Source organism: Pyrus communis, chromosome 2 (assembly GCF_041283825.1).
Source record: "Pyrus communis isolate YQ-2024b chromosome 2, ASM4128382v1, whole genome shotgun sequence".
NCBI lineage: Eukaryota > Viridiplantae > Streptophyta > Magnoliopsida > Rosales > Rosaceae > Pyrus > Pyrus communis.
In genome coordinates, this window is record NC_142566.1 from 18,248,441 (window position 1) to 18,315,320 (window position 66,880).

General features: G+C 37.4%; 5 protein-coding genes, 1 long non-coding RNA gene and 1 pseudogene across 6 annotated transcripts; 3 read left to right on the forward strand and 4 right to left on the reverse strand.

Annotated features, from left to right (window-relative positions):
* Window positions 1–1,829: 1,829 nt before the first annotated feature.
* LOC148698678 (uncharacterized) lies at window positions 1,830–3,500 on the forward strand (annotated as a pseudogene).
* Window positions 3,501–11,070: 7,570 nt separating this feature from the next.
* Window positions 11,071–14,203, reverse strand: LOC137748441 (2-oxoglutarate (2OG) and Fe(II)-dependent oxygenase superfamily protein). Its single transcript, XM_068488591.2, has 12 exons — window positions 13,902–14,203; window positions 13,693–13,808; window positions 13,464–13,582; window positions 13,273–13,336; window positions 13,039–13,106; window positions 12,424–12,482; window positions 12,160–12,325; window positions 12,010–12,029; window positions 11,885–11,931; window positions 11,716–11,796; window positions 11,536–11,625; window positions 11,071–11,390 (listed from the first exon to the last, which is right to left on the reverse strand). The coding sequence occupies exons 1-12, from the start codon at window positions 13,933–13,935 to the stop codon at window positions 11,265–11,267; spliced, it is 990 nt and encodes a 329-aa protein (XP_068344692.2). The 5' UTR covers window positions 13,936–14,203; the 3' UTR covers window positions 11,071–11,264.
* Window positions 14,204–22,010: 7,807 nt separating this feature from the next.
* On the reverse strand, window positions 22,011–23,755 carry LOC148698679 (uncharacterized). Its single transcript, XR_015952133.1, has 2 exons — window positions 23,343–23,755; window positions 22,011–22,379 (listed from the first exon to the last, which is right to left on the reverse strand). It is a non-coding gene; the product is annotated as an uncharacterized LOC148698679 (long non-coding RNA).
* A 2,898-nt stretch (window positions 23,756–26,653) lies between these two features.
* Window positions 26,654–28,310, reverse strand: LOC137748998 (protein IRX15-LIKE-like). The gene has a single exon (XM_068489179.2). It carries the CDS (start codon window positions 27,917–27,919, stop codon window positions 26,939–26,941), a length of 981 nt encoding a protein of 326 aa, XP_068345280.2. The 5' UTR covers window positions 27,920–28,310; the 3' UTR covers window positions 26,654–26,938.
* A 9,161-nt stretch (window positions 28,311–37,471) lies between these two features.
* LOC137747189 (putative inactive receptor kinase At5g67200) lies at window positions 37,472–40,819 on the forward strand. Its single transcript, XM_068487239.2, has 2 exons — window positions 37,472–39,027; window positions 39,917–40,819. Exons 1-2 carry the CDS (start codon window positions 37,599–37,601, stop codon window positions 40,477–40,479), a joined length of 1,992 nt encoding a protein of 663 aa, XP_068343340.2. The 5' UTR covers window positions 37,472–37,598; the 3' UTR covers window positions 40,480–40,819.
* Window positions 40,820–41,875: 1,056 nt separating this feature from the next.
* On the reverse strand, window positions 41,876–51,553 carry LOC137747531 (kinesin-like protein KIN-4A). Its single transcript, XM_068487662.2, has 26 exons — window positions 50,974–51,553; window positions 49,800–49,946; window positions 49,553–49,702; window positions 49,086–49,321; window positions 48,335–48,522; window positions 48,125–48,249; window positions 47,851–47,887; window positions 47,460–47,551; window positions 47,214–47,321; window positions 47,015–47,128; window positions 46,845–46,935; window positions 46,519–46,631; window positions 45,804–45,902; window positions 45,615–45,728; window positions 45,416–45,532; window positions 45,228–45,308; window positions 44,778–44,849; window positions 44,586–44,679; window positions 44,458–44,489; window positions 44,200–44,297; window positions 44,012–44,098; window positions 43,694–43,915; window positions 43,184–43,346; window positions 42,822–42,977; window positions 42,441–42,740; window positions 41,876–42,328 (listed from the first exon to the last, which is right to left on the reverse strand). Exons 1-25 carry the CDS (start codon window positions 51,088–51,090, stop codon window positions 42,528–42,530), a joined length of 3,066 nt encoding a protein of 1,021 aa, XP_068343763.2. The 5' UTR covers window positions 51,091–51,553; the 3' UTR covers window positions 41,876–42,328; window positions 42,441–42,527.
* An 8,022-nt stretch (window positions 51,554–59,575) lies between these two features.
* On the forward strand, window positions 59,576–62,457 carry LOC137747571 (SUMO-conjugating enzyme SCE1). The gene is made up of 5 exons (XM_068487701.2): window positions 59,576–59,799; window positions 59,893–59,976; window positions 61,294–61,446; window positions 61,559–61,672; window positions 62,103–62,457. The coding sequence occupies exons 1-5, from the start codon at window positions 59,731–59,733 to the stop codon at window positions 62,163–62,165; spliced, it is 483 nt and encodes a 160-aa protein (XP_068343802.2). The 5' UTR covers window positions 59,576–59,730; the 3' UTR covers window positions 62,166–62,457.
* The last annotated feature ends 4,423 nt before the right edge of the window (window positions 62,458–66,880 follow it).

A 66,880-nucleotide genomic window follows, 5' to 3' on the forward strand; every position in this document is an offset into this window, starting at 1 on the left:
TTCACTCAGCACGCCAATGGTCGTTCGTTTTTTGCACACTAAGAAAGATCCATTCAGTCCAAAAGAAGATGATGACATAGTCTTTGGTCCAGAAGTACCATATTTGAGTGTAATAGGTGTTTATTGTATTTAGCACAAAGTACTAGACCAAATATAGCTTTTTCAGTCAACTTGTTAGCAAGATATAGCTCTGCTCCAACAATTCGTCAGTGGAAATGATTCAAAGATGTATTGCGATACCTTCGTGGGACAACAGACATAGGCCTCTTCTACTCCGAGAAATCCACAAATGACTAGATTCTTGTTGGATATGCAGATGCTGGTTTTCTTTCTGATCCGCATAAAGCCAACTCACAAATTGGATATGTATTCATTAATGGAGATACAACAATTTCATGGTGCTTAACAAAGCAAACACTAGTTGCGACATCTTCCAATCACTCGGAAATACTTGATTTACATGAAGCAAGTCGTGAATGTTCTTAGTTAAGATCAATGATCCATCATATTAGGAATTCATGTGGTTTACCTTTAAAGAAAGACATTCCAATTGCCAATCATGAAGATAATGTAGCCTGTGTTGTCTATATGAAAGAATGATTCATCAAGGAAAACAAGACTAAACATATATCTCCAATGTTTTTCAGTGCACATGATCTTTAGAAAGCTAAAGTTATTAAAGTCAGACAAATCCGTTCCAATGAAAATTTGGCAGACCTACTCACTAAGTCTGTACCAAAGTGGACGTTTCAAAAGCTAATGCAAGGAATTGGATTACGTCGACTTACCAATCAGCTAAATTTGAAGAATGCGGAATCAAATGGAGATACAATTTAGGGGGAGCATCCATGATACATGCATGTTGTACTTTTTTTCCTTCGATTAGGATTTTTCCCACTGGGTTTTTCCTATCAAGGTTCTAACGAGGCAACATAAAACATGCTTAACACTATATCAACAATCCGGGTAAAGTTGTACTATTTTTCCTCGCTATAGTTTTTTTCCCACTGGGTTTTTCAAAGCAAGGTTTTAACAAGGCAACTAATGTTGATATGTGGGCATCCAAGGGAGAATGTTGTAATAATTGTAAGAATGATTGAATGCCCACGTGAGAATGGTAGTGAATAGTAGGGAGTTTGTTGTGTGGTACTTTTTCAAAAGAGAAAAATCACGGATGTTGTTGGATTTGTCACGAGTGTGACTTTCCCTTCACTGTAAACCTATGGATGTGACTTTATAAATAGATCACTTCGTGGGTGATCAACAGACAACAACTGAAAGAGAAAATTACTGAAAGAAATAATATCAGTATCCCTTCCCTCCTCTTTTATCTGCAATCCTTTTGTGTTAGAGTTACGAAACAAAATAGTGTGATATTTCGCACTCGCTTCGTTCATGTCCTTAGCAAAGCTTATCTCTCTAACTTTTGCCTATTTATAATATCTAAAAATAATTTTATTTCGACACTGTAACAAACGTTATGTTATTTTTGTTTATTTAGTCCATGCTAAGTTAATTCAGTTTAATCCCACCACTAAATACTACGGTCAAGTGGTATTCTGCTTCTTTTGTATGTGAGAGGTTTTAAGTTTTGATTCTTGCCAAAGGTGAATTTGAACCACATTATTGCTAGCCTATATGATGCTAAGTCCGTTGTCTCCTTAATGTATATAATATCATTTGTTAAAAAAAAAAAAAAATCAGCTTAATCCTGAAGCTAAGTAGTTCGTGCAATAATATGCAATTGTATATGCAAAAACCGTCCCACAACCTCCAATCCAAAAGGTGGCGATGGGTTACTACTCATTTTCCATTCCCATTGTCTGCCCATGAGATTTAAAATCCCCAATTTACACCTCCTCCCTCCCAAAACCCTAAAACCCCTTATCCCTACGTCTCATATAGCCTCTCATCTCACCGCCGTAGAACCCTAAATCCGAACCCGACCTCTCCCTTTGGACCCGCTGCAAGACCTCGACGACGCCTTCTGCTCCGACCACCACCAACAACAAGAAGAGCAATAGACTTTCTCCTATACGCCGTCGTTGCGCTGCTTGACTGGAGAGTCGAGCATCGAGCGAGCATGGGCTCAGTGGTTGAAACTGGGGCGGCCTAAACTGATTGTTGCCCCAATGGTGGACAACTCGGAGCTCCCGTTTCGGATGCTCTGCCGCAAGTACGAGGCCGCCGCCGCTTACACGCCGATGCTCCACTCTCGCATTTTCACAGAGAGTGAGAAGTACCGGGAGCAAGAATTTACCGCTTGTAAGGTAAAATTAATTGAATTTGGCGATTAATGTAGTAATTTTTTTGTTAGTTGGTGGATTAAATTTTGAGAGTATTGCAGGAGGACCGTCCATTATTTGTTCAATTTTGCACTAATGATCCTGAAGTTCTGTTGGAGGCTGCAAAGAGAGTGGAGACTCATTGTGATTATGTCGACATTAATTTGGGGTAATTGCTCATCCAATCTCAGATAATCATTGTTACGTAATTTATGAATGAAATTATGATTAGGGGTGTTGTGTTTTTAATTTAGTGTTAGACTGTTAGTGGGTGAATAATAATGGAGAAATGTTCAAGTGTTGGAGTGAGTTCTTGTGTACTTGTTGGCAAAGTATTAAACAAAAAATGTTAAACTAGCATTAGAAACTTACCGCACAAGAAACTAATTCGAATTCTCGAATATCCTTCTGAGTTAATGTGGAATTTAGGGATTAAAAGCCTCAAGTTGTTTGAGTTAGGGTGAATTTTCATGAAGGTGTCCTCAGCGTATTGCGAGGCGGGGGAATTACGGAGCTTTTCTAATGGATAACCTTCCTCTTATAAAATCTCTAGTAGAGAACTTGGTTTAAAACCTGAATGTTCCTGTGTCATGCAAAGTCCGCATCTTTCCAAATTTGGAGGATACGATCAAGTACGCTAGGATGCTAGAGGATGCCGGTTGCTCACTTTAAGCTGTCCATGGTCGGACTAGAGATAAGAAAGACCAGAAGAAAGTTTGGGCCAACTGGGACGCCATCAGGGTCGTCAAGAATGCTCTCATAATCCATGTCCTTGCTAATGGTAACATCAAGCACATGGATGATGTTCGTGATTGTTTGGAGGTGACTGGTGCTGATGAGGTGCTTTCTGCAGAGTTTCTTCTTGAGAATCCGGCTCTCTTTGCTGGGTTTCAAATTGTTGAATGGGCAGCTGAGAACGAAGAAAGCAGGAAAGATGGGAAGTTGGACTAGGCAGATCTTCTGGTGGAGTATTTGAAGCTCTGTGAACAATACCCTGTGCCTTGGCGGTTGATTCGTGCTCACGTGCACAAGATGTTGGGAGAATGGTTCATAATTCATCCACACATTAGAGAAGATCTCAATGCACAAAATATACTCACTTTTGGATTTCTTTACGATATAGTAGACCGACTGAGAGAGCTAGGCACAGACGTTCCACTTCATCTGTAATATATTAATGCTGAAACTGTTTCTGCAAATTGGTTGTCTGTATGAATTTTAGGATACTAGCTGAACGAGGTGTTGTTCCCGATATAGGAAAATCTGGGCCAAGACAGAATCAGGAATTGAACTTTCCGTTTTGTTTTCGCCATCATTTTGTTTGAGATTATTAGGTTAGAATGTTGTAACGTTGGATCATAAGATGAACTCCATATTATACTGTATTCTTTTGTGATGCCGATTAGAGCATCTCAGTCTACGTCCACTAAAAAAAGGAGAAAACATCAATTGTATTAAAATCCCGTTCTGTGACTAATATTTTCAGATTGGCCTATTTGATTGAACGATCTAGGGTTTAGAGAGAGAGAGGGCCGACCACAATAAGAGAGAAATGAGAGTGATTTAATTGTGAGATGTGTTTGATTCACCCTATTGTGCCTTTATTTATAGTAGTAGAATAGGTAAAAACCTTTCCCTTTACGATTACAACATTTAATAGGTAATCAATTCCTAATAAGAATATAAGATACATTCCCATATCTACTAGGATTTACACAATCACATTCCTATTCTAAATATGACTGCAACATTTCCCCTTGAGTGTGTAAATACTCAACAAACCATCGCATCAGATCTTCAATAGATAAGGTAGAATAATTGATGAAGTTATCGGCACAACGGGTGATCGCGAGTCTCAAATTTAAGTGAAGTATGCATTTGTAGTAAAACTCATAAAATCTCGCTATGGTAGAACCCAAGGCATGAGGAAAATCCATAGATTAAGGATAAAAGTTAATATCCAAAACGAACGTCAAACAGGACGAAAGTAGTGAACTCAACGGAGTATGATCATCCCAAGACGGGTTCCTCGTTAAAACCTCGTTAGGTAGCAAAAACTCAATGGGAAAAATGTTCCTAATAGTATGGAAAAGAGTACATTAAAATCATGTGAATATGCTTCTAGATACTCCCCCTAAGTTAGACATAACTTCTAAATAAGAGAACTACAAGCGATTCAACTTAGGCAATTCACGCATACCGATTCCTTGGACGAGCTTCTTAAAAGTAGACTTAGGCAATGACTTGGTGAAGAGATCGGCCAGGTTGTCCTAGGAACGGATTTGCTTGACTTCAATGTTCGATGTTGCTGTTGCTGGTGTGAGTAAAAGAACTTCAACGCTATGTGCATGCTGTTGTTTCCCTTGATGTATCCTTTCTTTAATTGCTCGATACATGCTGCATTGTTTTCAAAGATCGTCGTAGGAAGGTCAACGACTGATGTAAGACCATTAGTGCTTCGTATATGTCCCATAATTTCTCTCAGCCAAAAGCACGCACGCGATGCTTCATGCAAGGTGAGAATCTCAGCATGGTTTGACGAAGTCGCAACTAATGTTTGCTTGGTAGACCTCCAAGATATAGTGGTGTCTTTAAAGGTAAAGACATAACCCGTTTGAGAATGTGTCCTATGAGGGTCAGACAATTATCCAGCATCTGCGTAACCAATAAGGCGAGAATCAATCCAATGACCATAGAGGGTGGCAACACTCAGAGATTCGCGAGTATAGAACAAGCCAAAATCCGTTGTACCCTTGAGGTAGCGGAAAATGTCTTTAACACCTTCAAGTGTCTGTGTACGGGCGCATTGCTGTATCTTGCCAAAAGATTAATAGCGAAGGAGATGTCGGGCCTAGTGCACTGAGTCAAGTACAATAAAGCCCTAATTGCATTTAGGTAAGGAACTTCGGGTTCCAAAATCTCTTCCTCATCCTTATTTGGATGGAAGGGATCCCGTTTAGCATCTAGAGTCCGAACGACCATGGGTATACTCGAATGTTTCACTTTATCCTCATTAAAACGACTCAACACCTTTTGGGTGTAGTTTGATTAATGAACTAAAATTCCATCCGAACAATGTTCGATCTCCAGGCCGAGACAATATCAAGTTTTCCTAAGATCCTTCATCTTAAATTCTGATTTCAGGTGTGCATCAATTTCCTCAAACTCTGCAGAAGCCCAATGAGGTTCATGTCATTGACAGAAACTGCAACGATTGCAAATCCGGAATGTGACTTCTTTATGAACACGCCTTGACATAATTCGTTGTTCACATAACCCTAACTTGTCAAATATTCATTCAGATGGTTATACCACATTGACCCGAATTATTTCAATCCATAGAGTCACATTCTCAACCTAATTGAGAGAATGTTCCATGGTCTAGAACTATTTAAACCAGTCAATGGATGTCTTTCTGGAACTTTCATGTATATTTCTGTATCTAGATCCCCATAGAGATATGCGATTACCATGTCCATAAGCTGCATATTCAATTTTTTGGAAACTATCAAACTGATTAAGTAGCGGAACGTTATAAAGTCCATTACGGGAGAATACGTCTTCTCATAGTCAATCTCAGGGCGTTGAGAGAAGCCTTGTGCTATGAGGCGTGCTTTGTATCGCACTATTTCATTCTTCTCATTACGCTTCCTTATGAAAACCCACTTGTAACCAACGGGCTTCACACGTGGTGGTGTAGGAATGATAGGTCCAAACACTTTATGTTTCACGAGCGAATCAAGTTCAACCTAGATTGCTTGTTTCAAGTTTGACCAAGCGGTTCTACGTCGGCATTCATAAACATCGCTAAGTATGATGTCAGTAGCTACTGAGTACGCAAATGCATCGTCGATGATCATCTCATTCCTATTCCAAACCTCATCCAATACTGTGTAGTGGACCGAAATCTCACGATTCTCTAGAGGCCGACATGTTTCGTCTGAAGCATCACAGTAATCTAGAATAACCTCATGTGTTGGAACATATGAGTGAGCGATGGTTGGATTCAAAACTAGGGTCACTAGTTGGTACCATTTTCCTCTTCCGGGGTTATGAATCCTTTGAACCAAAGGGTCTGCCACGCTTCAAGGTCGGAGCAGCTGATTGGTTAGCAGTCAATGTACCTTGCCGCGTGGAGGGTGCGGCCTCCTTACCTTCAAGGATGGTCCGGCTTTCCTAGGAGGTTGTTAACGTACGCGGGGTACATCTATCCTTACAGGTGCGTTTGCAGCGGGTATATGTGATCTTGTCACCTTTGCTAGATCATTAAAAGCATTTGGCATGCTTTGAGCAATGCTCTAAAGATCTATAATTTTTCGCACCTCAGTTTTAGATTGGGCAGTGTGTGGATCTAAATGAGACATAGTGAGAGCATACCACGAAAATTTGCGACGTTCTGCAGGAACGTTATCATACTTTTCTCCCCTAATGATAGGAAAATTGTTTCATCAAAGTGAAAATTCACAAAACGTGCGGTAAAGAGATATCCTGTCATGGGTTCTAAGTAGCGAACAATTGATGGCGAATCATAACCGACATAGATTCCTGTTTTTCTCTGAGGACCCATTTTGGTATGTAGCGGCGGTGCTATTAGCACATAAATGGCGCACCCAAACACCCGTAAATGCAAGACGTCAGACTCGTATCCAGTAACCAACTGTAACGGTGAATGTGGTTAAGTAGCGGTGGGCTTCAGGCAGACTAACATAGTTGTGTACAATATTGCATAGCCCCAGGCAGATACCGGCAGTTTGGTTCTCATAACCAAAGTTCGAGCTATCAATTGAAGACGCTTTATGAAAGCTTCTGCCAAGCCGTTTTGGGTGTGAAGATGGGGTACAAGATGTTCCACATTAATCTCTACTAACATGCAATAATCTTCAAAAGTCTGTGACGTAAACTCTCCAGCGTTATCCAGTCGAATCGACTTAATCGGATAATCAGGGTGGTGAGCCCTTAGCTTAATGATTTGAGCTAGGAGTTTAGTAAACGCGGCATTACGTGTAGACAACAGGTAAACATGTGACCATCTTGTCGATGCGTCAATCAACACTATAAAGTATCTACATGGTTTGCATGTTGGTTAGATAGGTCCACAAATGTCCCTTTGAATCATCTGAAGAAATTTAGGGGGGTCGTGAATGATCTTTGTATATGAGGGTTGAGTATTCAACTTCCTTAAAGGACACGTTTTGCATGGCGGGAGTCCAACATAGGGATGTAACTTATGACCGTGTGATGATTTGAGGATACGACGCATCATGTCATGTCCGGGATGTCCCAAACGGTTATGCAAAAGCAACAAAGTGTCCTGGAACTCAAGCATAGGGCCAATCACACTGTGGGCTTATATGCTGTGAATGGTTGTGATGTACAACCCATTCAGCAGACGTTCCAACTTCTTGTGAATACGTTTCTGGCCATATTCATATGAAGTGATACAAAGAAATTTAGAACCATGATCTTCAGTGGTTTCAAGATGATATTTATTATCTCGAATATCTCTAAAACTCAGCAACGTTCTTTTGGAACGTGGAGAATATAGTGCCTCCTTAATGGTTAAGATAGTACCATTAGACAACATGGTATGTACCTTTCCATATCCTTCAATCAAGTTGGATAGGCCTGAGAGAGTTGTCAAATGAGCTTTCTTGGGTATTAAGTTAGTAAAATAGTGTCGTTCATGCAGTATGGTGTTCGTGGTTGCACTATCTATCAAACAACTAACTTCCCCACTAAACATACCTAGAAATAAATTGATTGAAATGGTCACATGCATAAATATAAGTCCATTCATTCAATTAAGCAATTCGAGAAAATAATATCCATTCAAATAACAATCCATAATTCAAAACAAACCAAAACCAAAACTAAACAAATTATTCCAAATACATAGAAAAATTGTTCAAAATTAAACCATAAACCTAGAAAATAGGGGGGGTAGGGACCAACCACTCCTAGTGGGTTTGGCCACTAGGGGTAAATACCTTAAAAACATGTCTGATTTATTCATCCATAGGCGTTGACGCCTCCTGAAAATTCGATATCTCCAGTAATGTAGTTGCATCTTCTGGATGATCCACGTGTGCAAAGTTAGACTCACGACAGGAATGATACTTGGCAATAGCCTCAAGGGAAGCTCGGTATACGCGTGACCAATGATCCCTTGATCCACAGTGATAACACATGTCCAGTTCAGTAGAAGCAGGCTGAACAGGAGCTTTGCCCTTATTCTTGAAGTTTAGGGCCTTAGGGGCGAGTGGTAGACGTTGCTGGGTCACATTTCTTCCCATAGGTGCGGAACTCTGTTGGTATTGGGCATGTGGTGGGGCTTGTCACCCATTGCCATGGCCACGATGATTCTTTCATTGTTTATAGCTGCTAGAATGTGTTGCATGCGCTTCAGGCTCGGCGTTCAAGCCAGTGGGTCGAGATTGATGATTCCTCATCAAAAGCTGGTTATGTTTTTCAACGAGAAGTAAAACAGAGATCAAATCTAAAAACTTGGTCAATTTACGTGCCTTATATTGTTGCTGCAGAATAATATTGGTGGTATGGAAGGTCGAATAGGTCTTCTCCAAGAGATCTGATTCGATTAGTTCCACTTTGCAGAATTTCAACAGTGAACAGATTCTACAAACTTCAGAGTTGTATTCATTCACGGACTTAAAGTCCTAGAAGCAAAGATGCTGCCAATCATGTCTTGCTTCAGGCAAGTAGATGTCTTTCTGGTGATTGAAACGGTCGGCCAGAGCAAGCCAGAGGGTGCGTGGGTCCTGCTCAACGAGGTACGCGGTGTGCAGTGCATCATGGATGTGTCTTCAAATGAAGATCATTGCATTAGCCTTCTGAGCTTTGTCAACAAGTTTGTCGGTGATAGGTGCCTCGATGGTGGCTCTGATGCCCTTTGCAATCAGATGGAGCTTCACGTCTTGAACCCACTTCAGATAGTTTCTTCCAGAGGCTTCTAAAGTGGAGAAATTGAGCTTGTTCAAGTTCGACATGTCCCTAAAACGGAGGGAAAAAAACATGATTAGTCATATGGAAACCATAGACATGTATCGTAGAACATACAGGTTCTATAGACATGTATTGGTTTAATTTATACATAAAAACTATAGGTTTCATGTAGTATGTTTTGAATGAAAACTTCAAGTTTCAAAGGCCCAAAATTTGAAACTGCATGTTCAATTTAGTCTTATGAACAATTAGTTCATAATGAAAGGTTCCTGCAAGAAACACATAATGCAATATACTAATTTAAATATGGTGGATTTGAGGTTCTTTAGGAACTCAAGTGTGAGAGCTTCATTACTATGAAAATATGTTACAGTTCAAAGTATAAAAATAAATTATTGAATCGTTAATGTCCAAAAGTGATCTTCATGTCAATAAATTTGGATTCATTATCATATTAATGGATTGTAGGTCACTTTTAATTAATTCAATAAATTGGGCCATACAAGGTCAATTGTAGAAGCTAAAATAATACTAACATACAGGTTAAAATTATTTAGAATGCTAAAATAATAGCATTTGGGTCGAAAAATATTGCCCCAAAAATAATTGGGCTCGGGTTGGGTGCCTTCAATAAAAGGCATGACCCTAAAGGGCCTCAGGAGTGAGCTGCAGGCCACGAGGGTGTGGGAGAAACCTCAGCCACAACTGGGTTTCAATTTTGGGTCGAAGGGGCACGAGTTTGGGCTTAGCATGTTTGCTAGCTTATGGGTTCGCATGGGAAGCCAAGTCATAATGGGCTGGCTGTATGTGAGTGGGTCGGGGTTGCTGCAAAGCCCAGCAAGCATAACAGCTTGCTGGCGTAGACCTAGAACCAGGGCTACAGGTTCGTGGCTAAGGCACAAGCCCATCAACCATAAAAGGTTGCGGTGTGTAGGTCAATCGTGCAGGCGAGCTCAGGGCTTCAGGCCCATCAAAAGTTGCCCCAGGCCGAGGCCTGGTTATGATGTGCATAATGGTGGTGCAGTGGTTGTGCTGCACCATGTCCAGTTTCCCTTTTTTTATTTTTTTCGAAATCCCTTAGGGTTTAGGAAACCCTAAACATGCTTCTAATTTAATATTATACTTTGACTCACATATTCCGCATAACAAATTAATTGTGTGATGCATGAAACAAATACATATATTGACAAATATATTAACATATACAATATATATATATATATATATATATATATCGTAAGGAAAATATAAACATAAAAGGGTTCATGCATCATGGACGTTTCAAATATCTTCTTTTATTTTAAGCGTACCTGATTAGCAGAAAACAAAAATAAGGCTTTGAATTTGGTGGATGATAGCCTCCTCCTACAATGCGTCAATTCCTCAGCTTTTGGTAAAAGCGTACTCATAACGTATTGTAGGCCTATTTGATTGAACGATCTAGGGATTAGAGAGAGAGAGAGAGAGAGAGAGAAGGCTAGCCACATTTAGAGAGAAGAGAGGGTGATTTAATTGTGAGGTGTGTTTGATTCACCCCATTGTGCCTTTATTTATAGTAGTAGGATAGGTAAAAACCTTTCCTTTTAGGATTACAACATTTAATAGGTAATCAACTCCTAATAGGAATATAAGATACATTCTCATATCTACTAGGATTTACACAATCACATTCCTATTCTAAATATGATTGCAACAACGTTTAGTGTTTTTAAAGAATAGACTTTTTTTTTTATCAGTCTTAAGTTCAGTTTTTTTAAATAATCCTACCAAACAAATTTTTAAAGCTTAAAACTTAAAAAGTGTTTGTAAATTTAAAAAAGTCTAATTCAAGTAGAGTATCCAACATGCCTTAATTTTTTGTTGGAATTCAATCACTTTCCAATTACAAACCCCCAATCTTGGGGGTTGGTCATTGCCATGCGATGTGAGCCAATTCAAAAAGTAGTTTCACCAAATTAACAGGATTCGTTCACTCAATACAATAGATGCTTAGAGCTTCATACACTAATATTTCGACTATTAACCGAAGTTTGTTTGGACCTTGTTAACCAAATGTTCTCCATAAAGAGCTCTTTCGAATTTCTTAGCTCCACCTGTCTTCTCTACACAAAAATCCAAAGGCTCGACTGCTGTATCAAAATTTGTCTGTTAACACACGAAGAAGCATGTACAGTGGAGGTTAGCACCAAAATATGAACAATAACAAAGAGAACAGAAACGGAAATAAGGTGTGGAGAACGCAACACAAGAAGAAAGAACGAGCGAATAAATGAACCAGCTAATCTCATACCTCATAGAAATACGCTACACAGACCCGGTATTTTGGAGCGGAGTTGATAACTTGATGCAAAGTGGAATCGTATAAACCATTTGAGTAAATCTGCACTCATTCCAGGGAGAGAATGACTTAGTACTTAATCCAGGAGTCGGTACAAATATTAGGAACAATGAATACACAGATAAGTATTACCTTTAGCATGTCTCCAATATTGCAGACAAATGTCCCAGGAACAGGAGGAGCTGATATCCACTCACCGGAATGGTTTCTCACCTTCAACAAGTCATTCAACTCAACTTGTATGGAAACTAGAGCAGCAGGATGCTGACAGCATATAACACTAGGAAGGGAATAATCTTACCTGAAGAGCAGTTATATCGTCATCCTGATTAACCAATGTCAACAAACCTGTAATGCAACAATTTAGAAGACTGGGATTTATTGATTTTCCTAGGCCACTATTTGCTAAGGGCGAACTAAATTTACCATAATCAGTGTGAGCTCCACTGCAATTGTTTGCCCGCCAGACATGATCAGAAGGACACAATTGGGAGAAAAGAGAGGAAAGGACATCAATAACATATAACTTAGATATAAAGGAAAGTGCAAGCATCCTAAGCAGCAATAGAGTATTACCATCCGACATCATTTTTTGGAATGTCCGAGGCGTTTGTAGAGCGTGCAGCTGGGTAACCAATAAGGCGCATCACCCAAAATGCATCCCCAGCTCTATCACCTTCAAATTCATATGGTGATCCACCCAGTGCTAACGCAATTCCACGCATGATCTTTTTTGAAAGGCCTGTAAGGAACGAGAAACAAAAGCTTGTAACCAGGAGAATATGGAAAGATTAAAGCGTGGAAAAAAGGGAAAAAGTTTGTTATCCATGGAAAACATGCCTGTGCAAAGGCTGATATATTCCTCCATTAGTACCTTAAATTCTGGGGGATTATCTGGCCTGCACAAAGGATCACAAATCGAAGTGAACAGCTTCAGTAACACTATGCAAGAACCAGTTGTGAAGTCTAGAGTAAGCTCGAAAGGGATAAACATGGAGTTTCTAGACCGAACACTAATTCCAGAATAAGCCAACATAAGGATAGACATGTAGTCACAATTCAATTTCCAAAATGGTATCAACTTTGTGTACTGTTTAATGAGTCAAGAGCAGCATTGTGATTACAAAACATAAATGAATTTCGTTCAATGGTGATCAGGACAATGGGGTGTTCCACGCCTCCAATCACTACACAGAACTTTTCTCCTTAAATTTGAACAGCAGTCCTTACTAGAGCTAGACTTGTGCAAAAGCTCTGCTACACTAATTCAACTAAGGTGCGCATACTATTTCATATACAATGTTAGATCAGCCCTGTTTTTCATATTACATTGACAATCTTTTCGTAGTCAAGATAAGGATACAAAATTTACTTGAAATACCAAACTCGAATGCGTTATTTATAAGAAAATCTGTAATAGTGTACTTAGCAGGGAAGGCCTTAATTTGTGCCTACCATTGGTTAGATCCTTCCATTGGTTTTCCAAGATCTCCATACATCCCTGGTTTCAATTCTTTATAGCACTATTACACGTGAAACAAAATGGTAATCAGTAAGGAAAAAATGAAAAGTATACAAAAGCATATTCGCATTACTTTTACAATGGGTAAAAGCACTTTTAAATAGCTTAATTACTTCTGGCAACGTTTGACTGAAAAACTTAAAAGCGTTTATAAAATCAAGACATACATCAATAGCCTCATGCATGTCAGGTACACCTTTGGTAATATTCTCTCCAATTCTCTGATATCCTCTGCATGGAAAATCAAGCCTTCTCTTAATACAAATCACACATACACTAATCATATATCATAAAATTAATCCTCATTCACAAAGATGCACACACACATACATACTGACATATATATAATTATATATACCTGAATCCACTATCAGCAGACATTTTGATGTTGAGTTTTTCTTCGTATGGAAGCTCAAAAAACTTGCGTGTCAGATTCTTGACTTGTTTCAGCAGAGTCTTGGGAATACCATGTCCTTTCTGCCAAATTACAAAAACCACCAACCCCATAAAACTCAAAAAAATAGGAAAAGAAATGGCAAATCTTTCATGGGTTTAAATTAAATTCGAGAGAATTTCATTCAAAGTACCACATAGAAAAAGCCAGCTTCTTTACAAGCTCGATCCAATTGTCTGACAACTTGAGCAACATCCGGGTCCTGGCCCATTTTTGGATCATCGGATTTGGCCAAAAGAGGAGCAATATCTGCAGTAAGATCCAAAATTAAATACAAAAATCAATGAAAAATTCAATCTTTGGGTTTTTGGGTAATATTTGATTTGGTTTTTAACTATTTACCGATGATGGGTATTGACTTGAAGTCGGTGGCCATGGCGGTGACGAACGACGGAGGATGGTAGACTCTCGCAGCAGATTCAGTACTTGTACACAAGCTGAGAAAAATGTTCAAGAACCTAGCATGTATTTAATTTCAGAATCGTTTTTAATTGTTGGATTGATTGGAATCAGATAGTAAGCGGTTTGTCCCGTTTCTCTCTGGGCTTTGCTTGTTTCGGTTTTTTCCATATTCGGCTTGGTTTGCTCGGTCTCGTTTCTTTTCGTTTTTTCTTCCAAATAGTAAGTAATGCATTTTACAAGTGAGATTCATCAACTTTGTAGTCCGCTCATATTATACGTGCTATTTTGTATTTCGAGTGTACATAAAAATTTGTTAGTAAATCATATTATATTTACCAATATTTAATTTTATATGATATTTCGCACATTTTATTCGGTATAAGAATTGTACTAATCAGATAATCCTACTAAATATATATTCTTCACCACAATACAAACTTCCCATTGTGCTGCGGTGCCTTTCTTTTTCCAGCGTGAAAGCTCCACATTTTGAAGGGATACAATCTGGTGTGGGTTTCTTTTCCATTGATCTCCTTTCTCCTAACAATTAATAATTTAACATATTAACATTATCGTTTGTAAAATAAAAAAAAGTCACCATATTGTAATATATAATTAATGTATAGGCTTATTTATGGTCGTACCCCATTTATAAAACTCAAAGCTCACCTCTCACTTAACCCCTCAAAAGTATACTACGGAGGGTGTATTTAATTGAGATTTTGATGGATTTTATTTCTTTTAATGAATCTAGGAGTATTCAATCAGAATTTTAAGTGATTATCTGAAATTCAATGTGTATTCAATCAGGATTTTAAAATAATTTATTAAAATCTTTAGAAATTTGGGTGTATTCAATTAAGATTTTAAAGATGTTTATAACATTCTAGGTGTATTCAATAGAATTTGATTTTAAAGAATTTGAAAAAGTTGAAGTGTAACAACCCGTCCAAATTTTACGATTCTATAAATTTTAAAAGAGTGAATTGACGAAAATACCCCTAAAGGTGATAATGTTGACTTTCGTTGACCGTCATGTAGCGAGACGTATGACCCATTCTTTTAGCACATCCTTGTAATACTCGACGATACAAACGCGTGGGCGTAAGCGGAACCTAATTCGGAGCTACGATGACTATTTTACGAAACAACGATTACGAAGGACATTTTGTTAAATTCACTATTCTAGATATGCCATGATTATTTTAATATTTTCAGGGGAGATTTTTTTTCTTCTTTTCTGTCTGGTGGGAATTCACCCATGTGGGATCCCCACTCCAACTATCCCATGTCCCCCCATTTTCATGGACTTTTCATTTTCTGCCACCTCACGTCTTTTAAACTCTTAACTCTTTTTCTCCCTCTTCCTCGGCAAGCACCGAGAGGGTACAACCGCCTCGAACCACCACCACTCGCCATCTCCGCGAGAGCCAACCTTCAAGCCACCACCAAATCTCGCTACGTCGATGAAGGTTATCAACGTTCCAGCCCAGAACTAGAACCAACGTTACAAACTCGAACCCCAAAACTCGATTTCCATATTTTCCCAACGAGACCATGATTTTCCAAATGAACCTCTGCCATTCACGGCCTTGGTAAGCCTTGGGAAAACTCTAAATCTTATACTTTTGTCTTCGTGGTTTGATTTTGAGCATGCTTATGTGTTTTGGACTGGTTTTATGATAGAAAATAGCTCCGGGAAACTATTTCCCAAATTTCGGTGAAGTCTGCAAGTTTCAAACCTTTTTTCCTGCCAAGTCCACCAACGGCGAGAGGCCATGATGGTATAATCTTACTCCTTACTCCCTAGCTTCAATTTGAATATTTATACGTTGAAAATGGTTGAGTTTTGACCTTGATCGGAGCAAGAATTTATTCTGGCTTTCTCTTTTGCTCGCGTTTAAGACTGAGTAGGGAAAAAAAAAGCCCAAATCGGCCACCCATACCCAAATTCAAACTCGGGATTTGGCCCAGTCCATTTTCTAAGAGGGTTTCCAAAAAAATTTCAAAAAGGTCAACACAAGGAATATTCTAAGAATATTCCAAATCCATTTCGGAAATAAACCGAGCTGGATCCTGAGTTTGGATCCAGATCCGGCTCGCGGATTTGGGCTTCTTCTTTTCTTTTTTTTCTTTTTTATCCTTTCTGGTCAGGTTGACCCAATCCTAGTCGTAGGTGAAAAAGAAGGCCAGAATAAATTCCGACTCTGATCAAGGTCAAAACTCAACCATTTTCAGCATACAAATAGTCAAATTGAAGCTAGGGAGTAAGGAGTAAGATTATACCATCATGATCTCTCACGGTGGCCGGACTAGGTCTGAAACTTGTGGACTTCGCCAGTGTAAGGACCTGAAATTTCTAATTCGGAAGCTAATTACTAAGATAGGTCCCAAATTTCTTTTCTTAGCTCAATTTCAAGAAAGGATTAATCTCAGTTATTTTATAATGGATGTATCTAACCTTCTCGTTAGACTGGCTACATACCCTACAAAGGGATCAGGCCATTCGTAGTTTAGATTACGCATCTAGAACAACATACTAAAATTTCATTTCGATCCAACGGTTGGATCTCCGCCAATCATAACATTCGAGTGGCGATTGACGTTTAATTTACTAACTTACACATCCAATTCGGGAAGATCCATACGTCGGATTCATGATCCATAAGTTCCTAAAGTCCTCAAATATTATGTACTATAATGTCTCAAAGTTTGTTGACGATCCAATGGTCGGATCGTCGATTCCTAAATTAATCAAGCATTGTATCGTAGCGAAATTTAGGTTCAACCAATCCACCTACGCCACACGATTATCAAATTTAAACTCAAGAATCTAATGTGGCTTAAAATGTCGTCTATGGCCCTCTGGCCACGCGTCGCCGCCAATGGCGGTCGGCTGCCTTGGCTTGCCGGAAAATTTCAACTATTTCTAAAAATTCTCAAAATTTACAAAAATGAAAATCTCAAAGAGTATAACAAACTTTATACCTATGGCCAAGTCCAATTTGGCCGGGAAAAGCTCTAATTTGTCTCGAAACTCGCTGGAACCTTAGAAATTTGGTGGCCTCGATCCACCACCTCCGGTGCTCTGCCGCCCCATCCAAGGCTTGGGACCTGTTCCTGGGTTCATGAGGAGTCGACCCATGGTGGTGGTCGACGGTGATGGTTACACGAACGATGGATCGCCACCGTGACACCCATGAACTCACCCTCGGAAGTTTCTCTCCGTTTCAAGGCCAATTTCACTTAAATTTGAGATGGAACTTGAAGAAGAGAGGTCGTGGAGTTTTTTTTTGAGTGGTGAAAATGGTCGTTTGGCAGGGAAAACGTCGGAATCAGCGTTGGAGTGTCTTGAATACGGGTAAGGTCGATGGAAGGGGACTGGGTCATAAGGGATCCGGTGTTCTTCTCCCCCTTTCTCCTTTTTCCTCCCTACTTTTCTGATTGGGTAGTGCCCATTTCTCTCTCCCACATCCCTCCACATGGCACCTCAGAATTATCTGGAGAAATCCCGATTATAGTCAAATGAGCATTTCACCCCTAACTTTGCTCGCTTATAACTTCTTCGTTATAACTCCAGTTCATGAACAGTTTTCCCCTACACATTCGTGAGATTGAACTCTATCCAAATATGTCAAGAAACATGACAAAATATATGAGGATCAGGTACGTCCTCAAAAAATTACATTTAGCCCTTAGTGCATTTTCGTCATTTCCACTTATCGAAAAAAAAAATTCCACACAATCACATATTCTAAATTTTCCAGGGTATTATATCTAGAATTTGGGAAATATTTTTCTCGAGATATTTTGTCATAAAACCAGTCCAAAACACACAAGCATGCTCATAATCGAACCATGAAGACAAAAGTATAAGATTTAGAGTATTCCCAAGGCTTACCAAGTCTGTGAACAGCGGAGATTCATCGGGAAAATAATGGTCTCGTTGGGAAAATATGGAAATCGAGTTCTCGGGTTCGAGTTCTTAACCTTGGTTCTAGTTCTGGGCTGAAACGTTATAACCTTTATCGACGTGGTGAAATTTGGTGGTGGCTTGAAGGTTTGGTTTGCCATAGATGGCGAGTGGTGGTGGTTCGAGGTGGTTGCACCCTCTCAATGTTTGCCGAGGAAGAAGGAAGAGAGAGAGAGTTGAGAGTTTGAGAGAGGTGAGGTGTGATAGGAGCATATTCATGCGACTTAATTAGCTTGTTCTCGTGCATTTATGTTGTGTTTCCTTAGTTATTTTAGTGTTTAAAGTCACTTTTGTGTATTTTCATATTATAAAGCCAAAGTGTGCAAGAAGATGCAAATTGGAGTCTTTTGGAGCAAAAGAGGAATGAATGAGTTGAAGACTTGAAGAAAGATGGATTCCTACTTCAACGAGGATTCCTACTTCAAGTAGGAAAGTTAAGCCTAGGTTTCCCATTTTGGTAACCTTTCCTAATCTTAAAAATCCTTATTTTCCAGCCACTTTGAAGGCCTTGTATGCACTTTAGGACACAAAACAAAGGCCCTAGACCTCCTTACAACCCTTGCCGTGGCCTTTCCTTTTCTCTCCTTCCCTTGCCGTGCAAGGGGGGGCATTTTTGTCCCATTTTATGCACTTAAACACATGCCCCTCTCTAAATAAAACCCTATCCGCACCTTGCAGCCAATCCCTTTTTAATTTCTGATTTGATTTCCTAATTCTAGCAGTCTTTGACTTAATTTTAGTTAATAAAATTAAGCTAGGGTTTTAATTTCTGAAACCCTATATATTCTAAGTTTAGCCGCACCCTAGGAATTCTCTTTTAATCATTCATTCATCATTCCCTTTTTCAGCCGCAACCACCATCAACCCTAAAACCTTTTTGCCGCAACTCCCATCCATTCCAGCCACTTCCCACTCTCTGCCGCAGCCTTCCCACCATTGCAGCCACTTCAAATCATCCATCTACACCTCCATACACCACCCATAAGCCTTGTTGTAACCCTTTACCACCCTAAATCCATCCCTAAACCAAAATAACATCCAAAAACCCCCTAAACCCTCTCTGCCGCATCAAGGAGAAGAAGAAAAAGGAGCTTGACGTGCAGAAATTCAACGTGGAATTGTTGGGCGTTTTAGGTGTAATCAATCTTTTGTTCTCTATGTTTAATTTCAATTTTGTTTCTCTTTATGTGAACATGAGAGGCTAAATCCCTAGTTAGCTAGGGGGTGATTCAAAACCATGTTTAGGCTTGCAATATGAATTGATTACCTTTGGTTGGAATTTCATGAGTTGTGGATTCAATTTGTTTAACTGCTTGATTGATAACTTATTCGTGTATGTTTATTGAGAATGCACGCTTAGTTTTCATGCATGAATATGATGCTAGAATATAAGTGAGTTTCACCTAATAGTTACAAACTTATATTCACAAGTAGTGGAGGTCGCTTATAAACGATCGCGTTAAATGAATTCTTGGCACTAGTTTCATGCTCATCATAGTAACGAATGCCTCGTCAACACTTATAGTTTTCATGTTGCTTAATGATCTTTGATTGTATCTTTATTGTGCTTTTCACGTAAAGGACTTTTGGAGAATGTTTTGAATTGTTGTATGCGCTGTCCCATCCAATTCATTAACTTAAGGAGAACTTGAAGGTTAATTTAAGCGAACCTAATTAACCTGGGGTGTTGAGTTTCATGATTCATCGAAATACCAACTGAAAATCATCTTGTATGCAAGTGTGACATGTGTGGAGAAGAACCTTCTAGCTAGCATTCCATCCATATTTTCATCAAATTCGTATTTACAATCTGTTTTTATTACAATCTGTGCACTTTGGTTTAATTTCGTCAAAACTAAATCCCCCTTTACTTTAGTGTTCAATTTAGTTAGAAAGTGTCTTAGTTTGTGTTTCTAAGTGTTTTGATTCAATTTATCACCCAAATTCGTCCAAATTAGTGTAGGTGCTCAAAACTGCCCATATTGTGTTTTTAAGGCTGTTTTGAGTGTTTTGGCGCTGTTTTGAGTCTTTTGGTTTGTTTTAGTGTTTTAGTGTTTAGTTTTGCATTCTTTGAGTCTAGTTTAGTGTTTTAACCTTTGTTTTACGTTTTTGAGTCACTTTTCAAGTGATTTAGCAATCCCTCCTAATCCCCGGTTTAGAACGATCTCTACTTATACATATACTACAATTGTCAAAAGAGGGTTTTAATTTGTGTGCTTATATATTTCGCATCAAGGTGGCAGAAAATGAGAGGTCCAAGAGAATGAGGGGACACGGGATAGGTAGAGTGGGGATCCCACATGGGTGAGTTCCCACCAGACATAAAAGAAGAAAAAAATCTCCCCTGAAAATATTAAAATAATCATGGCATATCTAGAATAGTGAATTTACCAAAATGTCCTTGGTAATCGTTGTTTCGTAAAATCTTCATCATAGCTTTGAATTAGGTTCTGTTTGCGCCCACATGTTTGTATCGTCGAGTATTACAAGGATGCGCTAAAAGAATAGGTCATACGTCTCGCTACACAGCGGACAACGAAAGTCAACATTCTCTCCTTTAGGGGTATTTTCATCAATTCACTCTTTTAAAATTTATAAAATCGTAAAATTTGGGACTGGTTGTTACATGAAGAATTAGAGAGAATTGGAGATATTTCATAGTGTATTTTATGCATTCACAAATCTCATCTCTTCCACGAGATTTCGAGGGAAGTGAATCAAAATTTTACGTGGAATCTCTAAATCAATTAAACTCAATAAAAATCAATTAAAAAATCTCTCAAATTCCCAATTGAATATACCAAAGTTGGGGTTCCACCATAAAACCAATTGGCAATATGAGGAGTAGCCTAACCTCTTGTAAGGCATGTCTTACTATACACCATTTCTATAAATTCAGTCAAAGTAAATGTTAGAATGGCATATGGTTCATATTTAAGAAATATAAGGGGTATTTTAAAAATTAAAAAAAAAAAAAAAAAAGTAGGATTTTATGAGAAATGGGTTGCCACTAGATGGTGAAACATGGTAGAGAGAGGAGTACACATGGATAGATCTGACAATTTTTTTGTACAACTAACTAAATAGGAGTTGATCTCATATAGCTTTTAGAGACTTTATAAAGTCCAAGCAATTTTTTAATAACCGTAAAAATTTGAACGTGATTAGATCTAAAAAGGGTAATGAATTATATCTTGTGTGTAAAAATAACACACATGACTTATGTAAGTTATGTCACTCGGTCGGGTTGATTTTATTGATTTCTTGCATGAGTGGATCCTTCATAAGACCAGTGTGTTAATTTACAAGTGATATTGCACAATAATGTTATATTTGAGCATAATTGTAACACAATAATATATTTGACAAAATATTTTATTGAGGTTGAGGTAATGTGGCTAGGAGTCAAGATTAATTAGGTAAAGTGGCGCATGAGCTTTATCTTGTCTTAGGAAAACAATGTTTGTATCTACTACCATTTGCATATGAAAGAAAAGATTCTTAAAATTAGTTAGTGGTCAAGACTAAAATATATGTAAGGTACCATTTGGTACGCAAACGGGATGGGAGGACGTAATGGGACGAGACAAAACGAAGGTTCCGTGTTATGTTTTGTACGCGCAGGATAAAACGGGACGGTTGTTCCGTTCTACATTTGGTACGCACTGGAAGGAACGAAACCAAAAGATTGAATGACTAACTTACCCCTGTTCCATCTGTTGTTTGGTACAATGTGTATGCGTGGGAGAGGACGGGACAATTTTTTTTTTTTTTTTTTTTGAACTTGTTCATATTTGAACACATATATGCTTATCTGTAATATATTTTTTACACTAGAACATGGTTGAAGATATGTTATGCCATGAATTCTATCTTGTTGACCTTAGGGTGATGGATAATTGCTAAAAGGTTACTAAGAATATTGACCATGTGTTCAACCTCGCAGTTGATATGGGCGGAATAGGCTTCATTTAGTCCAACCATTCCGTCATCGTTTATAAGAATACCATGATTAGCTTTTGGAGTGCAGAAGAAGCAAAACGAAAAACAAAGGCAGAGATTTTAGAGAGAGAAAGTGAATAACTAAAGATTGTATTCCTTGAACAATGAATGAATTACAAAGAGAGAGAGAGAGGTGTATGTTATTTATACAAGTATTCTTGGCTTCACTCATAAGCTACTAACCAACTAACTTCCTTATATCCCTACAATCCCAACAAACTAACAACTTTCCTACAATCTCAACAAACTAACCGCCTTGCTGATGTGTAACATTCATGCTGATATGTCTGTAGAGCCATACTGATGTGTACATATTAGTCAACAGACCCATGGCCTAAAGCAATAACTTTATGTTTCTTGAGTATTCATCTAATAAAAGGCTATTTGGGACAAGACTGGATCTTTAAGATAATCTAATGTGTTGCAACAACATACATGGAGACCTATAAAACAAAAAGCAAAGAGCATTGGTAAGTAATAATAAAACATAAAAACTACACAAATCACAATCTGAAAAGTTTTAGATGCATAACTTCCTAATGAATTTTAGAGCAATTCTAAAGCCATAGACAAACTAGTCCGGCACCAAAGTATGTGACTCCATGCATCATATGCCTTACAATAAGCACTAGATTCAAAGTTCAGGACAAGAACAGGACCTAAATAATCCGATAACCAAACACATCATATATTCTTTGCAAACTGAAATCAAGATCAATAATGTTTCACAAAATCTAAGGTGCGCATCATACCGAAGATCACATTTTTTTTCAGATTAAAAAAGCACAAATCTTTCACAAAACCCAATTGCACAAAGATTTATTTTTTCATATTTGTGTCCTCAGATTCATGCAGTAGAGAGAAATACATCTAAAAGATTTATCTTTTTAGTGTTCAATAAACCCAAAAATTTTGCGGCCCTTGAATAAATAAGATCAGCAACAAAAAATAAAAAAGAAAACCTTAATTAATTAAAACCCAGAAAAGTTTCAACAAGCTATCAATTGATTAAAGTCAAAAACTGAGATTCAACAAGCTATCAATATTCAATCGCATACCTAGGTCAATCTTCATGAACGACATGCGAATACATAAACAAGAAACAAAAACACATAACACAAATACTTGCTCACAATGTAACCACAAAGAATGGATGTTGAGTTTAAGTTTGTACTATTAGGTCATTTACTCTGTGTAGATTTACAACCAAAACACAAACATACCACTAATCAAATACAATTCCCAAGCACAAGTTAAACCAGAGAAACCAAGAAAACTAACTTATTTTCTCATAATCATCCTATTTTCCCAAAAATTGAAAATTTCCATGAAAAAATCAAGAAAACGAAAAAGTAAAACCCAATCAAAAAAGCAAAATTAAAGATCTATAGAGATCAAGATCGAACCTGGAGATGCAGTGGCTACTAGAGAAGTTCAAGATCGAACTTGGAGATGCAGCTACTACGAGAGGATGAGGAGAGGATGAGGATGAAGGCTACGGGAAGAGGTAGCGGCAGAGAAGATGGAACAAAGATGAGAGAATTTTAAGGCTTGTTTTATGATTTGATAGTGTAAATAATGAAAAAGATCTGGGGCATTTTTGTCCTACAATGTTACAATTTTGTGTTCCATGGCGGTGGAATGAGTTGTTCCAGGGGATGAGGTGGAATGAAAATTCAGTCAAAACTCATTCCATGGGACAACACGTTCCATTGTTTTTGGCTCTTTTTGGCTCACCAAATGTGGGACGGAACGTCTCATCCCACTGTGTTCTATTTCGTTCCACGTACCAAGCGGTACCTAAATGACGATTACATAACAAGATTTCTAGTATTGTAGTTCGAAAAAATATTATGTAAAATAATCATATCTAAATATTATAGAGAATAACAGATACATATAACGGTCCCCCTTGCTATAGAAAGAGGCAATGCCCGCACATATAAGAGAAAAACAGGTAATGACTAAATGGATAGGTTGTTTTCTGCAAAAGTATGCGTCAATCTTTTGATGAAAGTTGCCATGTTTATTCTACTGTTATATTCAAATAATGCCACATATATTACCATATATATACAATGTAGATAAGTATGACAATTCAGAAATCAAAATAGCTCTCTATACCATTTTAATATATATTCCTGTCATAGTCTCATTATCCCGGGTGGGTGACGGAAAAAGGAGGCGTGGGTGAAGCCGTGAAGGGAAGGGATGGGACAATGACGAAGGAATTGGCAAGTGGGTTCCATTTGTGCCAGATCATAAGGTTTAACCGATCGGACTTGAGAGTACTTTCACTGTGCTCTTTTGCCCTGTGGACAGGCTCCATTTGCAATTCAATCCCCTCCCAAAGTGGAGCCAGCTCATTCCAACAAGATTTGAGACGATGGAGCCTGTATTGCAGCCCACTAAGTAGCAGTTGAATACGGACCGTTTGATTTCCAAATCAACGGTTCATATTTTTCTGTTTTAAAAATTAAAAAATAAGAAAAAAAACAGAAATGGTTTGTATGGACACGTATCACAATATGGACGGTTGGATTTCAAGTTCAGCTTAATTAAGTTAATAAAAAATTTAAAAAATTATAATTTTTTTCCTATAAATACCTTACTATTTTCTCTCATCTTACACCACATTTCAATATTTTCAACAATTCTAAATATGGAAGTCGCGACAGAATTGGTTAAAAATCTTATCAAAATCTATCCACAAAAATTGTACTTTCGACTAATGACACATGGACGTGACGAGATCGGTTAAAAATCCTATCCGAAATTAAAAATATTTTTATTATTTTAGAACATAAAAAATACTAGTATTTTATTGTCTATTGTCATGGCTATTCAGTTTAGGGGTGGAGATGCAAAAGATAATTATTGTTCATTAAATATAGTTACTATTCACTGGAGGGGATTGAATTGCCTATTGCCAAGGGGAGCCTTTACACACTGGAAGTGCTCTGAAATAGGGCATGGTGAAAGAGATTAGTATATACACTTGTTGGGGGTTAAGTGAGAAAAATGAGTTTCAGGGAAAAAAATGAGAGTGAGTTTGAATTTTAAGAGGCGTTATCATAAATAAGCCTAATGTATGTTAACTTAAAGAGGTCGACTATGATACATGCATTTACTTAATACATTCACCATTTAACGGTCATATATATGACCATATCTAACAATAACCAAAGTGAATGTACTTTAACCAAATCCCAAAATTAAAAATGATAGGTCCCATACAATTCCCATACAATTACTCTAATATCTTGCACGATAAACGCTTTTATTTTTGTAATAGGCTTGAGCAGTTGAGCTCGGTTTGCCGAAAAGGTTGGTACATGGTTGTTCGAATTTGGTTCACTTAACATGTCAAACAATTGAAAATCTCATGTAGTTGGAGCTATCATTAATCAATTAATTATGTTATTATGTCTATGCTTACGGCATACATGGATTGGAATTTTAACGAATTATTTGTTTGTTTGATCCTATTTCTTTGACCATCTGAGTATGGGGGAGACAAACTCCCCAACGTCCCCATTACCGGGAGGAATAGATGATACCACCAAGGTAGTTTGTTAGAGCATCTCTAATGCAGACTTTAAATGAGGTCAGGTATAGTCCTTAAATATAGAGACAAAAGATTTTTAATGGGTCGGAATACAAGTGTCCTTAAATATAGAGACAAAAGATTTTTAATGGGTCGGAATACAAGTTTTTAAAATATCTAAATATATAGAGACTTGTTGAATAACTCAAATAAATCCTCAAATATAAGGACTATGTATAGGGACTCAAAGAGTGAGCCCACTGTTAATTTTGAGTGGAAAACACCACTCACTTGTAAATGTTACTCAACAGCTTCTATTTTGGTTTTTGTCTTGATTTTGAACCAACCCATGTGAATGCTAGTAGCCATTCTTGTAGCTTTCCTATTTTTTTAATTTTTTTTGGAACCGTTGCGAAACCAACGATAAAGATAGCTTTTTGGTTTTTATCAACGGTCATAATACTCCAAATATTTTAGGCCTTACATTTAGAGATTATATTATATATAAGGGCCTTCTATTGCAGACATATTCCTTTAGGGACCCAAATATTCTCTTAAAGTCTCTAAATAAGTCCTCAAAATTGGTGATGAGAATCCCTAAATAGGGACTCCCATTGAAGATACTCTTATAGGAGAAATTTTTAGTTGTGAATGGCACACGGATAGTACAACACGTGTTTTTATGCAAGTGGTGGAATTTTTTAATCTTTTAACGCACATAACCCATCATTTAAATAAGAACACGTGATGTACCACTTCGTGTGATAATCACATTGAAAAATCTCTCCTCTTATAGAACTATGAGGACTCTCACATCACCAAGACATTAATACAAAGACTCATTCTAGAGAGAAATGTTAATCAAACACAAATCCAAAAAAATAAGATGTAAATATGAAAATAGAAACGTTAATTCACCCTTCCACAGTTTCTCCTACACTCCTTTAGCAAAATAATTTCCACACACTGCTTTTATTGACCCAATTTTTTTAATGGAGTTCGAATATTGATTTTGAAGTGCAGAATAACAAATTGAGATTTTTTTTTTTTGGTCAAACGACATATTTTGTTAGATTAGTCACTAACAAAATTCAGATCAACGTCATCATGTAAGAGCTCAACTCTTTTCCACCATTGTAATAAATGACCACTTACATGTTGAATAATAGCTTGGACGAAAACTGAATTTCATATTTTCATTTCAGTGTAATAAAAATTACACTTTTGCTTGCATTTCCAAAAAAGAGTATTATTTTTACAACCCACCCATGAAAAAAAAAAAGAAAAAAAAAAAGGAAAAAGAAGTTCTAAAAATTTAAAAACCAAAATCAACATAAATATTCACCCACGCTTAGTGCTTACCTCTTTTGTATGCCACATAATTTCAAATAACACTTGCTGAATCTTGCATGATGATGATTATTACTACCAAATTTAAACACCCACCATCACTAATTAAGACGATGCTGAAGAAGAAGAAGCAGAAGATTTCTTTGCTGCTGACGAAGACGACGTCGTGCGGTTGCCGCAGAACTGAAAGCTACTCTCCTCCATTCTCTCCAACACGTAATGCCCCATCGTCTCCGTCGCCTCCACCAAGTTCTCCCGACACAAAAACTCGTTCCCAGCAACCCTCACCTCCGTCCCGCCAATATCATGCACAAACACGTGCGTCTTCCCGTTCCCACCCTTCTTGCTCCTGGCCAGCACCCCCGACGTGAATATCGGCATCACTCTCCCGGGCGCGTCCGGCCACCCGCCACGGGGCCCGTCCACCAGGATCACGTCCCACTCGACGTCGTACACGTGGTTGGGCAGGTCGTTGATCCCCAGCTTGCACTCGGAGAAGAGCAGATTCTGCACCGGCCGGCACTCGTTGCGTATTTGCTCTTTTGCCACGGCGATGAGCTCCTTGGTCTCCTTCACCTTTGTCGTGTACTGCACGTCGTAGGCGTCGATTTCGGGGTGCTTCTCCTCCATGTAGGCGGCGTAGTACCGGTTCTCGTCGATGTACACGGTACGGCCGTTGTTGTTTAGGGCCTTCCAGAGTAAGGTTTCGTGGGTAAGCCCGAAAATGAGCAAGTTGCATGGGGTGGAGCATTTTCGGAGCGCATCAGAGATGGGCTTGATGTCGGCGTACGACATTTTGAACGTGTCGTTGGATTTGGATGCGTAGTGGAGGAGGGTGTTGATGACTGTGGTGGGGAGCTGTGGGGCGGCGGTGTTAGTGGCGGTTATTGTGGCGGCGGGGATTGTGGTTGTCGTGGTGGTGCTGGTGGATGAGTACGCGTATAAGCCGCTTGTGTAGACGATTGTGAGGAGGAAGGCGAGTGTGAATAATGACATGAAGGCCAGAAGCCATAGGCGGTTGGAGTTTCCTTGCTTTTGGATGTAAGGATGGAGAAGGATCAGCTTTGTGTTGGTATTGTTCTTCATTTTTTGGGAATTTTACTTGGATTTCTTCACAGAGATCACAGAGAGAGAAAGAGAGGTTGATTATCAAGTGGAATTTGTGTTGCAACTGATCATCTGAGTCTCTCTCTCTCTCTCTCTCTCTCTCTCTAACTCTCCCCTCACTCTCTCTAAACCAAGTAATTTCTGAGGAGAATATTGGAGAGGGAATGATTTTTAAAGAATGTGTAGAATAAGCAAGCAGAAAATTGAAGCAATGTTGGATGAAGAAATTGAGGGTGACCTTACAATCACCCTCTTAGCATTCCATAAATAAAATTACAAAATAATTTTAGAATAAAAATGATTTGTTTATTGTTGTTTCAGAGATGTTTAACTGTTGTTTAGTTGGTGGTTTGTTTGCATGTAATATTTTGATTTATTTTATGTGTTTTTGTAATGTGTGCATGTTTTGTGGAGTGGGGGGGGGATAAAAACAATGGGGGAGTTGGTGGGTATAGGTTTTGTATTGACCACATAACTAATTATAAGCATGAAGTCGCTTTTCCTTGTACGACTTAGGTTCCCTTCTCAAGTAACCTCTTTGAATATGCAAACTTTCTCAAATAAGTTGGTGCTTTTGAAGATGACTACTTACCTGATTCAAGAACTGTCTGTTCCATGCTTACTGAATATATTAAACATGGTCTATAATTATTAGAATATGTTAGATTTTATGTTCGTGTTTTCAAATTATGTTCTACCGAATAATATGAGAGAGACTTGGGAACTCATTATGAATATGACAATATTAACCTTTTTTTAGTTTTGTTTTCACTTGTTTTGTTTTGCATTGATACCTATTTTTGAATCAATTAAAAGTCTCATATCCGCGTTTCACAAAAGAAATCACAATTTATATAAAATGATTCCACTTCTAAGTAAATCGAGTCTGTTTGCATAAAAGTTCCACACTTATTGCTTACACAAGTGATTAGGTAAGAACAATATCTATGCTATCAGTGGTGAACTGCAACCCGTCTCTCTGAAACTACAATGCCAATCACCAAAGGTTGTTTACAGATAATACTTCCATCCTTCCTGGAAAAGACTTTCTTCCTTCCTCACTAACGTTGCATCATTTCTATGTACAAATATCATAATTTAAACTCTTTATTCTCTATATCACCATGTAAAGAGTAGCTTTAATAAATTATCATTCGATTACAATTTAGTCATCCTTACGTGTAAAGCAAATTGACAATTATGAATAAAAGAGAATCAACAGTTCCAAACCCATTATGAATAAAACATGTTTTATTAGATTATGTGGTATTATATTCTAATTATGTTCTACCAAATATATGAGTGAGACTTGGGAACTCATTATGAATACGCAAATATAGTTTTTTTTTTTTTTTTTTTTTTTTTTTTGTAATAAAGTTTTCACTTGCTTTGTTTTGCATTTGATACCAATTGCCAAAGGTTGTTTTTTCTTTAAGTACTCCTATTGGTGACAAGACTCTCCTCTATCAATGGATATAATTGGCAATGATTGTTAGACAAACTTATATTGAAATTGTTAGACTGAATTTCTTGGTCATAAGTTTTCTAGTATTATAAATTGATTTCTTGTATTAATCTTAATACAAAACCAATTAAAGTTGATAAAGGTCGTTCTCTTCGTTAGACCAAGGTCTAGTTTCAAATTTCGTTGCCGACAATTCTTATTTGTGGGTAATCTGTAAAAACCAAAAAAGGGCATAAAACCCCTCTGTAAGGCCCCAAAGAAGCTTGTGGTATGCCTTGACCTTGCAATGAGGTAGCCTTCCCTCCCCCTAAACTTTTCGGACCAAAATAAAAAAATCAATATAAGTTTCCTCATACACATAATATGTGCTTTAGCTTGTAGCATCAGCAATACAATGTTTCCTTCAAGCTTTGAAGTGGGTGCAGTATGATATGACACAAAATAGTATGAACATTACAGAGAAAAACTCTCTCTATAAATCAAAAGTTAACTTTAGGAATACCCTTAATTTGTATATATCTAAAACCAACTCCAACTCCTATATAGAATACGATTAATGCAGGAACCAACAGGATTATATATTTGCCTATCGCAACAACACCCAGAAACTGGTCCATTCATCTGCGCCTTGAGAATATTTCAATCTTGCACCCTGTAAGGAATCTTTGCTTAATCTTTTTCCTGGAATTTGATTCAAGGATAATAATAAGGATTAGGTTAGCAAATTGAGGTTTATTTTTAGATTGGGGTATTACGTATTACAGTTCAGAAGTAGGATAGGAATTAAAATTTCTTCCCTTCTATTTAGGGTTTATGTTTGCATTACTTTTGCTTTTTGTTATACAATACAAATCTACGGATTCTGAGTCTTTACATTTAAGCTTTGCGCATTTCGCTAAATTTCCACCACTATAATAATCTCACGATTTAGAACATGATGAAGTTAGTTTTTATAAAAAGTAATAAGTTTTCTGGCGTCTATTAACTCTTTGTTGTCCATCAGTTGACGCGTCCTCATCTTTTGCCGTTCACATCTTCTTTCGGCTCTCTTGGGTAGTTCCCTGCGTCCCTTTGCCTCCAGCTCGTTTTTTAATATTTTCCTCAATAAATGGCATTACAAGTGCTGCGCATCAGTTAGAGCGGCTTGGGCTTCTGAAGTGTAATATTTTCCTCCAACTGGTTTTATAAGCCTAGTTCCATCATTGTTTGCATGGTGAGCTCTTGTTCACGGCTAACTGCGGTGGAATTAAATTTCGTGCAGTCAATGACCTCGTTAAGGTAAAAGAAGAAGGAAAAAAAAAAAAAAAAAAAAAAAAATTACCTTTGCTGCATTTGAAATGGGGAAAAGGAAAAAGAGAGCACAACTTTCAAATTATCAGAGAGACGGGACTCACTTTCAACAACACCGATATTATTTCTAATTTGTTTATTACTACCTGCACAGTCCAACAAGTATAAAAAATTTCCACAAAAAATCTCGGTATTAGATGAAGCAGAATTATGATATTTGAACTCTTTTTTCTTTCTTTCAACGCCTGATTTTGAATATTCAACAACAACAACCCCTACTTTTTGACAAGGATATATACATCTTTCGAAAAAAAGAAAAGAAGCATGAAAAATAAGATGCTTTTGTTAGCTAGATTGATTGAGAGATCGAGAGAGAGCCCCACAAGGATTTTAACGTTGGAACTATTATGGAACTATAAATTGTGGTGCTTTTATTTGCCCCGACACAAAGAGGGTGCTTTTGATTTCTTAATTGGTATTCAATATGCTCAAATGTGATATAATACAAATTTACATGCTTGAATTGAACTCAAGTGGTCCCACTTTGATGGTGTCTTTCCTTTTTTTAATAATGACTCTATGTGTTAGATTTGAATTGAATTTGAATCAAGCCTCGACGTGCATTCAAAGTTGATATCTATGTATTTTTCATATCCCCATAGAAATGAAGGTTAAACCAGAAGGACTTACCTACCTCTTAAGATGATACCTTAGCGTTTTGAGCTGACAATCTAATGCCATATATGTTTCAATTTTCTCACATATCATTCTTTTATTAATTTTAGACGTAAATCTTAATCATGTATGCAAGTTTCTCTCTTTAGACCATCTCAACCCTTGGGTTAAAATTTGAAATTTTTAATAGAAAACTTCATCTTAATCCTTAAAAAAGATGAGTTTTAGACTATGACCTTGTGTAAGATTAAAATTCAATTTTAGTCCCTAGTATATTTAATCATCTCTTTTATTAGTTATATTTTGATGTTTTATTTATCTTTTTATTCTTATTTTAATGTATTAATTACATTTAAATTTAATTTTCATTTCATTTATCATAATATATTTTAATGTCTACATTTAGGCAATTAATTTTTTTTTTTTTTAATATATCGTCCGACAACAATTTTGTATGTTCTTCATTTAGGTACATTAATACATTTGAATATTTCAATATATCCATCAATACAAACATATAGGAACATTAATTCATCGATACAAACATACACATGCATTTCAGTACGTACGATTTGGTACACACATTTGATTTTTTTTAGTACAACTATATATTTTACACTAAGGCGAGGGGGGTTCAGCTAATGTGACAACCCGTTCCAAATTTTACGTTTTTATTTTATTTTAAAAGCGTGAATTTACGAAATTGCCCTAGAGGTAAGGACTTTGACTTCCGTTGACCATTGACTTGAGAGATGTGGGACTTATTCTTTTAGAATATCCTCGTAGTACTCATTGGTACGAACATATAGGCGAAAGCCGTTTGCGAGTCCGGATTATAACGATATAGTTACGGATGTTCGAAATTGGTTATTCATGGTTTAGTGTTTATTTAAATTAAATCCCCACTTTGTGGGGTGAAGCCCATTCAGAAATAGAGGAAAGAAAGAAAAGGAAAAAAAAAAAAAAAAAAAAAGAGGGTGGGGGGGGGGAAGGAAGTGGCTTCCCGTCCACCCGCACCACCGCGAGTCCATTTTCCAAGGCCGATTCCGGCCAACTCTGGTGGAGTTTTTCGATGCCACCACCACCATCTTGAAGCTCTCATTCCCCTCTACAAAACCCACCCAAGAACCACCTTGATTAACCATGGTATGTGGCGGTTTGAGGCCACGAAAGTTGACGAAAATCAATGGTGCTCCGACCACCCTTTTCGATTTTCCGGCAAATCGGCAAAGCGATGGCCGATGCCACCACTTGGGCTTTGTAGCCCATCATCCCAGGAGCAAAACCCAACCAACCTTGACCCCGTTGGACCACCGTAGACGACGAATCGACGTCGGGAAGTTTTAGGCACCCGCCGGATTTGTGGGTAAAATTGACCATCTTCCGTCCACTTTTGGACTTCGTGGCAGGGACCAATCATTCAGGAGGCCTCGATGCGTGCGCTAGAGAATCATAGTGTGGACTTCAGGTGAGTGGATCTTTTCCTTTTTATCGTACATATTGTTGAGAGTTCTATCGACACTTTTAAATTGATTAGGTATATTACCTTCATATAATTATTGTGAATGCTTGAAGTACCTATATGAACTACGAATGACTTGATCCCTGTTTAGGGTACGTAGGCAGTCTAACGAGACGTTAGATGCAGTCATAAAATATTTGAGACAAAAGCCTTGCTTGGGAAATTGAGTAATGCGAAGGAAATTGGTAAAGGCAAGTTTTAGTTTTATGAATTAGTTTGTTAAATTAGTGTTAATTGGGTTGTCATGGATAATTATCCCTGAAAATAAGTAGTTTGGGAGTATGGCGTTATTGATTGTACACTTCTCACTGTATTGTTTATAATTGAAAATGCTACGACATGGTTGAGTATTAGATTGCATCATGGTATATCCATATGTATATTACTTGCATATAATTATTAGGAATGCTTTCAAGTGCAAAGGTGGACTCAGGACACCCAGGTAAGTTCAGGTGAGTTTATGGTATTAGTTGAATCGACTGAGTTATAGCATGACTACAATTATGTGTTAGGCAACTTTGATATTGTCGTACTGGTTGCCATGAGTTCCACATGTTATATTGAGATGCATTGAGAGCTCATAAACCTGCACCCCGGTGTTAGTGCTCCCGCCCGTGGCCAAGGCACAGTCCTTCACGTGATGTTCACCTCCCGCACCTTACGCTCACCTTGGATTCAAGGTAGGTGCACAGTCCTGTCGTACAGACCACTTTAGGTGGTTCCGACTCATAGGTGACCCGCGATTATTCGCCCAGTCTTCATGTGATCGTAGCACTCGAGCGTATTTATTTACACCCAGTCCTGTCGTACAGACCACTTTAGGTGGTTCCGACTCGTGTGCAGGTATACTTATTGAGCTATTGGCTAGCCAGGATTGATGAGATATAGATAAGTCGTACAGGTCACTGTAGGTGACTCCGACTTATATGCTAGCCATGATTGATGAGATATGGATAAGTCGTACATGTCATTATAGGTGACTCCGACTTATATGCTAGCCAGGATTGATGAGATATGGATAAGTCATACTGGTCATTATAAGTGACTCCGACTTATATGCTAGCCATGATTGATGAGATATGGATAAGTTGTACATGTCATTTTAGATGACTCTGACTGATATATCACTTTGTATTGATTTAGTTCATTTGGCCTACTTATTAATGTATGGTGGAGTTGATGGCAAACCGTGGTTTTGGTCATTTCTGAGTATGGTTTGGATATATGTATATATGTTGTACTGTCTTATGGAAAACGATACAGGTTTTACATTTAGGGGCATTACTTTTAGAGAGGTAATAACTTTGGGAAGCTTGGTTTTATTGCTTACTCACACCTTCTGTTTGGTGCCCTCCAGGTTTTAGCTGCTGAGTTTGTATCGACAAAAATCTGTGGCGAATCTTAGTATTGATGGATATTTCTGAAGGTATGATTCTTACCCACACTATTGTACCTTACTTATGCTCTGACATCGCGTGTGAAATGGGTTCGCTCCCACTCGTAGCGCACTCTGGTACTTAGACACTTTTAGATTCAAATTTATTCACTTTTTATACACTATCACATTTCATGGCTTCGTCATCTTCCAGGTGTTGGCCATCACAGCTCGATTCAGGGTCCAAGTGGACTTTCTGGGTCGGGGTGTGTCAGCTAAACCACACAATGGATCCACGAGATTCAAACCTAATACCTCTCATTTGAGTATTGACTTTTAGGTACATTAATTCAATATACTATATTTTGGTATTGACATTTAGGTACATTAATTCAATATAATACATTTCGGTACATAAATTTAGGTTCATTATAATATATTTTAGTATAATCAGGTAGACACAAATATTTTGATACAAAAAAGTCAATTTTATATATTTCGACATAGTCATTTCTGTACACTTATGTATTTATTTATTTTTGTATCACAAATTTCTTTTAATATTTTCTCATTTATGTTTATTTATAATTAAAGAACTAAATATGTGCATATTAATAAAATTAAAATTTAATGTGGAGAGATTAAATAAAAATACACATTAAATAACAAAAATTGAATATAAATTTTAATAAAAGTACACTTCAAGGGATTAAATTGAATATCCAATCTAGCACCAGTTTTTTCTTTTTTCTTTTTTTATTTTAATCTTTTGCAATGACTAATGTTCAAAAACCCCAATTTTTAGAAAATTTAGGTTTTGACCTAGAAATAGTTTTTTTTTGCTCCAATCTATATGGGTTAAGTTTTTAACCCGAGATTACTAAAGAATCAATTTAGGCTATTTTTTTTTAGAGTAACTTTAAAAATAAAAAATAAAAAATTATCTGGACTATCTTAATTTAATTTTATGAACATTTTAACCAAAAAATATTTAGATTCTGATAATTATTAAAAAAAAATCACTAAATAACACCATGAAATAATTTTGGTTGTTGGATTGAATTTTGAGCCGTTAGATTTTTTTTTTTTTTTTAATGTTAGATTTGATCATATTAAATCTCATCCGTTGGATTTAATGAATTTATAAATATAAAATTAAAAAAAATACATTTGATTATGAACCATTGGATCAACCAACGGTCCAGCGCTCCAGCATGATTGGATCAAAGAAGAGAGCCGTTAGGCTCAATATTCTGGTTGACAAGCCCACATGGGTGGGGTCCCAAGGTTTTGAAGACTTGAAGAGCCTAGTGCGTTGATGCGTGCATTGCGTTAAGCTTGAACATCTGCGCTTCTATTGGGCGAGTCCACTCGCACAAATGGGCTAGCTTACTAACCCAGGGTTATATTTTGGGCTAAATTTGCTCCAAAAATGAGTTTTTGGTTAAAATTCATATTTGGCTCAAGGGTTAGAGCAAGTTGGGGTCAGTTAGAACCTAAAATTTGAGGTTTACTTTAAGAGTTGGAGTAGGTCTTAGAAGACGAGTGATATAGCTTAAACACATTAGAATTCTAAATCAACCAAGAAATTTTTTTACTCAATTTAATCCTTTAAAAACACTTAATACCTAGCCTCCCATCGGCCTTCGCGGCCAACCACCCCACTGCAATGTTCCACTTCCTATTCTCTATGGTACCTCATCTTGCTCCTTCTCTCCCTTTATCTCTTGAAACACTTACGATGCAAAATCTGAAGTCAGAAACTTATCAAAAACAAGATACAACATATAATGTTTTTTGAAAATCAGCGGCACAGTGTCATTGAAAGACCAAAAGGTCGAAGAGAGAAACACATAAAAGAGACCAGTTACACAAAAGAGAGACCCTCCTCAAGCAAAATATCTGCTAAGAGATCAGGAGTTTCTTCAAACCAAGAATGAAAACCATTATAAAGAAGTGAGGTGCGTGGAACGGCGGTGCGCAACTTCATTTGCTTGGCGGCGGATATGGGTGATGACAGCTCCAATGATCCAATCCAGCAAAGCCTTTGCATCCTCGATAATAGGGTAGCGACTACAATGCTCCGTAGCATTAAATACTTAATATATTTATTTTTATAGCAATTAGATCTCAATGCCCCGTTGTATGAATAATTAGCTTGTAAATTGTCATACAAATTGTTTAAAACAAAAATGCACCGGACAATAACATAAACAACAAAAAAAGGCCACAAAAACATTAAAAATTGCGAGGACGGAAATAGTCTTGACTTACTAACGACATTAAGACTCAAAGGTCAAATACTGTTTTCCAGTCCACTCCAGCTACAGTCTATAGTTATACGACAAGTTGTGATCATCGAAAATGGTTCGCACCCTAGGTCGCGTGCAGTGCAACCTCCTCCACCTCTTGCCTACCAACTTTGGTTCGTTGGATGAAAATGAAAGCTTAGCAATGAATTAGGCAATGATTAAGGTATCTAACATCTAATTATCTTAGGTTAAATTTTCAAACTCTCCTTTGAATTATTTATTTACTTTTGTTTGCATTACAGAGAATCGAACTAAGAATATATCTTAATCCTAACTCATTATCCTACTCACTCACACTATTTAGACTAGCTTTAAAACGGTCATCTAACGTAATGTATATTAGAAATATATTTCTCATTTATTAAAAACTGATTTACATAGGGGTATTTATACACAGCAGCTAATAATCAACTAATGTAACTAATTAAACTTAATCTACAATTAGTTACAAATCAGTTACAATAAGAAAACTTAAAAGCTAAGTATTTGTTGACTGTGTTGATGACTTGGACTCTTGCTGGCATTGTTGAGTTGACTGAGGGTAATATGTGTCTTTAATGGAGCTAAAATTTGAAAATTAAACTCAATTATTACCACCAAACAAATGAAAGTGGTCATCTAACGTAAGGTAGAATATCAAACAAATCATCTATAAAAATTAAAAATAATATTTATTTCTAAATAGAGAGAAATATTATTAAATAATTTCAACGAGAAAGTAGCTAAAATTTCACTTTTTTACGATGAAGCAATAATGTGAATCACGCGCCAAACTAGGGGCAAAGCCTGGAAGATGGTGGAAGCCTAGGGAAGAGTTACCCACTGAGCTCAGCACCAACGGTCCAACAGCAACAATTTTTCCCCGTTCCCCACTTTCACGTGACCCCCCTCCCAGCTCCTCTCACTGTCACAGACTCCCACTACTAGACAAACACCCAGCTGCTTCACACTTTAAGCGCAACGAACCCAACAAAACCACCTCACTTCCTCCCTCCACTTTCCATGATCCACCACCCACCATGATTCCCTTCCTCCTCCTCCTCCTCGCCACCGCCGTCCACCCCTCCACTTCCCTTCCATTCCCTCCGCCGCCTCCAAACCTCCTCCTCCCATCCTCCGACGCCGTCGCCCTCCTGTCCTTCAAATCCCAAGCCGACCTCAACAACAAGCTCCTCTACACCCTCAACGAGCGCTTCGACTACTGCCAATGGCAGGGCGTCAAGTGCTCCCAGGGCCGCGTCGTCCGCTTCGTCCTCCAGTCCTTCTCCCTCCGTGGCTCCTTCCCTCCCGACACCCTCTCCCGCCTCGACCAGCTCCGCGTCCTCAGCCTCCACAACAACTCCCTCTCCGGCCCCATCCCCGACCTCTCCCCTCTCCAGAACCTCAAGTCCCTCTTCCTCAACCGCAACTCCTTCTCCGGCTCCTTCCCCCCCTCCATCCTCGCCCTCCACCGCCTCACGGTCCTCGATCTCTCCTTCAACGACTTCTCCGGTCCCATTCCTGACAACCTCTCTGGCCTGGACCGGCTCACCTCGCTCCAGCTCCAGTCGAACCGCTTCAACGGCTCCCTCCCGGGCCTGAACCAGTCCTTCCTTTTAATCTTCAACGTCTCCTTTAACAACCTGACTGGCCCGGTTCCCCCTTCCCTGTCCCGGTTCGACGCGTCGTCGTTTCAGCTCAACCCGGGGCTCTGCGGCGAGATTGTGAACCGGGCGTGCAGCTCGCACGCCCCATTCTTCGAATCTCGCAATGCCAGTTCAACCTCTCCGGCGTCGGAGCCGCTGGGGGAGAGCACTGCAGAGTCTCAGGGAGTTGTTCTGTCTCCGCCTTCCCCGAAAAACCACAAGAAAACCGGCGTCATTCTCGGCGTCGCAATCGGGGTTTCGCTCCTCGTCGCCGCCGTCTTATGCCTCTTTGCGGTGGCTCGAAACCATAACAAAAACATCACTTACACAGACACAAAACCGTCGCCAATTACCTCACCAGCCAATCGCATTCACTCTAATCCAAACAATTTCAGAACCATCGAAGCACAGATCCCAGAACAGAGGGAGGTGGTGCAGTTTTCCGACAGGGTAAAGACGGTTGAACAAGCAGCTCCTCCGAGAGCAATTCCGAGGAGCGGGAACTTGATTTTTTGCTACGGGGAGGCTCAGCTGTACAGTCTGGAGCAGCTGATGAGAGCCTCGGCGGAGTTGCTCGGGAGGGGTAGCGTTGGGACTACGTACAAGGCGGTGCTGGACAACCAGCTGATTGTGACGGTGAAGAGATTGGACGCCGGCAAGACGGCGATTACAAGCGGAGAAGCGTTTGAGGAGCATATGGACGTTATGGGCGGGTTGCGGCATCCGTATCTGGTTCCGGTGAGGGCTTATTTTCAGGCAAAGGGAGAGCGGCTGGTGATCTATGATTACCAACCCAACGGCAGTCTATTCAATCTCATTCACGGTGAGTGCGGTAAAAAACGCTTGAAACTATTGCATACTTATGTTTATTAAAATGTCCGTGTCACCTTTTTGGCATTATTAGCACGAAAGTTACACTAAAATCTCTACTAATGCTACAATAAAACATTGTAGCATTAATATTAATGGAGACATTTTTCAAACAAATAGGACGTCGACGATACATCCGTGCGTCGCGTCGCATTTGAGAGCGGGCGGGCTGGGGTCTCTGGCATTGTCACGTGTGAGAATATTATGGGTTTGGGTTTAGTGGTGTTGGGTTGTGCGTGACACGACTGGGTTATCAGTTATGCTTTTCAGTCAAATTTAGGTGCGATCACGTATGTTTTAATGCCGACAATCACGGGTTGGCCCCCTTTTGTACCATGATCAATTATTTCATGGTAAAATAATTGAAACGCTTGTATGGATCTAGTTGGATATTATTTCGTCCCTCAGCTACAGAAGAGCTGTAAATTTGGACGTTTTAGTTTTAATATTTTAGTTTAAAATTTGCACATGCAAGAATAGTGGAGCTTATCTAGAAAGCCATTTGCGAGTGATTGCACGTATAAAAAATTTAATTTTGTAGGGTTTTTCTTTGTAACCAAAAGGAAGTGGTTTTCGCACTCGCCTTTCTTTCCCTGCTTATGCACTTCTCCATTTGTTACTAGCCTTCCGAATCAGGATTGAATAAACGAAAAGAGAATAGAGACGAAAACAGTGGAAAAAGTGCATAAGAAGAAACCAAGGGTGTGAAAATCACTTAACCTATGAAAGGGGAGTGATTGAGGGTTTAAGGTGTAGGGTTTATAAACATCAGATCTTGTGATTTTAGCGAGTTGTTTATAAAAACTGTTGCTAACAATTTGCAATTATGCGTGAACAAATAGGTTCGAAATCAACTAGAGCAAGACCTCTGCATTGGACATCATGCTTGAAGATAGCTGAAGATGTAGCTCAAGGCCTTGCTTATATTCACCAATCGTCGTCCCTAATCCATGGCAATCTCAAGTCCTCTAATATTCTCCTCGGAGGCGACTTCGAGGCCTGTCTCACGGACTACGGCCTTGCCTTCTTTGCAGACACTTCTGCAAATGAAGATCCTGATTCTGCAGGCTATAAAGCCCCCGAGATTCGCAAGTCCAGCAGGCGAGCCACGGCCAAATCCGATGTCTATGCCTTTGGCATCTTATTGCTTGAGCTCTTGACAGGTAAACATCCGTCCCAACATCCGCTTCTCATGCCCACGGACGTGCCTGATTGGGTCAGAGTAATGAGGGATGACGATGTTGGGGATGACAATCAACTGGGAATGCTCACCGAGGTCGCTTGTATTTGTAGTTTGACGTCCCCGGAACAGAGGCCGGCAATGTGGCAAGTGTTGAAGATGATACAGGAGATTAAAGAGAGTGTGATGACTGATGATAACGCAGACGTCGGATTTTCGAAGTAGTAGAGTCTGGAGACTACAATTTTGGGTTCAAAGAAGTAAATCAAGGGAGGAGGTTGAAACAATTCTAATCAAGGGTATGAGGTTGACGAACGGATTTATAGGGCAAAGCTTGAGGAATTCTTGTAATTGCATCCACACGAGCGCAATCTGGTAATGGAAGATATATAATGATGATTTTAAGCATTCTTTCTTTCTTGTTTTGCCAGAGTTTTTGGTACAATGATGGCAAGGTGGTGATAAGTTTGGAATATTGTCACCTTGACCTGTTGCATGTGAATTTCTTTCGGAATTGTGTGGTTTTTGGTGCAGGCATGGATTATATATACCCATATTTTTTTTATTTTGATAATCATAAAAAGCAATTTAAGGATAAACTGAACACGTGAATTGATTATATCACGTGGCGATATTGCAGTATCCCATAATAATTTCATACAAATGATGCTCAATTATGAAAGCGTAACAATAAACAGGTTTGATTTACCAGCTTGGATGCTGACAACTTGTCAACTTCCAGCAAATAAAACAAAAGAAAGACAAATTGCCAGCTGCTTTCTCGTATCATCCCCTCTTCATAACGGACTTCCGTGAGAATATATATATATATATATATATATATATATATATATATATATATAAAATATACAATTCCAAACTTTAACCTAATAATATTCACGATTTTTTCTTTATATTCGAAAAATATCTAAATTTTCACCCCAAATTCACTCCATTCAGGTGGGTTTCCACGACTGTGGGATTTAACTGGGTTGGATTGCCATTCCTAGTAAAAACTCACATGCAAACGAGACGGTAAGGTGGCAATATTTCATACCAATCACGTGATGTCATGTGAGCAAGTTAAAATACACGGCGACACATGATAAGTTTAAGATATTGTCACTTTGACATTCTGGTAGCACTTTTAAGTTTTTTTCGAAAATTGTGTGGGTTTGGTTCAGGCATAAGGATGTTTTATTACAACATATTTCAATTCCAATCTCTGATTGCAGAACTTTACATGATCATCGTAAAGGCAAGGACCAACTGAACACGTGAATTGGTTATACTACACAGTGACGTTACATGAAACTAAAGTGAAAAAAGTAAAATGACTAAAACCTATACCCTAACAATTTGTCGATAAAATGACGGAAAATGATTTTTGCACTATTTGTTTTTGTTTGTTGATTACTTTATTCGATCTAAAGGTCAGAAATAAATATAAAGTGTGCATGTGAACAAAAATAGTGTGTTGAAATCGATTCCCTAAGCAAATGACCCTCTACCACTGTGGTGGAAAAGAGTGTTGCCCATGCCCTTGCATCACGGCGTAGGTTTGAACCCCGCTAGCTCCCTAATCTAACATTTAATTTAACAAATCTATTTTTTGAAAAAAAAAAAAAAAAAAAAATCAATTCCCTAAAATGAACAAAGTAGGTACAAACTCGTTAAACACTCCAACGAGAAATATGACATGTCAAAGCCAAAATTCTCCCAAACTAAGGTTGTACGACTACATAAACTCACCGGAGTTCGGGGGAGGTGATATACACGCAAAACACGGCAGCAGAAATTCAACTATGTTCTACTCTTCTGTGTGTAACTAAAGAAACGATGTAACAATGTACGAAGTACAAATCAGCATCAGATGTTAGCATCATAAAACCACCTATTTCTTGCACGAACGTGTCTTCTTTCACCACATAAACAGCAGTCCAATTTTCGCTGTCTTATGCAAGTTTCCTGAGACTGCTGGCATGACGAAGTCGTTTGTGATGCAACCATGTTTTGGCCAAAAGACTGTCAAACCTGCGATTCTCGTCCTGCCAATTTACAACACATCTGCATCCTGCACGCAGGCAACAAAAACATGTGTATATTTGATGCATGAATATATCGCGCTTCTCTTTTATACCAAAGTTGGCGGTTGCCTGTATTGGAAACAACAGGGGAATGATTACCTGCAGTTACAGTTGTTTTCACCAAGCCATATTTTGAATCGTATATGGCAGTCAAGATGTGTATACAACATAAAACGAAGCTGATATTCACATCATATCTATCTGAGTTTGTGGGCGAGGCCTCGGCCTAATTATTGTCTCATCGCTATGCTTGATCCATTCTGAGAGTCTCCAAGGCTTCTGCCACTTCCATTTAAACTGTAGTAGCCACTGATGATGACTTCTCTTCCACCTCCAAAGCTTACCGCCATGCCCCACCGTTGCTAGTTTCTTCATAGAGAATTGTCCCATTGGTACCATCTGCACCCAGAATGATGACTATTTTCTTAGTCAAGGAGGAGAATTACGACACTGAAAACAGCATAAAAGAAAAATAATTACCTTTTGTGTCTCGTCCAGAAATGCCGCCGAATCTTGAACCAACCCATTAACTATTCCAGTTGTGAACTTGAGCTGCTTGGGTGCTGGGAGTGACTTTGGAGACAAAGGACCACTAATATCATCCATTAAGTGCTTTAATGGAGTGCGTGAATTCGCCTGTTGATTCCCATTTAAGTAGTAGTGAGAACAATGAAGAATAATATGGATTTTATAAAAATAAAAAATTCCCATTTAAATCTTGGCAGATCTGCATGTTGGTTTATATAAACTACAGTTTCATAATTGATTATCCAATCAAAGGATAAGAACAAGTAAAAATAAGAAATTTTGACAGCCGCGAGAGGTTTAGCTGGCAGTCTCACCGAAGCTGGCGTACTCAACGCAACAGCAACAGCTTCTTCCATCACTTTTTGTTCCTTCACCAGCTCCATTCTCTGAACCTCACTTTTACGAAGTAGAGTGACAAGCTCATTCAGCTGGTCTTGCATGTCCTTAATTTCCATGTTCTTCTCCCACAACTGGCACCTGTTGACACAGATACATATATTAAAATTGCTTTTAATTACAATTCCTGAACATTCTTCATTATTTTTCTTTGACGTTGCGAAGAGGTAATATTTGCTCGAACAAAATCACACTAAATGAAAAAGAACTGACACTATCAATCAGAGTCATTAATCAAAACCGTGGAACTTAAAAGAAGACACAAGTAAAAGGTTTCGCCAATTATTTTTCACCCATCACCAGAGCATAAGTTAAAGGGAAAGTAAATTTCATGAAATGCATATCCCTAATTTGAACAAAGTAATCCTCACCAAGGCAAGATAGCTTCAACAGTTAATTCATCAGATTCAATGTAATTGTATAATCACCTTGCTTCTGCAGCACCATTAAATATATGTTGAAGCAAGTTCTTAGCGTCGCCCATTGTACGCAACTGATTCCAACGTCCACGACCGCTTAAGCTCTGCTCCCTTTCTTCTGCCTCTGACAGCTGTGAAGCCATCACCACGAGAGCATTTGAAGACATGCTCAGCATGTTCTCAAGTGAAGCTATTCTTGCCATTCTTGCACCCAGTGACATGGACAGCACTCTGATTGGTTGGGAAAAAGAATGTCAAATGGAGAAGACTATTGTATTGCATATCAATAATGCATGTGTATGCATACATGTGTATGCATGTGTATACCTGGAATGCCCGCTCTTTCCTCTTTGAGTACCAGAAAGCTGATCTGCTTGCTTGAATAAGGCCAACTCTTTTTCCAGTGCAGCTCGTCTAAAATATAACTTTCATTAATCCTAGTATAAGGCTATAAGCAAATTCCTTGCAAAATAAATAAAGTAAAAAAAAAATAAAAAAAATACAATAATACATACAATTTCTTTTGCTTCTCATATTCCAAACGAACTTCATACACTTGCACTATGACTTCCAGCTCATGATCAAGCCACCGTTGTAAAGATCCTTCATTGCCCTAGAGATGCAATTCGTTTTAAAATGGTTTCAATGTAAACTTATAGCAGAGATGATATTAAGGTCATTAATTTCAAGCGTAACGGTCTACTCGAGTAATACAATCCAACCAGCCATCCTAAATATTGAACCATTATAAGAAGTGAAGTGAAGATCTTTACCTGGCTAGTTGGTGTATGTCCATTGGGGTTAACTGAAGATGAAAACACTAGATTAGGAAATGAGGTTATCTGAGTTATTGGGGTCAACTGATAGCTACGTTCAAACAAAAATAAAAAATAAAACTTACCTGAGTTGTCACGTACAGAAGATTTGCGAGTTTCCAACAATTCCTTAAGCCGCTTGGTAGAAGTTGCTGCCTCTTCTGTCTTTCTTTGAAGAACCTGCAAGAATGTTAAAAATGATAGGCTGCATTCGGTATGGGTTTATTATCAACGTGAAAGAGTTCAATTGCCAGTATGTGTCAAATACAAATATATACCATTTTCTGGCGCTGATTCAGAGCTTCAAGTTTATGCCGTTCATGCTCATTTTTCCTTCCCTCCTTCTTTAGCTGCTTGAGATAAAATCACAATTAAACAACCAACACTAAATAGTAATAATAATTATATGGTAGAAAGAATGACAAAATAAGCAATTACATGCACAGCTGAAATAAAATGGGATTTACAAAGATACCCCAAATGATTACGAGGACTACATACAGCACGCAATTCCCAAAGTTTGAGAGCACTTTGAAACATTTTAAAAAGGTGTAATAAGATACAAAATGATAGATGAAGTCCATTGGAGAGCAAACTGACACAACAGATTTATAAAGTTTCGGATTATTGATAACTCTTCATATTCTTTTTCAGGAATTGACCACACTTCAATTTTGAGGCGCATTAGAGATGGACCAGATTGCATATTTTAATGGGAGGTAAAGCACCTGTAACAATTCCTTCTCGCGAGAGGCCTTCCATTGTCGAAATTGTTCTGCCTCTTGCTTTATTTTATGCTGCAACTGAACCTGCATATGATGAACAACTGGTTAACAAAGATCAAAAATGCATAAGATATTATACAATTCATAGTTCTGCTTATGGAACTCCCTGATGTACGAAAAATAGAACCAACCTTCTGAGATTTGATATATTGAATTTCAGCTTGCAGCCGCTTTGCTGCTTCATCACTTTTTTGTTTCTCCTTTAAAAGTTGGACCTGGTTTTCTTGTTTTTTCTTCAGATCTAATATCTGTAGTTCACAATGAATACATTCACTTATCAACACAAATACAGGCAAACTGAACCACGTTTTAAATATTTCACAGCATCACCTGTGTTTCGAGAGATTTTAATTTTTGTGCATGCACATCTTGCATTTTTTTCCCTTGTCCGTCCAAGTTAGAAGCAAGGCTTTCAACTTCAGCCAATAAGCCATCCCTCTCTTTCTGTAATTATTTCAACTATCAGATAGAGAATAAGGCCATTTCAAAAAATCAAAATTCACATATGTTTCATTTGACCTGCGCAATTCTTTTCTCTTCCTCAATTTCCATGATTTTCTTTCCAAAGTGCTGCTTCAGAACTGCAATGTCAATCCCTCCAAAAAGTCTCATCTCAGACTGCAAAAAGGTGGAAGCTATGATTATGGGGCAGTGACTGGTAGTAAAGTTACCGTTCAATAAAAAATTGATCATTGTCAGTAGATGAAACATGCCAGAAACATTAATGAAGGTTGATTGGAACACTGACTGCCAGCTCCACTATGAGAACAATGCCATACAAAAAAATATATCAGATTGAAGAATGCAACCCAAGAGTTCCCCTTTTCTTTTTTGATAATAATTCCTGAGCAATATATTCGTGGTTCTTTTTCTGATATACGGAATATTAGAAAGATTACAATCACAGAAAAGTAGGATTATCTTCAGACTGTAGATCATCAAACAAATAGGAACATAAATATGCTATACCGATTAATGAAAATACCATAAACAAAAATTTATCTGATCATATACCAAATATAGAATATGTTCAATCATCCAAGCAGTTATGAATGGTATGAATGGTTGAGACGCATTGAGATGTACTTGACCATTGTCTATTTCAACTCTCCATGTCTGATAAACATATAAAGATAACATAGATATGCGTATATATTATTCGGATTATGAGGACTTTTATTCAAGTTAAATCCCACGGCTAGTTTACATATGAAACTATAAATGAAAGTAAAACCTCTTTTTGCTCCAAGCGCTTGTTTAACTCATTTAATTCTGTGTCCATTGTATTTTGCAAAAGTTGATGCTCCAACTCTTTTTTTACTTCATCGATTTCCTTACAATCTTCACCTGGAAATTTTGGAATTATGCCCAAAATGTCAAGGACCAAACTTGCGAGTCAAAACAAGAGTTGTGCACCAGAATAAGCATTTTATAAATTCAGCCCAACCAAAGTGACCAGTTAGCATCATTACTCTAAATTCTTACTGAAGAGAAAGCGAAAAAAACTATATCATTTCTTCTAAAAAGGTAAAAAAAACATGAAACAAATGAGTGGTTCACCTGACGTAATTTCCCCAATTTGATAATCAGATGAACCCATACTCTGGAAGCCCCTCTTAAGTCCATCAACTTTTGTGAAACAAACACGGTCCTGAGAAATGGAAAACTATCAAAATGAAGATCACCAGCAATTAAATTGTAAACTCTTGTAAAAAGATTCATTGACATACTTGGCTCTCTGCTTCACCCTGCTGCACAACAGCGCATCTGCTGCGATATCCATTAAGTTCTCTACAAAGATTGTCATTGGTAACCTCAAGCCAGGCAATCCTTTCCTTAAGAACCTATGCAACCAATTTCAATGTGCGTCCATAAGAAGATGCATAGACAACTAATTTAAATCAATGAAATCTATTTTAAGCAAAATACCAGCACTTCATCTGATGGAGCTCCACCCCGAGCACATAGCTCTGCCTGTAATAATTTTAGCTGCTCTTGCATCTTTTGCATCTCATTGGATATGACATCTCTATTAACCTGTACCCCAAAACGAAAACATTTCAAGTTGGTCGTAATTCATGGAATATGAAACCAGATATCAACGGTGCTCATTAATTAAAACATTTCGTAAAGGGAATTATGGAAAACCATAAGAGAGTCATCTGACAAACTTACAATAGGTTTGTTCTGAATATTGCGAGCACGATTTGCATATTTCAGAGTGTTAAGACTTTCTTCGGCATTGATATCAGCAGGACTGATGCAAGCTGCAAAGAACAGAAAATTACCAAAAGTAAGAAGCATTAAAGGCAACTTCAATCAAAGAGGAATCCAATTCCAGACTAAGTAAATCTTGTTCGAAAGTAAACAAGTGGAAAAATCTAATGTCTTCAAACAAACAAAAAAAAAAAATCCTAATTGGACATTTGGAATAGCGGGGAATAATGGAGGATAAAAGTAGTCAATTCAATGAAATAATTGAGCGAGGGAAGTATGAATAAATGTCACTTTAGTATAATGGCATTCAACCAAAGCACAAATCATAGTGACAAGCTCGTAATGTTACCTATCATAACTGTTTTGCTGTTTCCACCAAGTGAATCCTGCCAAAATGCACAAGTGAACCATATCAGACAGCAACACATAAACCAAGCAAAAACAGAAACATCATCCTCTAATGAAATTATGAATCTATGATTTGAACATTGAAACATTGAAATGTGTGGAAATGCACATGTTTGATAACATTAAAACATTTCATGCTGGCATCAGCATCTACATTTTAAGAGTAATGTTACCATTATACATGATATCAGGCAGATTATTCATGTTTATCTTACCTGCAAGAGTCGAGTGAGTTTACTGTCTCGGTAAGGGACGTGCACCCCCTCTTTCCGCTTTTTCTCATCCCCCAATGCACTGATGACATTACCAAGTGCAAGAAGTCCCTTGTTAATATGTATACCTATTCATAAGTTAATGCTTACAAGTCTCAGTAGTTGATGATTGAAAGGTACAGTACGATTGCATTCATAAACAGTTTTACTGACCTTCTTTTAGACGGAGTCCACCGGAACCTGTCCTCTTAGCTCGCTCTGATCCAGCAAGATCTACCAAATGGAGTTTTGCGCAAAAATACTCTTCACCCATATCCTCATCTGGAGTGTCATTCCCAGGAAAAGCTGAACGGATTTTTCGCATCTGTTCTAATGTTATTGTAAAGATGGCATGCGATCGACTATACAAATGGGAACAATATATCATTAAATTATGAGCAATCACTTAAACTGTAGGTGTAACAAGATTTTCGAGCACTTGGATTAATTACTCACTACACATTTTTGCAAATGAAACATTTAGCTAGAAAAAAATCAAGCAATAATCAATATGGTACATATATACATTCAACAGGACTATTCTGTCATGCAATAATCAATATGCTACATATATATATATTCCCAGGCTGATATCTACAAAGGAAGTTCTCATTTTCTTGTACAAGTCTTGATCTTTCATAATACTAAAAGTCTTCAAGGTGCTACTAAAAGTTCAAAAGTAATACTGCTTTCTATATGAAATTGTAAAATAAATTTTCAATAAAATCAGCATTAATGATACTTAACAATTCAACATCTTCGACCACTATGATAAATAGAACTTAAACAGTACTTCGAAATGTCGATTTAGGAAATATGGATGCCAGAATCCTCAAAAATATATATACATGAAAAAGCTAACCATTTCAGTAATAAAAAGTAAATCTGCATCGCAGAGGGTAGAAATTTGAAATTCAAGGTTTACCTAGATTGGCTGTTCATATTTGTACTCCCCGTTGCTCTGTTTAATGATCCTTGATCCAGGCAAGTGGCCATTTCTTGTAATGAACTAACAGCAACTTCAGTTAATCCTGCTAAGGTTATGGCTCCATTTGATGTTTCACGAATTTGTATGGGATGCCTTCCAGAAGCATTAACTTTTGCGGCATGTCCATTTGTAGATACAGAATCCAACAAGTCCCTCACTTCTTCCTTCAGAATCTGCAAATTTAAACCCTATATTAATCCTCGTAGTATGGAAATAAAAATTGGCAAGAGATTGGTCTATGAAAACAACATAGATAGCTTGCCATTAAAGAAAAACTTGCCAATACTCTCACTGTTTTGAGTTTGATAGGACCACTCTCCAAACAACGAAAAGTTTCTGGAACCACATTGACTGAGGGCCTTTTCTATGACAAAGTAGGAATATGAACAACAAAAGGAATATACCTCTATATAGGAAACTTGCACTTGGAATTCGGTTTGATGCTTCAATATTTCAATCTTGTTGAACAATGTAGTCATAACTTGAGGAATCAACCCTGTCTGGCAACCATCTCCAGAGCCAGTTCCCATGGTATACGTCTTTCCGGATCCTGTCTGCAGCATATGTATAATTCAGCTGTTAAAATAACAGCAGACCATGTGCAAGATCTTATTCAACCGCAAGGCCCATTTTTCACAGGATAGACATTACCTGACCATAAGCAAGTACCGTAGCATTGTATCCTTGGAATAAACCATGAATAAGTGGAGAAATGCAGTCTTCAAACATGGCAGATGATGGAGCTTCACTGTTCCCATAGACATGATCAAATGTAAAAGAATGTGGGCCAATTTTTATCTGCACCATGGTCAACAAAGATAATACTTTCAGCAACTACGACAGCAAGCTAAAAGTTGCAAACACAAAATAGTACCATAATATCGAAAAGCCACTAAATTCACACAAGTGTGCCAAATGGTTTCTGTTTTCCTTACCATGAGCATAACTTTCGCTGGGCTTTAGCAAAATGAGATACAGGGAACATGTTAAATCATGCCCATACCCCCTAACTACTCTATAGTCTATAGACTATATTATCATGGTGATATTTCTTGAGTTTTATCTGTTGTGGGAACCTACGTGTTAAAGTAGGTCTCATGTTAAGTGGGTATGCAAAGAGTCTCAGGACAACGCAACCTGGCAAAAAAAGGACTTTGTCAGGTTTAATGCTGGTTTACAATTGTCCTTCGTGTTAATTGTATGAAGGCAATTTGATAGTACTTTGTTTTAATGGTATGAAGGCAATGAGATATGTATGTGTGTGTGTGAGAAAGAGAGAGGAATGGGTTTGATTTTGCGTTGGTAATAATTCATGTCTGCTTGTTGAACCCTAATCAGAAGGTCATTAAATCAGCATTGACAAGAAGGAAACTTTTCAACTTCTATTGTTTTGCCTAACCGGAAACATAGGGAACGACAGCTCAATTAACAGACTAGACCATGATATAGCACTGGAAAAATGAGAATCTAGCACTCGCTGTTTAAGATTCATATGACACACTACCGCAATAAATTTCATATGGTGAAAAACCAAAATAATTAGTTCCAATAAACCAACCAGTAATTTCACAGAACCCTACAAGCAATGCACATAACAGATGAAGGGGAATCAACCCCAAAACTCCAAAACTCCATTGATTAAACCGCGACGCAATCTCGAAACACCAGTAATTCATTTGATAATGCTCAAAAAAACAAACTAAACTAAACCTTACATTAATCTTTAACTTGACAGACAAAACCCACCTATCCAAATTTAGCTACACCAAAAATTCCAATCTCAAAAAACAACCCAGTTCCTCAATGGAAACAAAACTCAGAGTACCTGAGGCTTTCCGGGTGTAACAGCAACACACTCCTTGCAACCTTGAAGGCGTTCATCGCCGATAAGTGGTCTAATGTGCAGAGCCACCTTTACACTGCAATTCTCTGATGCTTCCATTGAATAAAATTGAAAGGGAGAAAAAAAGGAAGAAAAAAAAAAAAAGATGCAAATAGATATGGGTTACTGAAGAAAGTGGTAATATTGTTAGAAACTTGATCTCATTATCTGATTAGTTGGAGTTAGGATGAAGAAAATGATACAACAACAATTGGGTTTTCAACAAACAGATACATATATATATATATATAGAGAGAGAGAGAGAGAGAGAGAGAGAGAGAGAGAGAGTTGGTGGGTGGAGAATGGGGAGTTTGGGGGGAGGGCGGGAGCGGTTTGAAAAGAACTGCAAAGGGACTTTTGGTATCAAATCAAACCAGTGGGTCCTTTCTTCTTCAATGGCGGTGTTGGTGAAGTTGAAGACTTTTGTTGCTGCTTTAAGTTCCCAAATTGCCCTCCAGCGCCGCCGGCTGCTGCTCCTCCTCCTCCTAGTACGAGTGACCACTGTCTCAGTGAGCTGTCAGCTGTGTTCCCACTTGGATACATAAATATAAAAGAAAGGTGGGCAACCACCAGTCTTGAACCGTACACTTGTTGGAGGTAATTTTCCCAACCGTCGACTTCGGAGTATATTTAGTTTATTGGAAAACAACAAAATAAAAAAATAAAAAAATACAACTATAAAGGCCTCGAAGAATGAAAGGAAATGTGGCTCGTCTCTCCCAATGTGTTCTGAGGTCTGACTCAGAAATTCAACAGTTCATTATGTTTAATAACGGTATTAATATTAATTTTCATTTTTCTTCTGGTTTTCGAATGCTTATTTTATCTTTATTTACGTATTAATAATTATTTTTAATTTTGTATTGAATAAATAATAATAAAAATTAAAATATCGTAGTCTAGTGTTATTCTTTTTTTATTGATAAATAAGAAATTATAGATTTAATTATTGTCAAAAGTGAATTTGAATCACGTTATTATTAGTTTATTGTGAAATTTGTTATTGATTGTTAGTTGCAGATATAACTGAAGTCTTGTGATATTCTTATATAATTTTTCTTTTTCTTACGGGCGTAAGCCCCCTTGGGATCCAAAAGAAAAAACTATTCCATCTAATCCTTTTTTCTAGAACTCACATTCCTCGTTTGAAATGATCGATATATCAATCTAGTACTAGCAAAACGTAGAAAATGAGAAATTATCTTGACAAAATAATAATTATTATTATCACCACGTATCCAGCAAATATAAACAAATACACCTCTAATCATATGCTTTTTTTTTCTTCTTCGTAAAGCTCTAATCTTATGTTTAGACAACTACAAAACTCATGCTCGAACTCTTTTTCATTTTTTAACCAAAAGAAAAACTAATGTCTTTTATTTTTATACTAAAATGTCTCAATCATATGATGACACTGCCATAAGAATCCCTTAATCGTAAAAAATTTATGATGTTCCGCTGATACCGTATATTTTAGACTTCTAACAGTAAATTTTTATTTTTTTTAAGAAATGATATTATTTACACTAAAGATTTTAAGGGGTGGGAGAATGGTCTAAGTCTCACAATGGACTAGCAATAATGTGGTTCAAATTCGCCTTTGACAAGAAACGAACTTAAGATATCTCACTAAACAGTAGTACTAAATGACTGTTTTTTCGTATTTTTAAACAAAGATTTAACAGTCAAAAGAAACTAGAATATCACATACTCTGAAACACCAGGAAAAAAAAAAAAAAAATCCCCCTATTTATTTGTATAATACATGGATTGGATTTGACTGCCTTAAAATACAAGTGAAGCCTTAAACAAGCTCACCAAGGATTGTTATGATTCAGGTTTGTCCAATATCTCATTCGTCCCCAAGAAATGAAGAATGCCCAGAAAAAAAAAAGAAATAAATAAATAAATAAAGACAAAGATATCAACCTCAGAGAACTTGAAGCTTTCTTTGTCTATACCTAACCTAATTACCCCTTCAATCTCCATATCCATTGGATTCTCCCAACTTTTGCAAAGTAGAGGCCCCAGCAGCAAATGATATCAAATTGTCCCTCTGGATTTGGATGTGGACTGGTTCGTTTTTTAATACCTTGATGTTATCATAATCTTTCTTGGGTGATATGGAATGTACCGACAAGAGTCTTACTACCAACCTTAAGTGGTCCAAAAATAGGAGTAGGGTTCACTCTCTCCAAATCTTCCTCTCCTTCAATCTCCTCCTATTTAAATGATCTCGGTTTAGTCATGTCAATATCTTGTATTAACTTGTTTATCGAGAAAGAGAAAAAAAAGAAAAAGAAAATGAGAGTGAAGGGGAGGAGAGGGAGTGGATTTGGAGAGAACTTAAGAGATTAGACTTTAACTAGAAAACACACAACGGGTGGAATAACCTCAATTGTAAGCCACTTCCTTTTGGGTTTCGTAATAAGGTGACAAGTCATACTCAATGAGGGTCTAGATCGAAAGGGACTTGCTTTGTTAAAAAACGATGGTAATTTGTGCAAAATTCATTCTCTAAGATTGCTTATTGGAGAATGCTTTTGACCAAAGTGATACTAAATGGGTAGTGATTTTCACTTACGTTTTCTTCTTCTATATACACTTTCTGTTTATTTATCCTTTGATTTTTCGTCGATTTATTCAATCTAGGGGTTAATAAAAACAAAAGGATGAGTGCATAGAGAAAAGAAGATTGCGAAATTACTTCCCAAGGGACTTCAGTATATTAGTGGTGTGTCTTAATTCAAGTACAAAATAACATATTTGAAAGATGTGGAAGCACGTATAATTGTTGGGCTTGACACACAAGTAGTTTGCTTTGATAACTGATACCGTGCGTGGGTACATGCTCAGGACTCTGCATGGCCACGTCAAACTAATCTCAGATTTTATCTCGTATGTATTCGAATGGATGACTGGGAAGAGAGGATTAATAATTTACAACATATGGGAGAGAAAAATTGCAATGGATGATGCATAGGATGATGGTAGAGAGGCGTTTTCTATGGATGGAAGGTGATGGGAAGATGGTTTCTAAGCTGCTCATTCACGTAAGAACACATATAAGTCAGTCGTTGAAATCAAAGGGGAATATTTTACGTAATGCTAGGTAGACTAAATTTTGTAAACTAAATTTTATAATCCGATGATATGGTTGTCGAGAATTGAATTATTATTTAAGTGTTGATTAACGTGTTGAGATATATAATAGCTAGATCTGATACTATGTTAACTTTTCAGGTCCAGCATGGTCCATCACCAATATCACTAGTCATAACTTAATCACCTATTATTAGTTATTGAGTTTTATCACAAAAGATTTTGGTGATATTAAAAGTAAAAACTCATATATATTTATGTACATTATTTGTCATATGACCTATTTTGGATATGCTATCCAACATATATATTTTGAATGTCTTGCCCGTTAGCCTCCAAACCTCAAACGAACAATTGTATCAATATCATCTTCTGTTTAATTGTAAGTTTAGCCTCAAACCAATAAAAAGGATCGGAAGGACTTCATGTACGTTGGACGACCCTACCTTTCTATGACTTTTATTTGCAGAAAACTTGGAGCTAGCTAGAACTCTTTATTCCAGTTCTTTTTTCCCTTTCGTTCTTTGTGCTTTCTTCACTGGGCCTTTCCATTCGATGTTCCAGCCTATTACCTTTTGAACATGCCCCATGCAAACTTTGTGCTTTCTAAAGTGATTCTTCCCCACAACCACAAACTACCAAAACTTTAGCTTAAACCAATTATATCAGCAATAATCTATACCTTGTTAGCTTCCCTTTGGATGCGATTCCTTCGTAATATTAGTTGGTTAATTGCGTTCGGATGACATGGTGTTGTAAATTCATTCAAATACAACATGTGTATGTGTACGGGTAATGTCTGGGAGACTAACTAGTTAGACTAAATTTGTAAACCGTATGACGTGATTGTTGATGATTGAATTATTACTTAAGTGTTGATTAACATGCTTATTTTTTATTGATGACATATCACATGGTTTGTAAATTTGGTCTAAGAAATTGGTTATCTAGCATTACTCGTACGTATACAAAGTTCTAGGGTTTGCCACTCTATTGAGTGGGGTTAATAGTATATTGAGTCTAGGTTTCACATTTTTTTGAATAAGAATTGTGAGAAAGTGAGGACAAAGCGCCATATCGGTGAGAGACTAATCCATGCAAAGTCTCACTGTCATCCATCTTATCAATCTTCTCCTTTTTTAAAAAGTCTTTCTGTATTTTCTTCTCCATGTTACTTTATTAATGGAATTCCTATTGACCAAAAAAAAGATTGAAATTCCCCATATTCCATCCTTTTTGGTTATCCCTCCCTACTTACTCTTATCTTTGAGTCTTTGGGAGTCTGTTTTTCCCAGCTTGAACCTTATTATATCTCCCACAAGTTAGAGAGTCGGTCTAGCCTTGTGTGTGTAACGGTTATAGTCCTCACCATAAAGGTTATATGTATCTCCCACAAGTTATTGATGAATTTTTTTCGCTACTTTTAGATATCTCTATGAAACAAAAATCATAAGTACATCACTTTAAAACATTTGTGGCTATGGTTCGCAATATTTCTCGAGTTACCATTCGGGTCCTCCAAAGTGATAATGTTACGGAGTATGTCAACTAATCTTTTTCCACCTTTTGTCATGATTGGGTATTTAACAACGCAATTCTAGCCCTCATACTTCCCAACAAAATGGGCATATCGAAATCAAACATCGTCATATTGCCACTTAAGTAGGCCTTACTCCACACGGTTGGTCTTGCCCGCACTATATAGGTTGAAGATACTCTTAATACGCTCTTTTATGTGCGACAAATTTTCAAGTCTATCACGTGGACAACAAAAATCAAGTGATAGAGCACGTGTGGTTGTTGGGTTTCACACTTGTGACAACCTACTCTAATACCATGAAGAAAGTTGAGGTTTCATCATAAAATCAATTGGCAAGATGGGAAGTAGTTCAACTTATTTTATAAGCCCATGCAAGGTCTCGCCTCTCATCAATGTTGATTCATTCTCAATTGAAATTAATAATTAATGCAGGTGGACTTGGAGCATTACGCTAGTACGTAGTGTTACTTGCACTGTCACGATTAATGTGCCAGAAACATGGGGCGGTAGGCCATATGTCATTATATAAGTGAAGGAATTTTTTTTTTCCGAAGTGTTCCTCCACTTACTAATGTAGGTGCCCGTGTTCCGAGCATATTAAAACATTTCTCCACTGTCATGGCACAAAAAGTCTCTCTCATAATAAATGCCAATTCGATTACATGCAACATCGAACCGTCGACGTCTGGTTCAGAGGAAAAGATGCATGGTTCGCTTGATACAAACTATAGCTGTGGTCATGTGGGTGTGCTGCTCCAGAACCAGACTTTTCGCAGTGGCTAGCCCAGAAGTTAGATTTCTTTGCTTTCAGTTGTTAATTATCATGTCTTTGTCTTGCACGTTAAGTGCAACGGCTCTAAAGTCTAAAGCTTTATCTCTCTTTCCAGATCAAGCTTCATGCACTTGTCCAACACATATCCATGTGCACCACCGCAAGTTATATGTTCCTTTCACCACGTACTTTGGAATGGTAGGCAATTAGGTATATATGCATGAACATTATATCTATTCTGGCAGCTACCTCTGACAGCAATCTCAACCCTAAATTCCTTAACCTGTTCCCCCCGCTTTACAGCAGTTAATTGTTCTGCACTTTGGTTTATTGCAGACGACGAGAAAGTTGTAGATGCTAAGTCCAGCATCTTTGTATCGGGGTTGCACGCGACTTAGTTTGATTTGTAATTCAGAGTGTTGAATTTCTAGTCATGCATCTTGAGTCCGAAACATACTCTCTCCTTATCCAAAGGCTCATCAGTATTACCTTATCCAAATATAATCCTTCAAACTTGTTGAAAATCAGTAACAAGGGCTCATGATTATTACCTTATCCAAATATAATCCTTCAGATTTGTTGAAAAAATAAGGTTAAAACATATACATGGTCATGGACAACACATAATGATGACGATTAATCCTCAAATTATAAGCTTTTTGCATCATGTAGAATTTTTCAGGTCGACGGGCCAAGGGCCCACTCCAACAATACTGATACTGTTCCCACTTTATTGCCTGCTCAATCCTCAGGTATGAAGTTTTATCACAAAAGGTATCAGTGTTAGTTAGAAAGAGGTATTTCTATTTAAACTGCTTTCTCTTTGGCCCTATGTCCGATGTGAGACAAATTGTGTTTCAACACGTCATGAGCGAGATAATTAGTCTAGATTACATTGATCTAAATCTAATTGATTAAAGCAAACTAAGACCGCTAAAAATCTAATTCTTTTGTTAGGGGGTCTCCATTGCAATAATAGTGTAGGCTTCATCCCCTTCCATATCTGATTGCCCTACTTTGAAAATGGTACTTCTATTCAACCCAATTAATATCTTGAAACTTCTTACTGGTTAACACCACTTACTATTATTTTTCATCACACATATTGATTTAAACTCTTTTAAAGTAAAAATAAAAAAATAAAATTTCTCAACGTTCGAATTTGACCCTCTCTCTCTTTCTTAAAATTTTTCCGGCTTCAATATTGTTCAATTCCGGTACCAAGTTCCCTTTGATAAATGTAAGAGGACATAGAATATGTGCTTGATAGCTTACGAAGGGAAATGGCTAAACTACAAAAGTATGATTGAGTTATACTACCAATTTGAGAACCAAACCGAACCAATACAAAGTATGATGTTAAATTAGGGACTGGATACGATAGATACATTTACTTAGTACAATAATCTAACGGTCAAATATGCAATATAACATAGCAAAGTCCAATACGTTATTTTCCAGAAGGGGAGTTTGCTCGACCCATTCCCCAGTTTCCCACATTGCTCAAGTAAGTTTGAGACTCCGAATGAGAACCTCCTTCCCTTCCGGCCACTCTCCGTTCACACAATTCTCGAAGCAAAGGAAGAAGGGTGGGCATCAGGTGCCACAAGCCCTTTGTCCCACACATCTATCCAGAAGCAAGTGTAGTTCACTAGTTCCACTGAATGCTCCTACCCCTACCTGTATATAATAGAACATGTTGAGCCAAATCTTCTTCATGTACATCCTACTTTATTTAGATCGGGAAAATTTTACAGTTTTTTAAAACTATGTGTTGTGGCTCTAATCTATAGTCAATTCTATTTTCATATAATTTGTCAGTTTGAGGCCTAACCTAAATCGAATCGGATGGATCGCACCCCCGACGTACAAGGGAAACAAAAAATAAATAAAAAATAACGGGCCTGTAACTATAGTCCAATCATTAAGTCCATGTAAAATTCCGCAAGAGATCATATGATCTTAGTCTAATGGGCTTTTAAAACAAGGCCCAACCCATTCTGGTAGGAGCCTCGGTTACGGCAACGATGTAACGTCGTACAAAAGCTGCTGCACAGAATTTGACAATCAAAGCACTTACAGCGTGGATCACGTGAACAATACTCCATGGCGTGGTTCTCACGCGAGAATTTGACACGTAAATAAATTTAAAATGCCACCAGATGTCATTCCCTTTATTTGTAAATAAGAATAGCACTTCGATACGAATTCTGCTATTTCTTATCTATTGATTATTTAAGATTAGTTTTAAAAGAGATGTTAAATACGTCAATTAAGATTAGAAGGCACCATATTGTTCTTCAAAGGAGATGTCATATACTAAGTTATTTGACTTCCTTACTTTTTAACTGTTTTGTTTTTTTACGATAAACAAAGATAAAATTAAACTCCGTCAGTGGTTAATCTAACAAAATTTATCGTTTGACAAAAAAAATGTAATTTTTTAACGTACGAGTCTTATTGACAACCAATAAGATGAAAACAAAATTTACTTTTAATTATTTTTATTAGTTAATGCAACTGGGTTGAAAATTTAATAAAATAAATATTTGATATATCAATTAGAAAAGAAGAAGATATAACATCTATATTTAATTTGCCACATAAATAATAAAATAAAATTTGAGAAATGTTAATAGAACTTTCTCAAAAGTGAGACCATCTCAAAAATGGGACTCTCAACTACCTCATATGTTGACACAGTGATGTTAAATTGTGAAGTGTTGTGACTTAGTATTACGGTCTAACGGTATTCTTCTTCTCTTATAAGTGAGAGATTTTAGGTTCGATTTTCGACAAATGTGAATTTGAACCATATTTTTGATGGCCCATTATGAAGCTTAGTATACTCCCCACTCTTTTAGCGTAAATAATAAAAAAATAAAAAAATAAAACCATAAAGCGTAAGAGAGTCTATGAAAGTTTCACTTTTGAGAGAAATTTTTTTAACATTTTGCCTAAAATTTTGATGAATTATTTAACATCTTTTTTTGAGATGCCCTGACGAGCCCGCTATTAACAAAGAAATAGCATACTTTTGTATTTAAAAAATAAGGAATTTCATTGACTTTGGGGACCAAAACTTCGAAAAAAAAAATGTTAAAATTACATAATTGACTGGAAGCCCCATAAACCATAAAACGAGAATCGCACCTCCCTCGCAATCCATTCGATGTTTCGTACCACCAAAATATAAAAACACCAAAAAAGTCTTCGATTTTCGCCCTCTAAAAGAACCCCAAAGGAGACGACTCGGAGACCCACAACCACAAGCGACGACGCCATGTCTGGAGGTATAGCTCGCGGCCGTCTGGCGGAGGAGCGCAAGGCCTGGCGGAAGAACCACCCTCACGTCCGTACACCCACCCCCTCTCTCTCTCCTTGCGTCGTGAATTACTGTTTAAATTGGGTTCTGATTTTTGTGGGTTAGTTTTTGTGTTTGTAGGGTTTTGTTGCGAAGCCGGAGACTTTACCAGATGGGACGGTTAATTTGATGGTTTGGCATTGCACGATTCCTGGCAAGACCGGCGTAAGCTCTCTGACTTATCGGGCACTTTTAATTTCACTGTTTTTATGTATTTCTTTTGTCCTGATGAAATTTTGGGTTTCTTAGTTCATATGGATTATTGGGTTAGAGGAAATGAACTGTTTGAGATGGGTTTTTTTTCTCAATTTTGTTTGAAGTTTATAGAAACTACTTTTTTATTAATCTATCATACGATTACAACTGAGAAACTTTCCCGGAAAACTTTTGTAGCCGAAATTGTTTCCCGGAAAACCGTAAGTTAGTCGTTTTACTTGTTGGGTAATGTTGTATTGGCACTTAGTTTGGTACAGTCTTATACTCTTATTTGCGAAATTTTCAATCAGTATCATTAATGAGGTGAAATCATGTTTGAGTGCACGGTATCGATGTATGCCACACCAAATTCTCTGACGAAGGAAGAGCATTAGTATATATTTTGTTGAGAATACTTGCGTGCGACTTGATGTGTTATGTTACTTGCGTGATTTTAATTGGATTTAGTTTGCATATTGAGCACTTTCATCTATTACTTGGTTCATGGATTATAATGAAAATTTATATTTACTACTTTTTTCTTACTCAATTTGTGAGCAAATCCATGTTTTATGCTGGATCTGGTCCCTGAAGAATGATTCATAAGTGAACTTGAATGGTGTTGCAAAATATTTGAGCCATTTCATGCATGTTTAAAAGATTTGTAGGGATAAATCACATACGTACTTTAGGATGGAATTAATGACGTTCTCAATCCTATTTAACTTTTGGCTAAATCACTTGTGCATGAATCAAGGCCTTTTTGTTTATTAACCAGTGAGATGGAATGCTTATGCATCTTCTTGTTATATTATGCTTCTGTCATTTTGTACCATAATGCAGAAGCTTGTTTTGATTTTAGGGGAAGACTCGGCACAAATGTCCTTCTTTGAGGGCTTTTTTTTCTTCTAATATCTCCAAATGATTTTATCTCAATTTTTAATTGTGGATTCTTATTTCCTTTATCCTTTACAAACTCAGGTGTTTTGTTTATTGTTTTTATGTCATTCAACATGTTTGTAGTAATTATATACTCGGTAGTTATATCAAGAGTTTGTTTACTTCAGAGAAAGTTACGACAAGAAGAAGATTTGTTCAGGCAATATGCAAGAGACATTTTGGTTATTTATTAACAGAAGGATGCCTTTACTGTTCTCTTTTTTTTTTTTTTTTTTTTTTTCAGATTTTAAAGTGAAATTTGAAATGGACACTGGATAGTAGATATGAAGAAATAAAATTTGATGTTTTCTTTAGGTATTCACTTGTCTTCGTAATCTTTTGTTGCAGACTGACTGGGAGGGGGGTTTCTTTCCACTTACACTTCACTTCAGTGAAGACTACCCTAGCAAGCCTCCAAAATGTAAATTCCCGCCAGGTTTCTTCCATCCCAATGTATATCCATCTGGAACTGTCTGTCTGTCAATTCTTAATGAGGACAGTGTAAGTGCCTTTGTCTTGTTTAAACTCTTTCAACATAAGAAGGCCACTTCTTTGGCATGGAGAGTTTAGATTTTAATCTTATGGTACTAAGCATTCTTCATCTTCCATGTAGGGTTGGAGACCAGCAATAACTGTGAAGCAAATTCTCGTGGGAATTCAGGATTTGCTGGACCAGCCAAATCCTTCTGATCCTGCACAGACAGAAGGGTATCACCTCTTCATTCAGGTATTCTTCTACTTAACAACTTTGTGTTTAACAATTGCTCCACAGATTTTGAGGTAAGGTTCTATGTTTATGTAATGAATGTAAAGAAAATATAATTGTAGTATGCATGTACGTAACTTTAACGGTTGCATTCGCACATTTTCTGAGGTTATGCAATATCTTGGGCCGTCCACTAGGCAAAGGGTTCAGTATCTTCCTATTTGTTTATAAAATATCCGCTTGCTTCACTAGTCCTGGAAGTGGGAATTAATTTGCATCAGAATTCACCCTGCGTGACTGCAACTCAAGGGTTGCCATTGTTGTGCTATCTATTGGGGGCCATAGGATTGATTAAATGCCGAGAAGTGACCGCCTGTTACGAATTTAACTGGGTTTAATTTATGTTTGCTTAAGTTTCTGTTCTTATACTCTTCAATTTGGCTTAATGCAGGATGCCACAGAATACAAGAAGAGGGTTCGGCAGCAGTCGAAGCAATACCCACCTCTTGTCTAATGCAAAATTGGCCTTCTAGTCCAAGAAAGTTCCGGTACTTTGGAAACTGTTGGTTGCTGCCTTTTGTTTAATGTTAAAACTGCTTATGTCAACAGTGTTTGGAAGTTATAAGCAGTTTTAGTTAGCATCACACAAGGTTGAATTTATTTTCTGCCATCATTTGGATTAACTTGTGTTAATGAATGACACTAGTACGAGTGGTCTGGTGATACTCATGTCAATGAGAAACACAATCGTAAGTGTTGAGACTATGTCATTTGTGTTAATTTATGACAATCGTCGTTCATGGTTTTGATTGCGTGTATATCTTGAGTAAAGCTACAAGCACCAAATGTTTCTCGAAATTTATGATACCAGTTGATGTTGATCCGATGGTTTTTCATTTGTACGTTTTTGCTCACTTTTGATCTCATTTGTTTAGCAATTAAAGTTTAATGGACGATCGGTTACACCAGTTGGTATCAAGAAATCAGAAACGCTTTTGGTGCGTGTAATACGTGCGTTATGTCGAAGTAGTTGGCACAAGATTCATGGAAAACTGAATGAAGTGCATTCAGTGTTATATCCTGTCTTTCCAGGGACCATGGAAATCAGGCACTCAACAGTTTTAGGGATGTAAATCAGTCGCTTATTTCTGCAGTCTTTCTTCTCTCATGGTTTTCAGTTCACCAAATTTCGTTAATATTTTTATATGAAGTCGCCTATTTTTATTGAACTTCTTATACATCTTAATTTGATTCAAAACTACCATTTAAGTTAAATTCTTTAATCAACAACTTGGTGGATCCAACAAATGGTCACACTTTGTTTCTTTCAACCAAAACTTTAAAGAAACTGTCACTTTGTATTTGTATGTGAAAGGTATGAGGTTCAGATTTCGTTAGTTATGAGTTTGATATCAATTTATTTATTCACCACTTAGTCAAATACATTGTTATGTGAAAGATAAATAGGTACTTTGACGTGTGTACCTTTTCTCTCGTCTATCTGATCTCTATATGTAATTTGTATTTTCTAATGGACATTTAACATAGAGAGAAACTCAAGTGATATTTGCTGTAGTTGCGCCTCCACCACTCCAAAAGCTGAGTAAGAAGTTTCCAGGGCTGAAAAATCACTTTCGTACTAAAACTTACCAACGGATTACATCACCATGGCTTAATCCTAATTTAAATTTTTTGGGTAAATTACAAAAAACTACCTCAACTATTGGGTCAACTACAGTTTCATATCTCATCTTTTAAACATATCAATGTCATACCTTATCTTACGAATTTGTTGCAATGTCATACCTCCGTCACTTTGTCTGTCAATTTATCTGTTAAATGCTGACATGGCTTATGCTAGGTCCCACCCTCTCCACATATGGACTTCCATGTTGTACTGCCACGTAGATTTCCCGCCAAAAAAATTTCCACGTCACTTTTTAAAATAACTTTTGAATTTTTTTTTTTTTTTTTTTTTTTGAAATTTTAAACACTATTTTTTCCTGCTAAAACTATTCCACGTCAGCGAAAAAAATATTTAAAAATAATTCATTTTTTAAAGGGTCCAATTTTGGAAGATCATACAACCTAAAATATCCAAATCCCACATCAACACATGATGTAACCTAAAGATGAACACAAATCCCACATAAACACATAATATAACCAAAAGATGAACACAAAATCCACTTCAAAATTAACAACTCAAAACATTTGCAAAGACCAAAATATGAACTGTAATTCATATAGCATCCTTAATCCATCTAACATTTACAAAGATATGCATTGGACATCCTTAAATATCCAAAAATGCACAGTGCACTGATTCAAAAAATCTACTGAAATCCATCTAGTAAAACAATGCAAAACAGTGCATTTCCAAGGTTACAAATCAGTTCAAAAAACCAAAAGAAATTCAATGTTTGTGATGTCTAATTCCAGAACCTAGGTACCATAATTTCAGTTCCTATTGAACATAAAACATGATGCAAAAAACAGTAATTTGTTACAATTTATGGCTTCTTTAGGTCTTGGTTTGCCTTGTCTTTCTCTACTTGGTGGCTCTCGGTGAATGAGCTTCAAGATTTGCAGATGAACCATCCTCTATTTGTGATGCCTAAGTTCAATGTTCATTACAAAAGGTCAAATGCATAGCAAGGTTTTAAACTAAACTTGATGTTGTATACTACAAAGGAGAGGATTAGGTTTTTACCTTAGATTTCCTTGTCCTCTTTCTAGGTGTAGCTTAGGCTGATGATGATGCTCTCCCTTGTGTTGATGTGGATGCCTAGAACAAAATGTAAAATCATTAAAGGATTAAAGGATTAAAGAAAGTACAAAATGTTACATGTTTGTCCTTTGGAGGAAGATGTCGATGATGAGTCTTTGAATTATGTCCTTCTTGCTTGCATATAATACACTTCAAAACACCTTGCCATTTCTTTCCTAGCTTAAGTGGCTTAGGAGGACCTTCAGGATTATTTGGTGGGTTTGTGGAAGTTTGTTCACCATCTTTCTCCAATTCACCAGCTTCTTTGTTTATCTTCTTCCTTGGTCTTCCAGGTTGCCTTGTATATAATGGAGGCAAGATTGGTGGGTTTTTAGTATCCTCCCATAATGACATACCATTCATTGGCATTATTAAGTGAGAATAAACTTCCAAGTACCGTGCCTTTGAATAGTAAGTGTCCACATAATCCCCAGTTTTTCTCTCTTGAAATGGATGGTAGCATTTGCATGGTTGCAAGGTATTCCCGTCAAGCCATACTTCCTACAAGAGCATGTCTTCTCAACTAAGTCCACCACATATTGTTTCCCACCTCCAGCACCCATTTGAAATTTGGTGCATCCTGACCATTTTGCAATGCACCTGCCACTTAAGAGTTTGGCTTCCTTAAATTTCTTCTTAATCTTAGGGCAGAGATCTCCTACTTGCGTCATCATTATACCTCGCCTCATTTGAATTTTCTTCATCAACATAGTGTGAATCATTTGTAGCATAGTTATAATAATCTTTTGCCTTGACACTAGTATGATTGCATTGAAGGATTCACATAAATTATTCAGCAACATGTCACATTATGGATAGGTTTCAAAGTGTGACTTGCTCTATTGAGTTACAAGCCTCTTCACTAGCCAATTGTAGGTCTTCTCATCTAGCTTATTCACATCCTCCATTGTCTTTTTGAAGTGTGGAACCATTGTTGTTTTGGCAACTGCCCATAAAGCATCATTCAAAGTTTTTTCCTTGAACAAATTCCTATAGTTTGTGTACAAATGCCTCACACAAAATCTGTGGTGGCATTTGGGGAAAACCTTTTGAAATGCTGGAATTAGCCCCTTTTACTTGTCACTGATAAATGTCTACCCATTTTGGTTTGCAATACCTACATCATCAGCTAAGAGTTTTAAGAACCAAATCCAAGCTGCTTTATTTTCCATTTCCACCACTACATAAGCAATAACTCATGCCTCATCGTTTAGATTAATGCCTACAACACATAGCAACTACCCTCCATGTAAAACCTGTAAGTGGCATCCATCTAAACCTATCAAAGGTCTAAATCATGTCTTAAAGCCTTTTTTGCATGCCCCCAAGGAAACATATATCCTCTGAAACCTTTGCCCATCCAATTTTAACTTCATAGTGCTTCCAGGGTTAGTCCTCCTTACTTCTTCAGCAAAATTCCACAGTTTTGTATATTTCTCTGCATGTTTCCCTTCAATAATCTTCAAAGCCCTATCCAATGCCCTATAAGCCTTCATCCTTGTGCACCCATGATTCTTCTTGGCTTCCACAGTGGCTAAAAAAGAATCCATAAGTCATGTGGGACTGAACTTTATCCGATCTAAGTACAAATATGTGAGTAAAAGAGAAGTCATGTTCTTATTTGCCTAAGTCCTCATCTTTAGAGTTTACACTTTCTAGATCATCATAATTATAATTTGGTTCATGAACTAGATTCACCTCCCCATCTCCAGCTTCTTTAACATCTTCTTGTATTTCCTCTTTTGTCTTGTATTACTTTGTCCACTTCTCCTTCATTTAGCTGCTCTTCTTCTCCTTCAGTGCTCTCCTCAGTTTGCCTTTTGTTTTCTTTTCTTAGATTGCCTTCCTTTTCTTTGCTCATATTGCACCTCATCTGCGTGCTGAATCCCATCAAACTTGACAAATTTTGGGTTATCTTCATCACTTCTATATTCACTCTCTGCAAAGTCACTGTCTTCTTCAGCATCTTCTTCATCACTTTCTTCATTGTCTCCTTCAAAATCGACAAGTACATCAAAGAAAATACCACCGTCTTCCCCAACATCTTCTTCATTGTAATCTTCAACATGTACATCTTCTAAACCTATTTCTAATCAAAGAAGATATCACCGTCTTCCCCAACACCTTCTTTATTGTAATCTTCAACATGTACATCTTCTAAACCTATTTCTCAAGCAACTTGTACATCTTCAACCTTAACAACACTTGTACCAGCCACCTCATCTTGGTGTAAATCATCTTCCGAGCATATCAACCACCTCTTCTTTAACAGACACCCCCTTATTATTCGGGGGCATTCAATAGCTAGCAATCATTTTCTTTTTCTTGGTTTACAAGTTATTGCCCTAATACCCCTTTGTTCATCACTTAATTCCTCAATAACCACTATACTTGGACCGGTGCACTCCATAGACTCCATAAATTGTTGTTCCTTGGTGAAGGCTGTTAGGAATCTTGTA

Excerpts from the sequence above, each read along its gene's own strand:
- LOC137748441 (XM_068488591.2), bottom strand. The coding sequence starts at position 13,935 with ATGGCCACCGACTTCAAGTCAATACCCATCATCG. Across the intron at positions 13,809-13,901 it reads CAAGTCAATACCCATCATCG|ATATTGCTCCTCTTTTGGCC; the intron begins GTAAATAGTTAA and ends ATCTTACTGCAG. Across the intron at positions 13,107-13,272 it reads ACATGCATGAGGCTATTGAT|TGCTATAAAGAATTGAAACC; the intron begins GTATGTCTTGAT and ends CACGTGTAATAG.
- LOC137748998 (XM_068489179.2), bottom strand. The coding sequence starts at position 27,919 with ATGAAGAACAATACCAACACAAAGCTGATCCTTCTCCATCCTTACATC.
- LOC137747189 (XM_068487239.2), top strand. The coding sequence starts at position 37,599 with ATGATTCCCTTCCTCCTCCTCCTCCTCGCCACCGCCGTCCACCCCTCC. Across the intron at positions 39,028-39,916 it reads TCTATTCAATCTCATTCACG|GTTCGAAATCAACTAGAGCA; the intron begins GTGAGTGCGGTA and ends GTGAACAAATAG.
- LOC137747531 (XM_068487662.2), bottom strand. The coding sequence starts at position 51,090 with ATGGAAGCATCAGAGAATTGCAGTGTAAAGGTGGCTCTGCACATTAGA. Across the intron at positions 49,947-50,973 it reads TTACACCCGGAAAGCCTCAG|ATAAAAATTGGCCCACATTC; the intron begins GTACTCTGAGTT and ends ACCATGGTGCAG. Across the intron at positions 45,533-45,614 it reads TAAAATCTCTCGAAACACAG|ATATTAGATCTGAAGAAAAA; the intron begins GTGATGCTGTGA and ends TGTGAACTACAG.
- LOC137747571 (XM_068487701.2), top strand. The coding sequence starts at position 59,731 with ATGTCTGGAGGTATAGCTCGCGGCCGTCTGGCGGAGGAGCGCAAGGCC. Across the intron at positions 59,800-59,892 it reads GGCGGAAGAACCACCCTCAC|GGTTTTGTTGCGAAGCCGGA; the intron begins GTCCGTACACCC and ends TTGTGTTTGTAG. Across the intron at positions 61,447-61,558 it reads CAATTCTTAATGAGGACAGT|GGTTGGAGACCAGCAATAAC; the intron begins GTAAGTGCCTTT and ends TCTTCCATGTAG.